The sequence below is a fragment of the Oncorhynchus masou genome, chromosome 3 (genome assembly GCF_036934945.1).
Source record: "Oncorhynchus masou masou isolate Uvic2021 chromosome 3, UVic_Omas_1.1, whole genome shotgun sequence".
Taxonomy (NCBI): domain Eukaryota; kingdom Metazoa; phylum Chordata; class Actinopteri; order Salmoniformes; family Salmonidae; genus Oncorhynchus; species Oncorhynchus masou.
In genome coordinates, this window is record NC_088214.1 from 34,694,222 (window position 1) to 34,765,036 (window position 70,815).

The window sequence follows — 70,815 nt, forward strand, 5'->3', positions numbered from 1 at the left end:
TGAATATATACAGCAACACCTCCCCCATAAGCATTTCTGTCTCTTCTACAAATGTTATATCCTTGTATTGCTACTGATGTATCATCAAATGAATTATTAATTAAGTGAGTCTCAGAAATAGCTAATATACTGTATGAATGTTATCTGACGTTAGCAAGTTATTGATTTCATGAATCTTATTTATAAGGCTACATATTGTATATTAATATGGGCTATTTTCAGCCCTTTCCTGGGTAGCTTATCAGAGATGGACATAATATAGATAACAGCAAACAAAACTATACATTCAGCAGTCCATTAATCAGTTGGTGTGCGTAAGTGTGTGTGTGTGCTGCGGGGTTGAAGCTACGAACCCATAGGCTTGGTTCGCTCAGGATGTACAATAAACAGAGTAGCAGCAGCGTATGCGAAGGGTGTGAAAGTGTGTCTATGTGCGAGTGTTGGGAGTGTCACTCGACACTCTCCACTTCCGCCCCGTCGAAGCGAACGGGGGCGTGCTCAGCCCTCAGTTTCCTGGAGTCCACGATAAGTTATTTTGTCTCGTTGACATTGCTGCCAGGTCTCTGACCTCCTCCCTATAGACTGTCTCATCGTCATCAGTGATCAGGCCTACCACTGTCATGTTGTTGGCAAACTTTATGATGGTGTTGGGAGTCGTACGTGGCAAAGCAATCATGGGTGAACAGGGAGTACAGAAGGGGACTAAGTACGCACCCCTGAGGGGCCCCCGTGTTTTGTGTCAGCGTGGCAGATGTGTTGTTGCTTAACCTCACCATCTCGGGAGGCCCGTCAGGAAGTTCAGGATCCAGTTGCAGAGGGAGGTGTTCAGTCCCAGGCTCCTTAGCTTTGTGATGAGCTTGGAGGGCACTTTGGAGTTGATCACTGACCTGTAGTCAATTAACTAAAAGTCCTTGTCTGAGAGATTTACATGGTTACCAAAACATCACCCCAGGGTAAGCTTGCACGAAATATAACCCTTATTTAACTGTATCTAAAATTCCAAGGGAAACATTTATGGTGGAAAAATGATTGGAATCATTTCCGTTTGACCGCTAAGTTTTATGGGTATTATGACACCTCCACTGTGGGGTTCTATAGACAGCTACAAAAATTATAGATGAAAACCCTCTTGGTAAATAGTACGGTCTTCAGCTTACCATGAGGTATTTTAACTCAGGCAAGCAGAACCTCAAGAGAGACACACCACCCCCTCCTTGAGTTTACCCGACGCTACCGTTCTGTCCTGCCGATGTATAGAAAAACAGAGCTAGATTTACATTTTCCATGATCACATTGTTAGGATAGTCTTGAACAGAGATTGTCCCGTTTATTCTCCAGTGATTGCACGTCCGCTAATAGAACGGAGGGTAGAGGCGGTTTATCCAGTCGACGACGTAGTCTCGTCCGGTATTCTACACGCCGGTCTCTTCCCTTTTCGTGTGTCAAGGCTTTGTGCCTGGTCCGGGATGAGCAGTATTTCCGTCTCATTAAAAGTAGAAATCCTCATCCAAACACAGTGCCTGAATTGCACATGGACACCTGTTTAAATTCATAAATGTTCACGTGACATAAGGATGTCATAAGGGTTGTAGGTGTAATAAAGCCTATGTATACAGGCACCAACATGTCAGAAATTAATATGGCGGAAATTAGTAATTGGAACTAATTTAAAAAAAATCTTCTGTATAAGGCGGTGGTAATGTTCAGGATAAACAGTTTGTGTGAACTGAAACGACCAACACCATAAGAAAAGCATGCAGAAACAATATTGAACTACATATTTTAAAACGATACCATCTGAGGACTAACACTCAAATAACAGCCATGACAACATGCATAGAATTGCAGATAACTTGCTTCAAAACTGCAAACTTCCATCAGCTCAACAATCTTTCATTGCTGAAAATTTGATTTACAACAGCAAAATTCTCTTCACCACCAATATACCCTTCTAGCTAACAGGCTGTTAGAGTTAACACTTCCTCTTCCAATGAACTATGAGAAGGCAAAAATAATGAAACGGTCTATCAAATCTATTCATTTTGAAATGGATTACTTCTACCTGCCATTCTCATTCCCCTGATAACAAGTCATTATTTTTGTTGCTATCATATGATGGGGGTCCCTGGGTTGCCGACTTTACCAGGGCAAGAAAAGTTTGAAAAGCCCTGCACTACAGTACCCTTAACGCAAGACCTGGGACATGCATGTACAAACTCCGCTCAGCAACTTGATAAGTCTTTTATTTGCAATTTTCGGTTTCCTCATCTTTTCCAGTTTATGATGCAAAAAGAAGCAGTAATTCCTTAAATAATAAAGAAAGCAACAAAATATTTACAAAAGTCCAATAAAACTAATCAATGGATGACCTAAAGCACCCCTCTCTGCATCTGGACACACTGCCACTTCTGTTGGAAAATGATACAGCATTTTATAGTTTACATTACATCAGTAATTTATTTTTTATTATTTCTGAAAAATAAAACTGACAAAAAAAACAACTTTAATATATATGTACAGAACGCTCCTGAAATGTGATTCCACTTAGAGTAGAAAAGGCTTTCGGATCATTTCTGTTTTTCTTATTTCATCAAGTTGATTTCTGTAGGTTTCAAGTTTTAATGGTGATTTTTGTCATTAAGGAGTCCTCTAGTTATGGGGTTTGTTTTCTCATTCGACAGGGGTCGAGAGAGAACGCACCCAACAGTTCATCATGTAACTACAGGAGAGGTAAAAGACGCAGTATCTCAGTCAGGATTGACTACTGGGGGAGGAAGTGAAAGGTAGGCTTTAAGGAAGCATATAGAAGACCCCCACCGTCCTCCAGTAGCCAAGGTCAGAGGCTAATGGTCAAAGGTCACAATCCATCCCCCATCTTGTTTCTCTGTCCTCAAAGTCCCAGTACTGCGGTAAACAGGAAGTGGAAAAAAGGAAAAGAACCGTCGCTCAGAAAGCCATTCAGAGCCTCTATAGTCGGCAACATACGCTTGATGTCAGCTGATCAGCAAACATACCTCATCTACATCATTAAAAGAAACACACTTCAACCATGCTGCGCACACACGCACACAAAAAAAAAAGAGAAGACAGAGCTCTGTGTTCGATCGGACGTCACACACACGCATGGCATGATACCCCACTCCAAGGGAAAAACATGCTACATGACACCTCTACCATTGTCTCTATGCGTTTGCGTGTCATATAGTATGTTGCATAATAGAATTTTGTCTACAACCACAAAGAGCAGCGTGTTGGTTTGTCATTGTTTTCTCAAGAACAACAAGTCAAAAGGGTTTTATACGCAGTGACCGTAGTAGTTATTCCACGCGTTTACACAAGCAAAATCCGTCTCAATCATTTATTTCATTTTCGGCGGACACACGCCATCACAAAAGAGGGAAAAGAGAATGAGGAAGTGAGCGAGAGAGAGAAGAGAGAAAGTGATTGCATGTCAGGTCCCTCTCTAAAAAGCCTTGTTGAGGATCGATATCAGTCCGCCACATTAAAAAAAAAAAGGGCCACAGAGTCCAATTCTCTCCTCGGGCTCCCATTGCAATACACCTCCCTAGCCATAGAGGGCGGTGGTGGTTTTAGAGAGGACATTTAGTCCTTGTCGGACTCCTCTTCGGCCTCGCGGAGCCAGGTGAAGAAGGCGGTGACCGACTTAAGGGCCACGCCCTTGCCGGTCTGCTCTGCAGGGTCTTTACTGGACTCCCACCTGTAGAAGGCCTCCTCTTTGATCACGTCCTCGTCGTACAGCGCGTCAAAGAACATCCGCAGCAGATCTGGCGAAGGGAGGATGCCACAGTCAGAGGGTAGTTAAGATGCACAGCCATAATCATGATTCCTGAACTATGAATCTAGCCACAACACCATCTGATAGAGAAATGTGGATAAATACATACGCCTTCAGCAAACATTTTAATACACACAAACAATCAAAGCTCATCTTACAATTTTTTTTTTTGCGAGACAGAAGACAAAGCCAGTGGGGCAGAATGTGAACGACAATCACAAAATCTACACGGAATGGGAAGCAACTGCAGTGCTGTGGATGTTCACGACAAAAAGAAACATCAAAACAGAGGTTCTGTATCTGAACTGGTGATTGGCTGGGCCACAAGAGACTACAGCCAATGAATAGGCAAAGAGGTTTACTCTGCGAGCACTCTAGCACACCAGGACAATGAGGTTGTAAAGGCGTGACTCTAGCCTCGCTACCCACAATCATACACAACCTCACAGAACTGAGGCGAAACACACACAAACCACAGTACTGTACTCACTGGCCGGTTGCTCCATGTGCACCATGAGGGCCTGGAGGGCGTAAAGGGCCTGCAGCTCCCTGTGCTCGTCACTCAGGTACCGCTGCAGCAGCTTGGCCCTCTGGGTAATCTGCTCCACGTCCACCTTGTACGGGTTCTCACCTGGACGGAGGGAGAGCGTGTTAGAGTGAGTGAAGGCGGAGAGAGAGGGAGAAAGGATGGATGCATGTTCCACCCCCATTCTTCTTACAACGTAGTCTCCAACCAGTTAACCCGATTCATAGGAAAATTAACCCAGACCCATAAACCTAGAGTAGCACCCAACGACCAACACTCATTCTACACCCAACTTGATGCCCTCATTGCCAATCAGACAGATATCAGAATGTACCAACGACTGGGCATAGAACCAGAAGTCGGGAACATTCTGGCACCGAATACATAGCACTGTCCTTGGTTTCTCTCCATCACACACACAATATACAGGGCAACAGCATGCCAAGAAAGGAGGTTGGAAGCATCTTTAAGGTATGCAAACAGAAGGGCCAGATATGGGCTTCGCAGGTACTCACATATAACAGCTGACTGGCAAATGGAGGTCATCAGAGCGCGCACAAACTGGTTGGCAGCCGCCTGCTGTTCGTCCAGGTTGGCCTGTAAGTGAGAGGGCAAATAAATAAGTAGTTACCACACAGAGCCTGCTTTCCCAAAAGTTACATGTAGATAGCGTGTTTAAACTTTCAATTGACCTGCTGATACACAAAGTTGCATATGCACATCACACACACCTCGACCCAGTCTCTGATGCGCTGGTTGTTAGCCCTGTCCTGGATCAGTCTGTCCAGATGTTTGCTAAGCTCCTCCCCACTCATGGGCTTCTTCTGATTGGTCTCATCCGACTCCTCCCCCAGGGTAAACTCAATTTTCTGGAAAGAGCGAACGCACCATAAAATTACATTAGGAACTCTACGGAAGGCACACGCCGATCCCCCAGGTTGCCTGACCACGTCACGAATATTGATACGCGCACGTTGCAGAGGCAGCGTGTTATGATTCTGAAAGGTCAAAGAGCTATCTACAATGATAAGAAGTGGCTGTGTGGGGAACCGTAGGTGGCTTGCTTCAGTTAGTTGTGTCTTGTTCTTGAGATAGCGTCTCGAGGTCTTTGGACTTATGTCACGTCTATGCAAATATGGCTAAAATTAGCTAGCTAACCAACAACTGTGACAACGCAATTGGAGTCAACCAATGCTTATTGTATGTTTTCAATAAACATTTGGAGACAAAATATAGTTCACGCTGTTGTCAATGATCCTTTGATTCTAAGCCAACAACACCTATAGAACGAGAAGGCAAACCCATATCAAGTTCCCTTAACCAAAACAACAAAAATCCTCTTTTATTTAGGGCAGTCGCATGTTCAGTCCACCGATCTTATATCTTACAATGCATTCAGATCAAGTGGCACTAAAAAAAACATGATTATTTTTTGTAAAGTTTAACCCCTTCTCCCACACTGACCTGTTCAGTCACAAACTTATTGACATCCTCATCCTCTGGCAGGAAGTCTCTCCAGTTGAGCCCTGCTTCCGTCCACAGACCACCCACCTTCTTATGGGTCTGAAAATCATTTATTATTTACAAATCATTAATACACAATTCATTTACACACACACACAAAGTATTTTATGGACATGCACAAACCCCACAGAGTTGCTTGCACAGAGACACTTACCATTCCTTTGCAGAGTAAGTTGAGAATCTGCACCAGCAACAGACCAGCCTTACCCAGGGGAACCAGGGGCTTGGAGATCTCCCTGGAGAAACACACACACAGTAGCAAAAAGGTTACCGAGCGTTCCTTTAAACTTCTCATTCATTCTTTACATCCGTCTCAAACTGTATATTTTCTTGACTAGCACTTCTTCACTATTCATCCACAAAGTGAAGCGTCAGTCAAAGCCTTTCTGGAACCAACGCTGTTACATGCAAGTGACTGCCGGGAGTTGGGGCCTATGCAACCTATTTGGAACCTGGGCCTCACCTGAAGAGCTGTCCCATGGGGATGCCTCCGTCATGGAGCATGGGGGTGATGAGCTCAGCCAGGTATTGCCAGATGTGGGGGATGTCTATGGCCATATCCTCAGCCACCTCCAGGATCTCCTGGAGCCTTTGATTAAAACATAACCAGGTAAAGACCTTATTCAGTGCTCTCTCACCCACAAAACAAGGCAAAGTAATCACTATCTTGTGCTCTCTCAAAACACACACACTTTCTTTCACCATTTGAGAAACACACACAACCTGGTCTTTAGGGCTCTACTCTCTCTGCCTCTCACCCCTTGTAGTACTGTGTTGTGGGCAGGGTGCCGGCCTTGAGGAGTTGGTGCAGCAGCAGGCCCATCCGTTCCCTGGCGATGGCGCTGCGCTCCAGAGTGTCCTCCAGGCCGTTCCGCACAAACACAAAGAGCAGCGGGGCGCTGTTCAGCTCCACTACACACTGCAGCGCCTCCTACAGGGCCGGACGGGAAAGGACAGGGGTTTAGCAGTCAGCTATGCAATCGCCTGTGTGTGTGTACCTTTGTCATGGACACAAAACTGATGGTGTGTGTGTGTGTGTACCTTCATGTCGTTGAGATGGAGGTACTCCTCGATGATGGCGCTGGACTTCTTGTCCAGCTCCTCCTCGGTCATGGCCGGTTTGGCCGGAGCAGCGGGGGGAAGAGTGGGGCCTGTCTCACGCTTCACTGTACAGATACAACACAGTTACACACACTATTGTACACAAAAACATATATTATACTACTGTGTGTGCACATGTATCCAGCGTGTGTGTGAATGATGTATGTGTTGGCAGTAGAAGTGTGTGTATAGTCTCTTACCAACAGCCTCCTTGCTAGGAGCCCTGTCCCGGCTACCGCTGCCTCCCCGGTCACGGCTGCCTCTGTTCCGGTCGTCAGACATGCTGGCTACGCGCCGGACGGGGGGTTCCGTAGGGGTGCGACTATCGCCCCTACGCTCCTCTGTCTCGCGGCTGAAGCTGCGCTTGGTGACAGGCGGGCGGGCGTCGCGACTGCTATCGCGTCGCTCGAAGCGGTCGAACCTGTCCCGGTCCCCGCCGCGGTCACGACTGGAGCTGGACCTACGGAGAAGGAGAGAGATATTAGAGAGTGGAGAGAGGGGGGGGGGGGGACAGAGGTAGCAACAGACAGCAACAGAGGTACTGACCTCTGGGGTACCCTGCGGTCAGCGTCCGAGGACGATGCTGGTGGAGCAGAATGCTGCAAGGCAGAGAAACGGTTGCCTGTGGCCGGACGGCCAGTCTCCGCTGCTAGAGAACAAAAGGAAGGAAGGAGCGAGCGAGATCAATACACGCATATCACACAAATGCCAAGTCTGTATATGTAGGTGTGCATTTGTGTGTGTATAGTACAGTGTGTACTGTAAGTGTGTATAGTACAGTGTGACACATTTGTTGGGTATTTTGCACTTGTGTGAGGGATGTCGGTGTGTGTTTGTATGAAGTAGGCTTCTACCCGACTCCCTGTGTTCGGCACGTGCCCTTGTGGCCCTACCCGGTTCAGCTCCGGCGGCAGGCTTGGCTCCTGTGGTGCCTCCACTGCTGCCCTTGCCCCAGCTTCCCCACATGCCCTTACCCCCGAGCTGGGGTGCAAGGAGCTGGTTGTTGAAGTCCAGAGCACCAGGCTAGTGGGGGGAGAGGTCAAAAGGTTCAAGGTTGAGAGCAGAGGTGATGACATAAGTACATCCATCTAAATGGGGACTCGACTTGGTAAAACAAAATGACGGAAAATGGCTACTTAAGTGACAAGTGAAATCCCTGAGAACACAAACTCTTCACCTGGTCATGTGATCGCAAAAAAGCATCCTTATGAGCTACTGAAATACAATCAATTCACACTATTGCTTACCTTCCCCCTCATAATTAGGAACCCGATTTGTGTTTGTTTAGTAATTAAAAACGTTCCTTTATTAGTTGCGAACTTTAAAACCGCCGCTCACCTTGGTGATCTTGCTGAGCCGGCTGGTATCGATGGGTCTGTTCTTGGTGGAGATGGGCACTGTGTTCCAGCCTTCGTCCTGGGGCTGGCTGCCCCTAGCCCCCTGGCCGCCATGCTGGCTCCCACGGCCCCCCTGATCCCTTCCTCCTCTGTCTCGGTCTCCCCCCCTGCCGTCTCTTCCTCCACCACCACCTCCTCTTCCACCACCACCTCCTCCACCACCTCCTCCTCCTCCACCACCACTGTCATTCCTTGACATAAGCTGCTGTTGGACCTTGACCAGCTGCATTTGCTCCTCTCGCTCAGCGTCCTTGTGGATCTGGTCTATGGTCTTCGGGCCTTGTTCCCCTCGCCGGGGCACCCAGCCACTCTGGTGGAGGGAGAGAACTCTTTTAAAGTCTAAGAATTCGCAAAGGCTTTCGAGCCCTATGATGAATTAGAGTATGGTCATTACTGTGACGCCATGACTGTATTGATACTATTGCAGAGAAGACAGAGGAAAGAAGAAGTGAAAGAGAGCGCTGAAGAGGAGAGAGAGAGAGAGGGGATGGCATGAAGGACAGAAAGAGAGGGGAAGATACAGAAAGATGGAGGGAGAGAAAATGAGAAATGGAGAGAACATTGCACAGAGAGGGATGGAGGGAGGGGTAGTTGTACCCGTCTGAGATCGATGACGTCCTGCAGCATGAAGCGGATCCTGGACGAGGTCTTCTTCTCCTTGATGATCTTGTCCATCTGGGCAAAGTACTGGTCCATACGGGGCTGTAGGGACAAACAGAGGGACACTCAGACTGGTGTGTGTGTGGCCATTCACATTTGTGCAAAGAAAATGTCAGGTATCAGTATGTGTGTGTGCGTGTCCCTGTGCATTGGCATGCGTACATGCCTTTATGTGTCTGTATCCCTCGCTCTGCATACCTTGGCCTTCTCAAAGTCCAGGTCCTTGCCGATGGTGGACAGCAGTCTACAGAGGCACTCTAGTGACTCCTCGTCGTGGTTCTTCAGCAGCTTGACGATGCAGTCGTGCATGATGGCCTCCGTCAGCATCTTCAGCTTGAACAGCTCGCCGATGAACTTGATGTTGCCCAGCGACCGCCGGCGCGCCTTGTCCTTGGCCTCCTCCAGCTCCGCCTTCAGACCGGCTTTCTCCTCCTGGGAGGCGAGAGGTCAAAAGGTCATTTGAAAGTAAAGAAAGCTGTATTGCCCAAAATGCACCCGCTCTTTGAGGGTTCGGGACAGAACAGAATGTGATGCTATCTTTGCTAGTTCAACCAGACCTTGGCAAAAGTGAAAAACAGCAAGTCAAATGAATAGTCAAATAAATGGATTTAGAATTTATGAGGATACAGACCAATCTTGTGATATTGGCAATATGAACAAGGGTTGGATATGAATATAACAGAACGCATCTGTTGTGTAGACAGGATGTGATGTCGTACCTCTTTTGCGGCCTCCATCTCCTTCTGTTTGGCCTCAAAGATCACATCGTCGTCCTGGTCCTTCTCAAACTCCTTCTGACAGCGGTTCAGCAGCAGCTTACGGAAGTTCACAGTCACTCCCGGCTTGTCTGTGGTGGGCACTTTCAACTGGGAGGACACAAGGAAAGGAAACAAGGAACAAGTCATGTTTAGTTCAAGGTCAGTTTCGTTTATGTTCAGTGGGGGACAGGCTTAGAAAAGTACACTCAATCAAATGGACGAAGACAGAATTAAAACAGAGGGGGAGAAAAGGAACGAAAGAGGGCTTCTCAGCTCCTCGAGTTCTTCATTTCCATCCCTATACTGCAGTGTATGGATGTCCATCTTTCCCTTTCAAGACGACACCATACACACCTAGATACATGGGCTCCGAAATGATACATTTTAGTTTGAAACGATTCGGTGTGATTCAGTTTGATGCACTAACATTTGTTGCAATAGAAACATTAATTTTCCATTCTAAATTCCAATCTGCTAGGGCCTCCCGAGTGGCGCAGGGTGGAAGGCAATGTATCATAGTGCTTGAGGTGTCACTACAGACCCGGCTTTGATCCCAGGCTGTCACTTAACCGACCGTGACTGGGAGTCCCATAGGGCAGCATACAATTGGCCCAGCGTTGTCCGTGTTAGTGGAGTGTTTGGCCGGGGGGGGGGGGCTTTACTTGGCTCATAGCGCTCTGGCGACTCCTTGCTGCGGGCCCGAGCGCCTGCAGGCTGACTTCAGTAATCAGTTGAACGGTGTTTCCTAAGGCACATTGGTGCAGCCGGCTTACGGGTGAAGCAGGAGGGTGTTATGAAGAGCGGCTAGGCGGGTCATGTTTCGGAGGACGTAAAAGTCTGCTGCTGATGGAGCTCGTGAGCTGGGCCTCTCTCAACTGGACCTGTCTGAGCTGACTTCTGTGTGTGTGTGTGTGTGTAATGATGTACGTAGGCACCTGATCTGAGCCATAAAGGAGATAAGGCATCTACCACCCCACTACAAGAACTTTTTATGTATTTTTTTGCACATTAACTGTTTGAGCTAGTAATGAATCAATAGTTATCGTTTACAAAATGAGCGATGACATAGCCAATGAACAGCACAGCTCAGTTGTCACAAACTATGAGGTATTTTCAGAAGGCAGAATGTAATGAGCAACATTTCTTTTAGTTAACCGGCGATTCGTAACGGTTCAATCAACTTTCTGACTGATGCACTTGTATCTTTAACATTTGAATCGGGTACCAACGCGTACTGGTGACGCGTTACCTCCCTACTGCACTGGTCCAAACACATGGCTCAAAGTAGAGGCAGAGAGAACAAAAAAAAGAAAAACACAAAGACAAAATTCCCAAACGTCGTCAGTCACGTCACTCACCCCCATAAGGCAGCGGCACATGTTGGCGTAGGCCACGGAGAAGTTGGGCTCGGAGATGGCCTTCTCAAAGATCAGGTCGATCACTCCCTTCAGCCGCTCCTCCGTGTCGATGGTCAGCTCTGTGACCTGCTTCATCAGTTGCTGGAACATCTGAGGGGTCAGCTTGTTGAGGATGGAGCGGACCCTCTTGAACAGCTCCTGGGTCTTGGCCTGCTCGGGGTCATCGCTCTCCTCCTCCTCGGGGCCGGTCCCGCGGCTCCCCGCCATCTTCACCGCGGGCTTCCAGGCTTTCTCTGCCTTGTTGAGCTCCACGTCGCCGCCTAGCGATGAGGAGATGATGATCTTGCGGGGCTCCTTGCGCTGGCCCTGCTGGGAGCGCCGGGGTCCTGGGGGCTGGGGGGGGAGAGGAGAGAAAGCAAGATGGGTGAGGGGGTAGAGGGATAAAACAGAGAGAAAGAACATCATGTAGAGGAGATGAGGGGAAATGATGTCTATGAACTTCAAACAAATTGGGCTGTCAATCTATTCACAACTTGAGCCCAGCTTTAGACATAAACAAGGTAGAGAACAGCACCAGTTCCACTCAATGGCAGTCTTAGAACACTATTCAATGGTCATCTTTAAATGCTCACAATCAATTACTGGTTGTCGACCAATTAAACCATTTGTTTTCAAGCAACGTGTGACAAATGATTGATTTCTATCATGTGGAGAGCGAGGTAATGACATACTTTGAACTGTGACTAATGCTTTCCAAGAGACAACAGCCAGCACGTTACCCCAAAAAAATGGCCGATCTAGGTCTTGAATTATAGGATCTCTACGCACTTACAACAGAGGCATCTGGATGGATATAACCTGTTTTAGCAAAGATGTGTGCTCGGTTTTATACACCTGTCAGCAATGGGTGTGGTTGAAATAGCCGAATCCACATACTTGTGTGTGTGTGTGTATGTATATTATATACAGTGTATTAAAAATAATATATATATTTACAAAGGAAAAAATATGGGGGATTGGAAATGGAGACCAATTTTTCCACTTAAGCCTCCATCCATCTGCCATATTAATATGATCTACCCCATAAAAAAATAAATATATATATATTTTTTGGAAGTGTCCACTATATAACTCCATACACGGACCCACACTGCGATACTCACTCCCATATGGTCCCTTCCAGGGCCCCGTGGTCCCCCTCCACCACCTCCGGAGGACTGTCTGCCCAGGTTACCCATGAAGGCGGGGGTGAAGTCTGGCCCGGCGTTCATCATGTTGCGACCCGGCTCCGCTGGGCGCATGGGAGTCTTATTGGCCTACAGAGAGGAGAGGATTAAGAACCTATGAATTTGACAGTGAAATTAGTATTCGGGACAAACTCGAAAAGCACACGAATGAACTACGGGAGCATAATCACGTCACTTAGTTGTGAATAATACACTTCAAACTGGATGCCTAGAAAAAGAAAATATATATATACCCATATTGGCTCATTAAATTGTTATTTCTTTCCTTCAATGACATAGTTTACCTTATCCAACACCACATCGCAGATCAGAGGCAGGCCCTCGGGCTTGTTCATGCTGGCACCAATGTACCGGAAGCCCAGCAGGAACTCCCTGTCGTACCTCTTCTTATCCTCCGGGTCGATAGGCTTCCATTGCTCTGTTGGGAGGAAAGGGTGGAGGAGTGGGAGAGTTTGAACGGGCGACGGACTCTTTCATACTGCTTAACCGTTGCTGGGACACATTCAATCAAATCTATCAGACTGCTCCTGAAGAGACATGTATCACAGGGGGGGGATAACGCTGGCCATACACCTGCATAATGGGGTCGTTGACCATTCACGATGAGACATTTCACATAAGAGATAGTCGCCGTCAACGAAGATAAATTGTGTCACCTACAGACACATTTATTTCTAGGGGGCCACCCACCTCCTTTGTACTGGTACTTGAGGTCGCCTGGTTTGAGCGGGGGTGTGTCGGCGTTCTGCTTGTCCTCCTTCTCCTCCCACGTCTCGTCTGGCGCGTCGGCGGTCACCAAAGGGGGAGGGGCCACAGGGCTGGGCTCCGCCGGAGTGGACAAGGGCTCGGGGGCAGCCGCCGCCTCCTTCTCCTGTATGGATGAGAGAGTTGGGAGAAGGGACAGGACAATTGGAGGGGTAAGACGGAGTAGAATGAATTTGAGACCCCTACAATGCCGTCAGGATTTGGGGTGACAATCTTTTTTGATACATTTTATTTTGTTGTTGTGAGAGAATACAAGTTTCAAATTCGCATACGGGAAGTTTGACGAAAACTTGCTGGGAAGTGAAATGATTGTCTCGACAGATATACCAGGACTCCAGGCACAAAGACCAACGATGCCATATGCCAAGTTGCTCTTGCACTGACCAAACCGGAGTAGCAGCTGGACTGCAGTGCTGGGAGTAAACAATCTTACACGTTTTTCAAGGTTTACCACTGGTGCACCTTCAAATGGTCACGGACAACTGTTCAGAATAGCTCATGACTTTAGAAGGCCGCTATGCTCTATGCAAGCAGGCACATGAGTAGATACAAACGCACCTCTTTAAAGGCATCCAGCATGTCTCCTATGGCCTCCTTCTTGTTCAGCTCCTTCATGTTCCTCTTCTTCTTTGGCACAGACACAGCAGCTAGGAGAGGAGGGTTACATCCAGAAGTTGTTACGTCAAAACCTGAAGCCACACCATCCAGAACCCGTCTGCACCAGCCAAACCCTTGGTGCACACAGTACTTCCTGACCAAGTGATCCCGACCAGTAAAAACCTTCCCCTCTCACCTTGCATAGACGTGTCCTCTGAAGGGCTACTGGCCAAGGGCACCGTAGATGCATCTTCCTCTTTCTCCCCCTCCTCTGCCACGGCAGCATCTGCAAGGGTAGCAGTTTCCTGAGGTGTGGGAACGGCAGGCTCGGTGTTGGGCATTGCAGTTCGCTCTTCTGCGGGAACGGGGGCGTCTACCTCGTCGGGGTACTCCTGGGGGAGGCCGTTGGACAGAGGCGTCTGCGCCTCGCTCTTCTGGGCCATGGCGGGCTCTGCCTCCGGGACAGAGGGATTGACGGCAGGAACGGGGGCAGACACGGGCACAGCAGCAGCAGTTTCCTGTTTCGGCGCTGTCGGCTCGACCACGCTCTCAGTTTTAGTGGGAGCTGCCACAGACACCACCGGCTTCACGGCCGGGGCAGAGTGTTTGATCGTTGCTGTGGCGACGGGGGTCAAAGGTCGTGGAGCGGGCTTAGTGTGTTCTTTAGCGATCGCCACCGTAACAGGCGCCACTACCTCTGGCTTGGTGGTAAGCACAGGCTCCTCCTTTACCTTCTCTACAATCTCCTCCTCCACCACCACTACTTCTTCCTTTTTATTCTCTGCCTCCTCTTTCTCCGCTACCAGAGCAGGAGGCTTCTCAACGGCTGCTAGGGCGGCCGAAGGCTCTTCCTCAATGGGAGGAGCTTCAGGAGTCACTGCCTTTCCCGCCAGGGTCACACCGGCATCCACCGTGTCACTGACCTGAGCGATGGTGGGTGGTGTCTGCACCTCTGCAGGGGGAGGGGAGGTAGGAGCTGCAGGGGGGGAGGGGGAAGGGGGAGGGGCCTGGTCTTCCTCTGGCGGAATGGCCTCCTCGGCCTTCCCCGCAGCCGTGGGGACAGCCGATTGGCTGACGACCTGTTCGGTAGGTGGGGCTGCCTGGCTATCTTTTTCCTGCTTGGCCTCAGTTGAGACGGTGGCGGTGGCAGGCTCTGGGGTCACCAACGCAGGAGGCGGGGTCATGGCGGCCATTGTTTCTGCAGGTTCCGTGTTGTCATCTGAAAAAATACATAATAATTAGTTCAGAACCGTTTTGGAACTATTACGTAATATCATTCAATCATTGAGGGGCGGCAGGGTAGCCTAGTGGTTAGAGTGTTGGACTAGTAACCGAAAGGTTGCAAGTTCAAACCCCCGAGCTGACAAGGTACAAATCTGTCGTTCTGCCCCTGAACAGGCAGTTAACCCACTGTACCTAGGCCGTCATTGAAAATAAGAATTTGTTCTTAACTGACTTGCCTAGTAAAATAAAATAAATAAATAAAAATTGAAGATCAAGTTCATCGTTTACTTCATGCTGTTCTACTCTCTATGTAATGTGGCAAATATCACCATGTGAAGACATTGTAGTACCACAAGACCTGGGAGGACGCTCACCTGTTCTCGTCATCATGGTGACGGGCTTTGTAACTTCTCCGTTGGTCTGGGAAGGACCTTCTCCCTCTGTAGTGGAGGACTAGTGGCAGAAAACGAGGAGCACCGTCAAAACTAGCGTACACTAGATTTTAAAAATAATAAACACAAATATGTTGCAGTGTTTTCTAAAGCTATCCTATTGCCTTGATCAAAACCGGTCGAGTTGGAGACGAGACACAACAACCTAAAAGTAAACACTAACTGAATGGAACCGTTCTGGAACAGTTGGCTTCCATTCCAAACTTCCTGGTCTCCTCTATGACATCATCTCTGTGGAATCATCTCAAAGACACAAGATTACAAACTTGCATTGTGAGCTTATATCACTGGGAACGATCCAAAGGAGGTGGCGAAACCAGGGGATGTGAAACATTTAGAGTTGAATGTATAGAACTAGAATGTATAGAGCTGACACTGCTCTGTCTGAAACATTCGTATCTGTTCTACATGATACATTTCTGCCCCCCCCCCCCCCATAGTTTATTTGATGTCCTCATATGATAAATACCAATCACAAAGTTTCAGGATGTGAACAGCAATAGAGTTTTAATCATTGGACAACAACGTTTCTGAATGGTCTGTGAGGTTACATTGTCCTGAACAGGCAGGCCCCAGTGGGTAGCGAGGCATACCTGTGATGGGGGGGTGGAGGTGGCCCTTCCCCCGGACATGATCTCCTCTGTGATATCGCGGCCCCCCTGGTTGGGGTCTCGTATTCTGATCTGAAGAGAAGGAGGAAGTTGAACAACCGACTGTCAGACTACTTCACATTAAAAATCGACTAGCCTGGGCAGTATTCACTTGACGCCAACAGATGATAAACGCACCAAAAACCGGGAGGGACTGGCTATCCGTTTTCTTTTCCCCATTGCAAAACGTTTTGCTACGGTATATACTGATGAATACAGCCCTAGTTAAATAGGCCTAAATAAATGATAGTCCCTTCTCTTCTCCCATTATCCCTCCTACCGTCTAAACAAGTCTATACTTCTTTCCCGCTGTTCAATCTCCATCTGTGTCATGAGGTGAGTTGCCTTTAATCACATATCTAGGGTCACATTACCCTGAGGCCAATTCTGATAGGAACAGATTACCACCCCCCCAATTCTATCTTTAACCATAAGGGGGGAGGGAGAGAAGGTATCCGTGTCTGACCCCATATAAGCGGTAAGGGGCAAGATGTACTACTCCTGCACTGACCTCAGCAGCGAGGTCATAGTATACCAGCTGCCCTCTGACCTTTATAGGGCTTTTCCTCTCCTAATATATATACCCTGGTATTATACTAGAGAAAGTGTTCTCAACAGTGGGGGCTGACACTAACGACTTGTTAAAAGCAGCATCAACATCTTCTGAATCCCATGAACAGTTGCTTTTTATAAGGAAAAGGCCCAATTGATATGCTAACAGTTAACCTTTGCCATGTTCACACACCCAGAAAAGTCCCAGTCTGGCCCCATGTCAGGATCAAAAGCCTGCGTCTCCAGGCCAAACACCAGGGGTACAGTCTTAAAGTGGAAAAGCAAGATTAGTTTGTGGTACAGTACCGCTTTGCGCTCCCTCTTGGGTGCCAGTGGTTGGCTCGGCGGCGGCTGAGGGGGCAGGGCCTGTTGCTGGGGCTGGGCGGGGCTTATCATGACAGGCGCGGTTTGGACAGGGGGTGTGTGGCTGTACTGGGGCTGGGCCGGGTAGTAGGCACCTGCTGTAGGGGGGGGAAGAGGAGGGAGGCAAGTCAAACACAGCACGAAAAGCAACACACAATCACACACTAAAATGACCACAAACATACCATACAGACTAAACAAACATTGAAATAACCACACACTGAAATAGAACATGTTAAAATAACCAAAACAGGGCCTAAAATAAAAAACCCTGCCAGATGCGGGTAGATTGACGGGTAAGACGTCTATTTCCCCAGCCACAATGGCAGTGCAAGCACTTCACTCGCATTTACGAATAAGGAGAGAGTTAGAAGTGAAGAACGAGCACATTTACAGCAATATAAAGAGCTGGCAGCTAAATCGCACAAAGAACGACCAACCCTAAAACATGCCAGCTCCCACACTGCCTGGCTGGGGAGCTGTGCGCACTGGGATTGAAGTGCTGAAGTAAGACTGATTTTCGAAGCGCTGAGCACAGGCATAAATATTGGTCTAATTCACTCTTAAAAGTCTACTACAGTGAGACTGTGTTCCTTGGCTATTACAATGTTTTGTTCAATGTTCACAAGCCAGGTTGTTTCCAATGTGTCTTCAACTGCTAGCGAAGACTTGAGATATTTTAAGATGTAGCCGATGTCACAAATAATGAAATAGCATTGAGCAATATACCACATCACTGATTACCAGTAATACATTTGTTTGAGAAACATTACAAAGCATGCTCCTCCAGGTTTGGGGGGGAGGGTAAGTGGCTGGGGGACCAAAAGGTTTGTTTCAAGCCCTGACCCACATGCACCCGGAGCAAAATCAAACTATGTTTACATAAGGGGGGGGGGGGGGGCAGCTACAAACCAAAAAAAACACACAAAACTACAAACCAAACATGCAGATAAAGATGCAGCCCCGCACATACCGTGCAACACACACTTACTCACCGGGGTAGCGCTGGGAGGTGAGAGGAGCGCCGTGGAGAGAGAGACGCCCGTTCTCTCGCCCGCCCCCTCTCCCCCCCCCCCCCGCCTTTCCCTCGCAGCCAGAGAGGGCTCTGAACACAACAGGGGGAGGAGAGGAAGGAAGCGAGGGAAGGGAAGAGAGAAAAGGAGAGAGAGAGAGAGAGAGAGAGGACAGGAAGAGAGATGCAGAGTGAGTGAATGAGAAGGGAACCAGAGGTGAGCAGGGTGTTAAGGCAGTAAGAGGCAGCAGGTGAGAAGACAGAACACAGACTGATAGAGCCGAACCAAAGCCAGAAAAAAAACACACACAGCCTTGGTCCTAAGAGAAACAAAGACCACCATACACACAAACACCTGCCAGGCAAAACCACTACAAACAACCAGCAAAGCCATACGGTAAAGAACCTAAGATCAAATGACTGACCAACTAAGATCAGGCACTAAAATTAACACCCGCCACCTGCCAAATGCGGGTAGATTTGGGCATTGGCAGGTAAGACTCCACCAGCCACGTTGGTCAGGGCTCAACAGGGCAAGCATTTCACTCGCATTTGTTAATAAACATAGTCAAGTGTGAAAACTTTTAAAGTAAAATTAATTCTGCTGTAGCTGTTTTCAAACTATAGCTGGAAAATGTAAATCGCAAAGTCAAAGAACGACGAAGCCTATATACAGTTGAAGTCGGAAGTTTACATACACTTAGGTAGGAGTCATTAAAACTCGTTTTTCAACCACTCTACAAATTTCTTGTTAACAAACTATAGTTTTGGCAAGTCGGTTAGGACATCTACTTTGTGCATGACAAGTAATTGTTCCAACAATTGTTTACAGACAGATTATTTCCCTTATCATTCACTGTATCACAATTGCAGTGGATCAGAAGTTTACATACACTAAGTCGACTGTGCATTTAAACAACTTGGGAAATTCCAAAAAAATGTCATGAATTTAGAAGCTTCTGATAGGCTAATTGACATCATTTGAGTCAATTTGAGGTGTAGCTGTGGATGTATTTCAAGGCCTACCTTCAAACTCAGTGCCTCTTTGCTTGACATGTGAAAATCAAAAGAAATCAGCCAAGACCTCGGAAAAAAATGGTAGACCTCCACAAGTCTGGTTCATCCTTGGGAGCAATTTCCAAACGCCTGAAGGTACCACGTTCATCTGTACGCAAATAAACACCATGGGACCATGCAGCCGTCATACCGCTCAGAAAGGAGACATGTTCCGTCTTCTAGAAATTAACATACTTTGGTGCAAAAAGTGCAAATCAATCACAGAACAACAGCGAAGGACCTTGTGAAGATGCTGGAGGAAACCGATACAAAACTATCTATATCCATGAGTCCTACGTCGATAGAACCTGAACCACTCAGCAAGGAAGAAGCCACTGCTCCAAAACCGCCATTAAAAAAAGCCAGACTACGGTTTGCAACTGCACATGGGGACAAAGATCATACTTTTTGGAGAAATGTCCTCTGGTCTGATGAAACAAAAATAGAACTGTTTGGTCATAATGACCATCGTTATGTTTGGAGGAAAAAGGGGGATGCTTGCAAGCAGAAGAAAACCACCACAACTGTGAAGCATGGGGGGTGGAAGCATCATGTTGTGGGGGTGCTTTGCTGCAGGAGGGACTGGTGCACTTCACAAAATAGATGGCATCATAAGGAAGGGAAATTATGTGGATATATTGAAGCAATATCTCAAGACATCAGTCAGGAAGTTAAAGCTTGATCGCAAATGGGTCTTCCAAATGAACAATGACCACAACCATACTTCCAAAGTTGTTGCAAAATGGCTTAAGGACAACAAAGTCAAGGTATTGGAGTGGCCATCACAAAGCCCTGACTTCAATCCTATAGAAAATTTGCCTTGCTGTGGCCCTCTGTGCATGTGAAGATCTGAGTCAAAGATTCATTTTTAGATGCCTACCCACAGGCATAAAAATGGGCCTAATTTACTTGAAACTAAAGTCCACCGAAGTGAGACCGCCCTTGTTTCTTCACTATTAACATTGTTTTGTTCACAAGCTCGGTTGTTTCTCTCTCTTTGAGTTTCAACTGCTAGGGAAGAGAAAACACTTCTACTAGTCAGACTCAATCTCACAGGCACAAACATGACGAGTTGCGCTACCACGGTAACCTCCCGCCCTTAAAGGGGCAGGTGAGCATTTGTCTCATCTGTTATACAGTATTTTGGTTAAAAGACTCAGGTCACAGGCTCCCGAGTGGCACAGCGGTCTAATGCACCGCATTGCAGTGTTGAGGCATCATTACAGCCTGGGGTTCGATCCCAGGCTGTGTCATTACCGGCTGTGAGCTGAAGTTCCATAGGGTGGCACACAATTGGCTCACCATCGTCCGGGTTGGGGGAGTGTTTGGCAGGGGGGTTTGGGGGCTTTTACTTGGCTCAAGACACTCTAGTGACTCCTTATGGCAGGCCGGGCGCCTGCTGGCTGACTTCGGACACCAGTTGAAGGGGGTTTCCACCGAAACATTGGTGTTAACAAGTGTGGTTTGACGGGTCATGTTCCGGGGGAAAAATTAAGGGCTCAGGTGACAAAAAATATGATTTAATATACCACATTAGTTACTTCTTACTAGTAATTAGGGATGCAATGAGACAGTATGTTGTCGAAGCGTTCAGTACGCCCCCTACAGTTCAATACGAACACATGAACCGCAGAATTATGATATGCCTGTCATTTTCCTATTACATTTCCAAATGTAATTATTGCGCTGCAGACTACATGCACGTTGAACATTCAGATCCACAGAACCAGACGCACAACTTGAGAACAGGCTTGGCAGGCAACTACTTGGGGCCACAGGACATTAGGGGACCCCTGAGGGCTGACAAACTTTACCTCACAGCAATGGCTCAAAATGTGGCAACCGCAACCCCTCCCCTTAAAACAACCAATGGACGATTTGCAATGATATCTCAGTAGGAAACCTCCCTAAAGCGGCCCCATGAAGAGAGAGGAAACTAAAAGCAAATATTCTCTCAGCTCCAATGTGACAATGGCAAGCGCTAGTGAAACAGAGAGAAGCAGCAGTCTCTCAAATCCGCTGTGTGGGAACATTTTGGCGTTCAATACAATGAGGGTAAGAAGACCGTAAACAAAGTACAGTCCACAAGCATTGCCACTGTCGGCTACTCGAGTGGAAACACTTCTAACATGTGTAATTTAAGTCGCCATCACCCGGCCGTATACCTTGCAGGTGGAGCTGGAGCAAGGAGAATCCACTCGTTAGCAAAAACACAACAACCTCTTGCTGCTGCCTTCCAACTACAATTTGCGACAAATTCAGAAAAATAAAGAAATAACGAAAGCAGTGGGAGTATTCAGAGCCAAAGATTTGCAGCCCTATTTCGTGGTTACTGACTCGGGATTTCATCACCTGATGAAAAAAGTCACCTCCCACACATTTTTCAGCAGCAAAGTAATTCCCAAACTCCATGAATCATCAGAAAGAAATTGGATAGGACACCCTATCTAACTCTCTCCACTGATAGTTGGACTTCCAGAGCAACTCAAGGCTACCTCACTGACGGTTCACTATGTACTGGATTGGGTTGACGAAGGGGTAGCCCTTGAACTACTGAACGCTGTGACAGAGTGGAAGCAAGAAAGACCAAATAGCACAATCCCAGCCACTACAGATAACGCACAAAAGATAGTGAATGCCATCCATGAAGCTGATGGGTTTGGGCCCCCACATTGGATGTTTTGCACACATCCTGAACCTTGCAGCCAAGAGGGCAGTTTCTCTCTCTCTCAAGGCAGTGTCCCGCCTCCTGGGGAAGGTCACAAAAACACCACCGCTCACCAAGTTGACAGTCAAGCAAGAGATGCTAGATATACCAAAGCACAAATGAATCCATGACACCCAATCCATCACAACCCGTTGGAATACCATTCATGACATGCTGGAACGTTGTGGAACCGCAACCGGCCAGCTACTCTGCTATATTGGAGTAGGCAGTGAAGAAGTCGGTCAAAGACTGACTGACAGTGAACTGAAGCTGGCAGAAAAAAACTCATTTTGGCTACTCAACCCCTGAAAACTCTCACGAGCAGTGAAACCTCATCAATGATCCCTCTAAAGACAATGATTATCAAACCCATGGCGCCGGGTCCAAAGGACAGTGCAACCATCAGGGAGGACCAAGGCAGCCATCACTCAGGACTTGGAGATACACAGACCGGGATCCTCTGGACTACCTTCAAAGATCTACAGCCCTTGATCCGAGGTTTAAATCCCTGCCCAGCCTGCTGCGACAGAGTCGACAAGGACCTCAAAGAAATTGTAACGCATAAACATCAGGTATTTGATCTATTTTTAAATGATTTCTCATGATATTGCTTTTATCATGTGCGTTAAAATGTGATGAGATGTGTGTCACTTAATAATAATTGTATTATTATTACTAGCCATTTTTCTTGCAGTTTCAAGCAGGGCCATCCACAGAGGAAGAACATCCATCATTATCCCCTCCTCAAAAGAAGATCGCCATGGCAGAGTTATCTGGGGAGCTTTTCAAAGCAGAGGAACAGACCAAGCCCTTTCCCAAAATGATTGAGGTGGTCACCTCATACAAGGCAGCAGATTTCCTTCATGTGGATGCTGATCCTTTTGTGTGATGGAAAACAAACCAGTCAAAGTTCCCCCATGTTACAAAACTTGCACAACAGTCTCGGCGTCCCGGGAACCTCTGTTGTAAGTGAGAGCGTTTTCGCCACTGCAGGGGACATTGTCAGTACAAGCTGTTCTCGTCTTGCTTCAGAGAATGTTGGACGTGCTTATCTTTTCACAGAAGAACCTAAAAAGAACCTCAACATAAAGGAACAAATATCTTATACAGGGTGCCAACTTGATGTTGCACTTTGTTATTTTTACTTTTAAATATTGCCTATACAAGTATGTACCCTGTTTATTTAAAATAGAGAAGGCAAAGAACCTACAGGTCGTCAGAAAGCGAAGAAGCCATTTTAATTTGAAGGTTTTTCTCCCCTTGACTTCATACAGTAGAGACAGAAACCAGGCCGAGTCAGTCATGCTGCCATTTTTCTGAATGGAATGTTCTATTTGTCTATAGGCAAAATAAAGAGTTCATTGTTTAAACGGTGCTGTGTTATGTTTCTTAAATATAAAGATACCGAAACCGTACCGTGGGCCCGTTGTCCGTTGCATCCCTACAAGTAATGTATTGTATTGTTGTATGTATTGTTCTAGAAACATTACAAAGCATGCTTGTTCATTTTTGTGTTTTGCTGGTGTAATTTTAGCAGGCCAAAAATATTTTGGCTGGTAAAATGTATTGTTTTTTATCTACCTGCCACAGTGGCTGGTGGACCAAAATGTTACATTTATGCCCTGACAAAGAGCATCAGATTGCAGTTCAACACTAGGTTTTGATTCGAGTTCCAGCTGCTGATCCAGTCGTGCCTGTGGTTCAAATCCAGATTGTGGTTGTGGTCATGGTTGTGCTTGGCTGTTGGGCCATGGCCCAGAGTGGAGCCAACTTACCATAGGTGGGGTATTCAGCCGGGCTGGTTCCTGGGTAGAAGCCTGCCGTGCCACTGGTCACAGGGTATTGTGGACTGGGTGGCATGTAGGGAGCCCGGTACTACAGAGAGAGATTGGGGGGGGCAGACAGGACACTTAGAACTGTTTAAAGGTATAGGACTGTGAGTTACCTGTCCTAAAGGGGTCAAGCTTCTTGTTTGCTGCGTTTCGGTATAGCTACAACACTATGTTGATTTTAGACTTTTTGGTGCTGGAATACTGTACCAGGGGTGTTATACCATTTACATTTTAAAATTCCCAAAACTTCCACGACATTCCAGAAAGCTGTGAATTTTATGGAATCTTGCAACCCTATATTCAAGTGAAGTTAACCAGTAACATAAAGTCATCATGACCGGTTGTGGCACCTGTCCAGGGGGGATGAAGTAGCCCTGAGGGGAGCCAGCAAAGGACAGCTGCTGCCCAGGGATCATCATCATCTGGGAGCTGGGCTGGTAGACGTGGGTGGGACCCACCGGACGAGGCCCGCTGCTGGTCTGGACCCGGGGGGCACTGGTGGACATGGTGGCCCTGTTGGCATAGTAGGGCTAGAGAGATGGAGGGGAGAGAGAAACTGTCAGTATATTTGAGTGTGTGTATGAGCGAAATGGTGAGCTGTGTGTACTGCGGTGTTAAAATGTCACATGTTGAAACTGTCAGATGGTGGAGATCGGTCGAGACTCCAGAGAGCTGAACACACTGCACACACGATGACTGCCAGGGGGGGGGTTTAGTTTGGGATTTACAAGCCTGTGTTGTGAACAACTGGACACCTCATGGGTGCATGTTCATAGAGTAGCGAGTATGACAATCCCCCATGACTAACAGGGAGGTGCTATATCCATCCTGGCCCAGTATTTACAAAGCGTCTCAGAGTAGGAGTGCTGATCTAGGATCCGTTTGGCTTTTTCAATAATATTGAATACGATTCTATGGACAAATCCTAGATCAGGACTCTTAGTCAAAAAGACATTGTGGACACAGGCTCTGGTTAGTATTTCAAAAGGTGGTCAAACTGGGAACTAGGCTATAATAGGACGGAGCAGGATTAAACTGAAGCAGGATCAGCTACAAGTTTCGACAATGATCATAGCTAGCATCTAAACAACAAAAGTATTTTGCCAATGATCACTGATTATTGTCAGCCCTCGGGCAAGGGTCGAGAGTAAACTTTTGGACGTTAATTCTATAGACTCAAGACTAAACTACGGCTAGATTCGACGGACCGAGAGGAGGGTGAGAAGGAAAAGAAGCCGTTACCTGCAGTGCCCTGTATCCGCCCTTCAGCCGCACAACACACGGGCAGAGAGCAAGAGGGGGGGGGGACAAGAGAAGAGAGCAGAAGGAACGAGAGAATGAGAAGAAGCAGTATATCACTCAGCCACTAACAGTTTGCTGCTGACTACCAGAAAATATGAAGCCATCAAGGAAAAATAACGCTAGAGAGTTAAATCCACAAGGAACTATGTGTTCTCGTATCATTCAAGCCTCTTGATCGTAGGCCTGGCTGATGGGTTGGCTGGCACTTTGCCTGATGAGGGAAACTAATTTATACATTAACAGGTGAAATGTAAAAACCGATGGACCCTGGTGCCTAGGAACTTTACCGTATAGTCCTACAGTGGGTGGAATCAGGTGTAACCAAGGGCAACCTATGTAATTAGCAGCCTGAACACATCACTACTGGAATCCTTGGTCCTGGAGAGCCACAGAAGGGCTGAGGATTATAGCACAGCACTCTACTCATGGCCTGAATTGATACTTTTTGAAATATTTTACTCAAAATCAGGTGGTTTTACAACTAGTTACAGCTGGGTCTGATCAGAACTAGAATGGCTGTTTAGCCTCATCTTTCTCTGAAGTTAAATTGCATTCACGCACAGCGGTCTACTTTCAGGTCGAGATGACAGACATTTTGGGGAAGGTGAGGGGAGTTAGTACCTGTTGGTGTAAAGCACGAGGCCCTGCGGCGAACTGGGAGGGAGGACAGCAAAAGAGAGCAAGAGATCAAGGTTGGTAGCCAGAGACACTTACATACAAACAGGTTAGACCAAAGCGTTACAGTTAAGCAAGAGTTGGCGTTAACAGCGTTACAGAAGCTTGGACATTTAGAGAGCGTGAGCAAAAGAGCAGGAAATAGAATGAGAGAGATGGAGAGGGCAATACCTGTCGCGGTTGCGGTGAAGAGTTCATTTGTTGAGGTGGTGGGGTGGCGAAGACGAGAGAAGGGGGCTGACCTGGGGCATAGGCAGCCTGGGAGAGAAGGGAGGGAGAGAAACACAACTGCGTTAGTTAGATAATTTCCTGCCAGAGATGGGTTGTGTTCAATAGGGTACAATGTAATAAAACAAAAATGTGCATCCTTATTGGACAAGTTAAGGTAGCAATGTCCCAGTTTCAAAACGTTCTCACGTGTTTTTGTCCTAATGAACACTACCCTGACCAGTCAGCACACACTGGGTCTTGTCAATGGCTCTCACCTGTGTCAGTCCAGGGGAAGGGGAGGGGTGTGGGACAGAGGTGGGTCCCGTTATAGGCTGCGGTGGTTTGTTCATTTCACTTGGTTCTGCATTAGGGTGGCGCTGACTTGCCAGCCGATCTGAGGAGAAGGAGGAAGAGTTAGCAAAAAAAAAATCTAAAATCAACAAAAAACCATGGAAGACTACAATCTACATTTTGATACTGGGTAGGTCAGACTAGAGTGAGGAGACTAGATATACAATAATAACCTGGACACCATGGCCACTGACCGATGATCGAGCAGCCTCAAGTTAACTCCCTATGAAGTTCATGGGCTTCCACTAACAGGGATGTCAGAACTTGTGACAGCATTGTTGTTGAGGCGAGTTCCAAAATTGGAAATGGGTTAGTGGGTTTGTCTGCATTATAGAAAGGTTGTCCCGCCAAGCAGCAAGGGTGGTGTTTACTGACCCTGCCCTGATAACAGTAATGCCTCCTCCCTGTACCCTTGCGCCAATACACACTTATTTTCACCTCCCTATATCACTCCTTCACTTTCCACGTAGTCTTCTAGGTTTAGCCTATTTCAGCTGGGGAAAGTTGCATATACCTCTTAACTGCTATTTAGGCCTGAAACAAGAGAGATCACATCCCTCCTGGGGTTGAATTGGGTTACGGGTAATTACCATATCTCCACTTTAGGGGCAGTTGAACCGTCTATTGATCCTCCTGGCAGATGATAACAATAAAAAAAACACGTTGCACCATGACTATCGTCAACTCACATAATGATGGGGAGATGAATTTGACATGACACATGGATGCGAATTAGAAATGGCGAAAAAAAAACAGTTAATGGGGTCATGGGGTCCGAGTGGCGCAGCGGTCTAAGGCACTGCATCTCAGTGCTCGAGGACGTGATCGGGAGTCCCATTGGGCGGTACACAATTAGCCCAGCGTAGTCCGGGTTCGGGAAGGGTTTAGCCGGGGTAGGCCGTCATTGTGAAATAAGAATTTGTTCTTAACTTGCCTTGTTAAATAAAGGTTAAATAAAAATCTAAAATATATATTCACTTCTCTGCATCCGTTCTTGGGGATTAGACTCACGCTGGCCTGAGATGGTACATTCACTCACGCTCAATTGAACTAACTGGTTAGCTAGTTTCAGAGAATGTATTGTTTCTGGTCAAAGTTCACTTGCCAGTAGCCTCTATTTGATTGTAACAGATTTTCTCTTTTTTTTTATAGATATGTGCTGGTTAGTGGTTACAATGTTTGAGATTCTCTATATTTTCTGTATACTTTTACTGTTAAGCAATATATTCTACATTTGAGTGGTGTGGGTTGTAGACAGGCATGGGTCTACTGAGACATGTAAGAGGTTTCGCAAATTCCCATTACTTATTGCTACAGTGTTGCCATTAATTCAAGCATGAAAAGAAGTAGTGTCAAACTGTTATCACATGGTCTAAAGAGGCGATCCCACATTAGGAAGACGTGTCATATGGCTAGCTAACTACTAGCTAGCAAGTACCCGGTGTTAGCCATGTTATCCCATCTGTGGCTAGCTCATTATTTGGTAAACACATTTTCGGCACTAAATACAAATAAAGACCATGAAATAACCATATGATAACACGATCGGTTTGTGGTTTGATTCGGTACAACTAACATTACTGATGGGTCAAATTGCAGGGAAGGCCTTCGAGCATGCCAATGATGGTGGATGTCAAACACACCCCACTAGCTAACGCGCGCTAACTAGCTAGCTAGCCTGTGTGGTAGTTCTACGTGTCTCTCATAGTAATGTCGAGTGACTGATACATTCTGCAGTGACATGTCGACACATCATTTGTGCATCGCAATATTAAAGACATTACTTTCTTGGTATCCAATTGAAATAGTTGATACACTTTCATATGTTAATTGGTATGCTAGTCTTGCGATCAGAATTAATTCGTTGTGAGGCTTGGTTGGGCCTACACATAGAAAAACCAGCATGACAATTGCCTTACCTAGATTTAGCTATGTTGACAGGTCGGATTAACCAACGTTAGATATTTTAAAAGTGTGATTTAAGAAACTCAAGAGTAAATCGCCAGACCGGCATTGAAGTAAAACACAGGTTAACGAAATGGTTTAGATAGTTAATAAATTTGTTTCGATGGGAACTGTCATATTGAACGTTCAAAAGAGGGAAGATTAGAAAGCTAGAAACATTCCAGGCTAGCGTTAGCTCGCTAACTAATTTACCAATACCTTCACCCACTTAAAACACCGACATGAACTGGCATTAGTTTAAACTCAAAAGGTTAGTTTATCAAGCTCGTTTTGACGCGCACAGACAGCCAACGCCAATATTCCATTTTAGCTAGCCAGCGGTTTTACATGTAGCTAGCTAACATTAGCTACTCTTCTAAACTAGCTAGCTAGGTTAGCTAACCTTGTAAATGGACTGACAAGAGCAGGGCCTTCATCCAATTGTCTTTCAAAGATCGATAGCAGGTAGCGCACACTGGAATCTTACCGGTTATGAATTGTGTCTGTGAGGGATATGAGCGAAGACTGGAATCAACAGTGGAAAATATATTACACCCGATCGTCCGTTACTTAAAAATGGTATAGTGTAGTTTCTTGTCCTCTCCTCCAAATGGAAAGTGGTGCCCTTATTGGGGTGAGTGCTATTGCTGTCACTTGTTCTTTAAATCCATGGAGCGTGCAAAAGTGAGTAGGACATAAAATGTATTAATATAGCACTTGAAGATTATTATTCACAACTCCAATGCCTCCGGAAAAAGCCTCTGGACCGGAGGTCCATGATCAAGGCGCCGATGGTGACGGATTGCCGGTCAAATACACAATCTACTGGGGTTTCGTTCGGTTTACAGCGAGGCCATGTTGCGATGCATTCTCGTCCGCTGGAGCCGGCCGGACGGTGCGCCTGGTAAGTCGCATGGGTACTTCCGGGAAAATCATTATTTGATGACGCATCCTCCGTCATGTGACAGTGGACACGAACATTAGCGTTTTTCCGCTTCTGTACACAAACTTCATATGCGTGTTGTATAAATTATTTTTAAGAGCTATTATTGCATAATGTTGTATTCTTTTGTCACTTACACCCCCTAGATTATTGTGAGAAAACAAGGAAATTACAATCTCAAGAGTAGACATTTGTTTGTAATTGATCAAGGCCAATAACTTGATATGTCTGTGGTCGGCCTACACATATAAGAATATGTAATTTAGCCAATACGTTATTAATTGATATAATACAGGAGTTTTTCAATGAAGAGGTGGCACAATGCATAAGTAAATTGTGATAAGAATGTGTTAATGAATGGTGGTTGATGTATATCCTTCAATCTTTCTCAGGGGTCACACAAACCTGTGAAGCCAAATGGATTTCCAACTGCAGTATTGATATAACAAAGGTCATTTAACTTGACTGTACCCACTTAGCCTCTGGAGAACAAAATAAGTAGCACTTGTCTAGTTGCTTTGGACCTGAAGATTTTAAAATGATTTCCTCTCATACTGTGCTCTCGAATGGCTCAGTGGATTGGAGCATGGTGCTTCAAACATGTGAGAAACACCAGAAGCTGTATGTATCAAAGTGTCACAGAAAAGTAGCACTGATCTAGGATCAGGTATCCCCTTGTCCATGTAATCTTATTAATTGTGGATGAATCTAAAAGGCATTCCTTTGTTGACAGGCTTGATAAATATGGCCCCAGAGCACACACACCAGTTCTTGAAACACCCATACAGGTTTGGTTCTTCAGTCACAATGCCATTCATCATCTTCAGAGGAACTTGTTCAGCATTTAGAGATTATGAGTCAGATTGGTATTATTTATTTTGACAGGGAAGACATATTGAGACCTTGGTCTCTTTTCCAAATGCGCCCTGTATAATACAATATAAAATACACATTAAACACAAAATAAATAAATACAAATATATATACACATTAGAATACAAAAACACAGTCATGGTAAGCACAAATAAAACATCACAAATTACCCAGAAAAACTGTAACATTCATTCACAAATAAATCCCCAATCAATACTATAAATTGCCCAAATGGCACCAAAACACCAAGAAGAAATGTATTTAGAATTTTGTTCCAGCAATACCGTGCATTAAAACTAAAAGCAGAGTTACTTAGCTCAGTGGAGACCCTAGGAACCTCAAGAGTTAACCAATCCTGTGAACGGGTTAGGCATGTCCGGTGTTTTCACTTCCACAGCAAAGTTAGATAAGACGGAAGGTTATGAAGTCGGGCCGTGAAAAAAAAGGGAGTGATGTAGAGATCTGCGGGTCTTTAGCGAAGTCCAGCCAAGCTTTTGATATAGGATACAGTGATGAGTATCAAAATTGTAACCAAAACCAAGGGCACTATGGTAGAGGGGAACCAAAGGTTTAAGAGTAGTAGCAACTGCACTTTGATGAATAATATCGCTATAATCAAGAGCAGATAAAAAGGTTGACTGAATAATCTGCTTCCTACTGATTAGAGAAAGGCACAATCTGTTTCTGTAGAAAAAGCCAACTTTAAAGCTTACCTTCTTAACCAGCTCATCAATATATTGTTTAAACATCAAATCCATATCAATCCAAATGCTGAAGTATTTATATGCGGGAACACGTTAGATTGGAGAACCATCTAATGAGTGAACATGTAATTCATCGGAAACATTCTTACAAGAGTTTAAAAACAACATGTCTTTTGTTTAGCCTGTATTAACCACAAGTTTGAAATCAGCAATGGATTTCTGCTTTGTTCTAAAATCTGACTAGAGTTTTGACACAGCCAGATCAACAGTCAGGGCAATAGCATACATAATAGTATCATCCAAATACAGATGACATTTTTATTTTATTTAACAGATTGACCAATGGTGTTTATATAAATAGTGAAGAGAGCAGGTCCCAAAATTGACCCCTGTGGTACACCTTTATGTACTTCAAGAAATTCAGACTTAACCCCATCCATCATGACGGCCTGAGTTCTGTCACGAAGATAATCATGAAACCATGAACAGGTGTTAGAACTCAGGCCTATCGAGGACAACTTAATCAATAAAAAAGCATCAACAGTATGAAAAGCTTTGGACAGGTCCACAAACAGAGCAGCACAGTTCATTTTAGTGTCTAAAGCATTGACAAGATCATTAACTGAAGGGGTTTCTGAAATAGTGGTATGCCCAGGCATAAACCCTGATTGATTCACACACAAAAAATAAGAGCAAATTTGTACATTTACCAAGGATTCAAGAAGCCTAGCTAAACAATGAAGCCTTGAAATGGGACTATCGTTATTAAGATCTGTAATTGCTGTCGTGGGAAGAAGGTGAGGACCAAAGCGCAGTGTGGTAAGTGTTCAACTTATTTAATGAACACTGAATAACAAAAACAACACAGACACAACCAGAACAGTTCTGTCTGGTACAGACTGAAAACAACCACCCACAAAACACAATCGAAAACAGGCTACCTAAATATGGTTCTCAATCAGGGACAACGATTGACAGCTGCCTCTGATTGAGAACCAGACCAGGCTAAACACAGAAATAGAAAATCATAGAAAAACTAACATAGACAACCCACCCAACTCACACCCTGACCATACTAAAACAAAAAACAAAACAAAGGAACTAAGGTCAGAACGTGACAAGATGTCTACTATCCCCGTCCTTAAGGAGTGGCAGGCAGCACAAGATGATTTCCATACTTTTGGAATATTTCCTGATAACAATGTTAAATACAAAATGTGGGTTATTGAGGCATCAATGATGGGCGCGGAACACTTAAGCAGACCAGGATGCAATTTGTTGGCCCCTTGTTGTCTATTGCTAGCCAAGCATCCAGGACTTATTTTTCTGTAAATAGCCTTAAAGAAAAGCTTTGACTATTATTTCTCTGATCATTCATCAAGTTTCCCGTGTCAGCATCCAGCCCAATATCATTGTGAATAGGCTTAGAAGTTATTTCAAAGAGATAGCCTGCAGAAATAAAATGGTGATTAAATGCATCAATGATGGCATTTTTCCCCGTAATGAGCCCAGTGTCTGAATTAATTTGTTGTGGCAGAGAGGAGGAAGTAGAACCCTTCAAGGATTTGACAGTTTTCCAGAATTTAGCCAGGTTCTCATTACAATCTGAAAGAGCAGTTACATAATTAGAAGATTTGGCCTTTCTCATTTGTTTTACAATGATTCCTCAGTTGCTTAAAAGCTTGCCAGTCTGGGCCTATGTCTGTGTTCCTGGCCTTGACCAAAGCATCATCTCTTTGGTGAATGACTTCTGATCATTCCGGAGTGTACCAAGCATTCAATCTACATTTAACCCTTCATTTTTTAAAGGGAGCGTGTTTATCCACAATAGTATGCAAGACATCTGTAAAAAGGGTCAAAGATAAATCAGGTTCAGGGATAACTGAAATACAAATCAGGGTCACTAAAATAAAAGATCATCTTTGTGATGACAAGAGGCTTCGATTTTTGTATTCTCACATCTCCAACACAAACAACTGGGCAATGGTCACTAATATCTTGGGCGAAGACACCGGTAGAGACATTTCTCTGGTTTATTCGTTAAAATAAGTTCAATCACAGATTACATTTAAGGATCTCTAGGGTTGGGCCATGTAGGCTTAGTCACCAGCTGGCTTAGATCCTTACACATGTATTTTAGATTGTCTGAAGCCTGCATTTCCCAATCATAATTTAGGTCACCCAGGATAATAACTTCTGATTTAGTAAAAGAAGACAACAAGCTAGTTAACTCCTTGAGTGCATAAAAGGTTAGCCGATGGAGGATGGTAAGACCCCTGTAACAGTTATGGATAAATGTTTCCCCAGAGAAAAGCTTCAAGATAGTAGTTATATATTTTTTTTTTGGGGCAAGGGAAATGGATTTCAGTAAAGAGAGAGAGAAATAATTTTAAATAAATATAGCCACTCCACCACCTCTACCCTGTCTGTCAGCTCTGAACACATGATAGCCCTCAAAATATTAATGTCAGAGTCCAGAACGTCCCCAGAGAGCCAAGTTTCAGTCGATACCAGAATATCCGGATTCATCTGCATAGCCCAGATCTTGATGTAATCCAGTTTAGGAAGTAAGCTCCTAATGTGCAAATGCATCAACCCAAGATCTTTATGATTTTCAAAGTCACATGGAAACTCAAACGAGTTCAATAGGTGGTTGCAGGCCCTGTCTGATGGTTGATATTGATCTAGTTGGTATGGCTATAAGATTGCATAGAACTGCACCATTTGGTCTATCTCTATTAGTAATAAAGGAAGGAGAAGAAAATTGACTTACTTTTCCAAGGTTAGCACCATAGGGCCTGAGGCTGCAGCCAATGTCAATGAGGAACTTTCAGAGTAACCAATGAAGGAATGCTATACATTTACTTGCATGGGCTTTGGTTGCTATCGTGCAACAGCCCAATCCACCTACGTGATTTGCAAACCGAGGGGGTTTTGGAATTCACAACCTCTCCCTCAACATCAGTAAGAGCAAGGAGCTGATCGTGGACTGCCGGAAACAGGGGGAGAGCACGCCCCCATCCACATCAACAGGTCAAAAGCTTCAAGTTCCTCGGTGTCCAAATCAAAAAAGACTTAAATGGGTCCAAACACAGGCGCACAGTCGTGAAGAAGGCACAATAGTGCCTCTTCCCCCTCAGGAGGTTGAAATTGTTTGGCATTGGCCCTCAAATCCTCAAAAAGTTTGACAGCTGTACCATTTCGACTTTCTGCATCACTGCCTGGTATGGTAACAGCACCGCTCTCGATCGCTTGGCACTACAGATGGTGGTGTGGACAGCACAGTACATCACTGGGGCCGAGCTCCCTGCCATCCAGGACATTTATATCAGGCGGTGTGGTAGAATGGCCCGAAAAATCATTAAAGACCACCCACGCCATAGACTACTCCCTCTGCTTCTGCACGGCAAGCGGTACCGGTGCATCAAGCCTGGCACCAACAGTGAACAGCTTTTATCCCCAAGCAATAAGACTGATAAATAGTTAGCAATAAGACCGATAAATAGCTACAAACAATAGCTACACGGACTGAGGTAATCTTGTATCTTTATTGATTTTGCACTGTGTCTATGCACACTCATAGGGCCCTACACACTCATACACACAACCTCACACCATCATCTGCTTACTCACACATTATATGCACATACATTTATACTGACTCTACACACACCCACTCACATACATGTATACTGACTCTACACACACCCACTCACATACATGTAAGTGAGTGGGTGTGTGTAGAGTCAGTATACAAGCTGCTGGTACTCTGTTTCTTATATCCTGTTGCTTAGTCACCTTACCCCCTTACATCACTACCTCTGTCACTCCAGTATCCCTGCACACTGTAAATATGGTTTTGGAACTGACCCTGTATATAGTACCGGTATGCTTACTTACTGTGTTCTTCATATTTCTCATGTTATTTTCCCAAGTATTACATTGTTATTGATTATGGAATTATTGGGTTTTGAATTCGCAAGAAATGCATTTCACTGTACTTGTGCATATGACATTAAAACTTGAAACTTGAACTAAAAGCACTGTGATATCCTTCACCGAAGCCCCCAGGTTGCACAGGGTATTTGCTCCAGGGACCAAGATGTGGCTCACCATGGAACTACCAATGGTGATGGCTGGAGGAAGGTGAGTGGCTGTGGACGTCTGGCCTTTTCTGAGCCTCCTTGAGGACCAACGAGAGATGGAGGACAGAGGACCCATTGCTGCCAATCTGGAAGAAGACAGTTTCACCTTATGTGTCACGGATCCCCGTACTGCTGCTCATTCCATTCACCATCTCTGGAGGTCTGCTTCACCGGCTTTCTATGCATCACTGAGCTGGATTCATTATCACCATCCCCGGGCTGTCTTGTCTCATTATGCACACCTGATTCCCATTCCCCCCTGATTAGTATGTTATACATGAACCCTCTGTTCCCCATTGTCGGTTATTGTTCCCATGTCCGTTGGTCTTGTGAGCACCTGTGCTTTGTTTCGGCTTTCGTGTATTGTGTACTCGTTATTACGGGTCTCGTCCCGTGTAATTATTAGAGGTTTAAACCTCGCTCTTTTTGGGGGGGTTACATAACTGTGTATTATATATACGTGTTTGTTTTGGGCTTCGTCCCCATACCTTTTCCATGACATGTATTTTTGGGTGGAGTAATAATAACAAACTATTCCTGCAAATGTCTCCGATCATTACACAACGTGTCATTATGGTGGAAATAGGTAGACAGCATTTTCTTTTTCTGTTAAAATCCACGCAAATAAAATAAGTTGGGGAGGAATCTGACAAGTCAATCAATGCACACAGTGTGATAGTTAGATTGAATCACAGTTTGTAGGCTCACCACAGTTATTGGCAGCAAGGCAGAACAAAACCAGACTAGAATCCAGCCAGCACTAGGACACAAACTCAACCAAGGCACAAAACTCAATAGCATAACAGAAAGGAGAGGGCGGTGGCTTACTCAATGCGATGAAATGCAGGGGCCCATCAAAACAGCGGAGGCTGTATAACCAGTATGACAGCCAGGAGAGAAGAACCTTGGAGGGGATGTAGTTTCCTGTACAGGCCAGTGGAAAGTTGGGTGGGTGGCAAGTGTTACAACGGGTCGCGGGAGATTCCAAAAGAGTAAATCCAAGTGAGGTTGGCAGTAGTTGAAAAACATCCAAGGCACAATGACTCTGTATGATATATTGTCCAATGTGTTCACAGCCAGATGAAACCAAGGTAAAAAAAACATTACGATATTAATGTAGAAGCATCCCTAGTTAGGGCAACTTTAAATGTGCATTTTGTTATGAGTATTTATTTGGTCACATGTGTAGAAAATTAAATGAATCATGGCAAGACCAAATTAATATTGAGAAACCATAGCTGGGTACCATGTCTGACAAACAAAATATATTACTTGATAAATATCCAGTACCAGTCAAAAGTTGACACCTACTTATTCCAGGGTTTTTCATTATTTTGACTATTGTAGAATAATAGTGAAGACATAACTATGAAATAAAACACATGGAATCATGTAGTGACCAAAAATGTGTTAAACAAATATATTTGCGATTCTTCAAAGCAGCCACTGTCATGTGTACTCGGGCTCCTCCCCGCCGACGTTTGACGTCGCAGGTTTACTAATCTCGGGTCCTGGGACCAATCCTTACGCGCACCTGGATTTCATCATTACGTGCACCTGCTCTTCATCATTAAGCACACCTGGACTCCACTACCTCCCCTTTATCTGGCACTCCCTTAGGTTCCTTTCCCAGGCAGTCATTTTTCTGTTCATATCTAGACTCTACACCTACGTTGTATTGGTCCATTGTTATATTAAATGTACCAGCTGCTTCTTGACTCCCAGTGTCTACTTTACAGCCACCCTTTGCCTTGATGACAGCTTTGCACACTCTTGGCATTCTCTCAACCAGCTTCATGAGGTAGTCACCTGGAAACCATTTCAATTAACAGGTGTGCCTTTTAAAAGTTCATTTGTATAATTTCTTTACTCAACTGATTGGCTCAAACACATTGTGTTGTGAGAAGGTGGGGATGGTATACAGAAAATGGCCCTATTTGGTAAGAACAGCTCAAATAAGCAAAGAGAAACATCAGTCCATTACTTCAAGACATATGAAGGTCATTCAATGTGGAAAATTTCAAGAACTTTGAAAGTTTCTTCAAAAGCAGTCTCAAAAACAAGGATGAAACTGGCTCTCATGAGGGCCGCCACAGGAAATGAAGACGCAGAGTTAGCTCTGCTGCAGAAGTTCATTAGAGTTACCAGCCTCAGAAATTGCAGCCCAAATAAATGCTTCAGAGTTCAAGTAACAGACATATCTCAACATCAACTGTTCAGAGGAGCCTGCGTGAATCAGGCCTTCATGGTCGAATTGCTGCAAAGAAAACACTACAGGACACCAATAAGATTTGACTTGTTTGGGCAAAGAAACCCAAGCAATGGACATTAGATCGTGGAAATCTGCCCTTTGGTCTGATGAGTCCAAATTTTAGATTTTTCGTTCCAACCGCGTATCTTTGTCAGACGCAGAGTAGGTGAACGAACGGATGATCTCCGCACGTGTGGTTCCCACCGTGAAGCATGAAGGTGTGGGTGCTTTGGTGATGACACTGTCAGTGATTTACTTAGAATTCAAGGAACATTTAACCAGCATGGCTACCACACCATTCTGAAGCGATATGCCATCCCATCTGGTTTGTGCTTAGTTGGACTATCATTTGTTTTTTAACAGGACAATGACCCAACACACCTCAAGGCTGTATACGGGCTATTTGACCAAGAAGGAGAGTGATGGAGTGCTGCATCAGATTACCTGGCCTTCACAATCACCCGACCTCAACTCAATTGAGATGGTTTGGGATGGGTTGGACCGCAGAGTAAAGGAAAAGCAGTCAACAAGTGCCCAGCATATGTGGGAACTCCTTCAAACTGTTGGAAAATAATTAATCATGAAGCTGGTTGAGAAAATGCCAAGAGAGTGCAAAGCTTTCATCAAGGCAAAGGGTGGCTGTTTTGAAGAATATAAAATATTATTATGCTATTATGCTACAATGTAGAAAATAGTAAAGATAAAGAAAAACCCTTGAAGGAGTAGATGTGTCCAAACTTTCTACTGGTACTGTATATCATAAAACCAACTAAATTGAACAATAAAAAGGTACCCATAGTCTAATGAGAAGGCTATTATCTAGTCTTATGGTGAGAAGACTAGAGCGAGGGCGAGTAACGGTACCATGGAAAGCCCCGCTGACAGCTGTCTGTAGGCCTTTATTGAAGTGTCTACGTGGTCTGCAGCCACTACAAATAGCACAAGGTGTTATTGAGCATGTGATGTTATTTTATATGTATAGCAAGTAACGACGAGAATCGTTGAAAACGCACAGAGATGGTAGTAAGGAAGATGACTGAGTGCATTTGGGAATAGTACTAAGTGAATGGGGATGTGAGAGCTGGGTGAGTGTGGAAAGGACGTGTTAAGCTGATTTGAAATGTGGATAATAAGCTGAGGATTGAAATTTGGATAATAAGAGGATTTAGATAAGAGATATTATCACTATTAACTACTGAGTGAATGAGAGCTGTCAGGGGACTAGCTCCAGTGTGAAAGAGGTGCGTGTCTGAATGAATACCCCAACCAGTTCTGTGTGAGCTGAGTTGTCAGAACTAGAACGTTATCTAGGGGTTCTGTCCACCACCGCCCATCGATATACAGGTAGTGAGCACTGACCGGAGAAGCCGATGAACATTTTGAGAAGGTAACAGTTGAGCTGGTTAGGGATGTAACAAAACAGATCCAGAGTCCTTCCTCATTACCGCCACCACATGGTATGATGACACCTCTGAGGGGACACACAGACACATAGGGAAGAGGTTTAAGACAGCAGTACTAAAATTGTATATTAATACTTTATACTATGTTACCTTAGCAATACTGTAGCATGGTGGATGTTTTGTGAGGGAGTAGATTTAAACAAGTGTACTTACCACCAGGGAAGCTGCACAGACCTGTGAGGAGACAAAGAGGAATGCTGCACGTAAACAGTGGAGGCAGAGCAGAGGGAGAGAAAGGGAGAAGAAAATCTAGGAAAGTATTGTTTGTGTGTGTGATACCTGCGTCATACTGTTCCACCTTGGCAGGGACCAGACCACATTTTCCAGCAGTGTGTCAGGACCCGGTTACGAACCTGGGTCTCCGGAGTGAGAAACAGTCACTTAACCAACTGAGCCACGAATAGTCAGCAGAACCCAGAAGATGAGGCAGACACAGCAGTACTTAAGACGGTGTATTTAATAAAGTAAAAAGGAGAAGTCCTTCAATACAAAAATGGCAAATCCAAAAGGTGGTAGGAATAGCACAAAAAAGCCTCAAGAGATACTCAAAAACAAAAACAGAATTCCACAAGAGCATCCACCGGAATCGACAAGAAAACACTAGGGCTGGGTGCTAACATACAAACACAGAGCACAGAACTGAGGGAAACTAAGGGTTTAAATACAATCAGGGAAAACGAGGCACAGGTGCAAATAATAATGGGGAACAAGGGAAAAAACATAAGGTCAAAAAGCACAATGGGGGCATCTAGTGACCAAAACCCGGAACAACCCTGGCCAAATCCTGACACAGTGAACATCTCCCCATTATCCATCGCAGCTGCCTCTTACGTTGTGGGGAGGAGAGAAACAACATATGAATAGACGAAGGAAGGAAGGAAGGAAGGAAGAGAAGAAAGAAACAAACGTGATCGGTTCAAATCTATGTGGTAGCGTGGGGTGGAAGAGTAGGAGGACGAGTCGACTTTTTAAGTTGTAAAAATCCAAATTAAATATTTAACGTTCAAAGAATGGCACTTGGCCGGTTCAAGAAAGGGGAAACAAAATCCTAGCTAGGTTCAGAGCACTTCACTTACAAACCAAAGATCCTTTCGATAATCAACAAATTGAATAGTCTTTTTCGTGGCTAAGCTCGGTCTTGGCTTGCAGCTTCGGGAGACACTCACGCACATTCTTCATCTTTTACTCCGTTCTTGTCTTTGTCTCTCAATGTCCTCTTCTGGCCTTTTTCTGGTTTCTTCGTTCTATATTACTCTATTTCTTTGTCCATTCGTTCCTCCCATTGTTGTCTTCATTGTTCTCTTTCTCCCCAATGCGTACAAGCCCCCGTCCCTTCATCTGCACATGGTAAAAAGGGGTGCTCCCAGTCCTCTGACTTCCATTGACCCCTACTCCTCTGGATGGGTCACACAAACAAAATGAGAGTAAGGAAATTATTGAAAGTAAACTATAAAGTACACATCATGCCTGATTTCTACAACTCTTTCTCCTGTCCCGCCCTCTTTTCTCCCATAGAGCCTTACCATGGCTCAGAACAAGGCAGCACGACTGACGCTTGGATGTACACAAAGAGCTAATATTATTAATATGCATGTCATTCTCTCCTGGCTGAAAGTGGAGGAGAGATTGACTTCAATCACTACTTTTATTTATGAGAGGTATTGACAAGTTGAATGCACCGAGCTGCCGGTCTCAACTACTGGCACACAGCACGGACACCCATGCATACCCCACAAGACATGCCACAAGAGGTCTCTTCACAGTCCCCAAGTCCAGAACTGACTATGGGATTCGCACAGTACCACATAGAGCCATGACTACATGGAACTCTATCCCACATCAAGTAACTGATGCAAGCAGTAAAATTAGATTTTTTTAAAGTAAAAAAAACACCCTTATGGAACAGCGGGGACTGTGACGCAACACAAACATAGACACAGACACATGCATACACACACGCAATAACATACGCACTATACACACACATGGATCTTGAACTGTAGATATATGGTGGAGTAGGGGCCTGAGGGCATAGTGTGTTGTAAAATCTGTGAATTTATTGTACTGTTTTAAACATTTTATAAACTGCCTTAATTTTTCTGGACCCCATGAAGAGTAGCTGCTGCCATAGCAACAGCTAATGGGGATCCATAACAAATACAAATACATATGATCTTCCTGATGCATTCCTCTAATGTGGGTGCGCTCTGGCACTCAATCACGGCTCCTCTCTCTCCGATGCTGTTGATGCTCCAGGTGCCACACTTGGTTGCCTCGGCATGGCCCACGCCACACCACTTGATGGCCCTGGAGTTGGCGCCTGTTGTCTGCTCTGGGGAGGTAGCAATGAGAGAGAATTTGTGTGTGTAAGCATGCATGCACATTAAAGTGTGTGTGTGCACGTTCGCATGCGTGTGTGGCCTCACCTTTCTGCAGGAACCGGATGGCGCTCATGTACTCAGGTAGAGGAAGGAGTCGGTGTTCATGGGCAGCTGCACAAGTTTCTGAGTGGAGTCCTTGAACATCAGGTTCTTGGCTACGAAGCCATCTGAAGAGACAGGTTGAAGCCCTGCTGGTGACAAAATGAGTAAGCACTCTATCCAGGTCAATGGCAGGTGCTTGGTGTGGGAAGAGCGACACAGTTACGTCATCAATGACCACACAAAGGTACCTCATCAGTGACTGATCGGGGGTGAGTAGAGAAAGGCAGAGAGTACTGATAGAATGAGGAAGGACAGAGCAAAACAAGGATAGACTGAAAAAGTTGGAGGTTGAAAAACGGACATGTACTGTATGTGAGATCTACAGGGTAGAAGGGGATTGGTGGGTTATGGCTGTACATAAACTCAGCAAAAAAAGAAACGTCCCTTTTTCAGGACCCTGTCTTTCAAAGATAATTTGTAAAAATCCAAATAACTTCACAGATCTTCATTGTAAAGGGTTTAAACACGGTTTCCCATGCTTGTTCAATGAACCATAAACAATTAATGAACATGCACCTGTGGAACGGTCGTTAAGACACTAACAGCTTACAGACGGTAGGCAATTAAGGTCACAGTTAGGAAAATTTAGGACACTGAAGAGGCCTTTCTACTGACTCTGAAAAACACCAAAAGAAAGGTGCCCAGAAAGATCCCTGCTCATCTGTGTGAACGTGCCTTCGGCATGCTGCAAGGAGGCATGAGGACTGCAGATGAGGCCAGGGCAATAAATTGCAATGTCTGTACTGTGAGACGCCTAAGACAGCGCTACAGGGAGACAGGACGGACAGCTGATCGTCCTCGCAGTGGCAGACCGAGGCCTGTAGTCTAGAGCGGGATCGATTTGGAGGTACAGGGTCCGTCATGGTCTTGGGTGGTGTGTCACAACATCATCGGACTGAGTTTGTTGTCATTGCAGGCAATCTCAGTGCTGTGCATTACAGGGAAGACATCCTCCTCCCTCATGTGGTACCCTTCCTGCAGGCTCATCCTGACATGACCCTCCAGCATGACAATGCCACCAGCCATACTACTCATTCTGTGCGTGATTTCCTGCAAGACAGAAATGTCAGTGTTCTGCCATGGCCAGCGAAGAGCCCGGATATCAATCCCATTGAGCAGGTCTGGGACCTGTTGGATCGGAGAGTGAAGGTTAGGGCCATTCCCCACAGAAATGTCCGGGAACTTGCAGGTGCCTTGGTGGAAGAGTGGGGTAACATCTCACAGCAAATACTGGCAAATCTGGTGCAGTCCATGAGGAGGAGATGCACTGCAGTACTTAATGCAGCTGCTGGCCACAGCAGATACTGACTGTTACTTTTGATTTTGACCTCCCCCCCTTTGTTCAGGGACACATTATTCAATTTCTGTTAGTCACATGTCTGTGGAAAATGTTCAGTTTATATCTCAGTTGTTAAATCTTGTTATGTTCATACAAATATTTACACAAGTTTGCTGAAAATAAACGCAGTTGAAAGGACATTTCTTTTTTTGCTGAGTTCAGTAGGGCTTGGAGGTTCTAGATTTTCAGAAAGCTACTCACTGGAAGGCCCCGGCATAGTCATAGTAGGGTTCCTTGTGAGACCTGGAGCAGTCTCCCTTACACAGCTGCAAAGGTGTAGGCATGGGTGAGCCTGGCTACGCCCCTGCGAAGCTGGAACATGAACCCTTAGAACCTTTAGTGGCTCCTGGAGGGAAGCTGGCCATGAAGCAGTCGCTCACCGCTGGAAAACAAATGAACACATGAGAAACTGACTGAGCACATCAATTAATTTGCTGCATACAAAAATCAGATTTATCCATGTCTGACAGGCAATGAAAACTACAGCAACCGAACAAACAATGTATATAAATAGAGACAATATATAAAGCACCAAAATGTATACATATAATCTGACCCACACACACACAGAGAGGAAAAACCACACCATGCAATGATAGAGATACAGTATTAAGTACATCCGACACACATTCCTCACTCTTAGGGAGTCAACTACAGACCATCAAACACAACCAAGTTTCACTCATTCAAACTCACCTCCCTCCACAGGTTTGTCCTCGATGCCAGCCCAGTTGATCTGGCCCATTGTCACAAGGGTGCCCATGGGAATGTTCCAGCCTGCAGATTTGCAGAGCCCCGTGTGGCAGGACTTCTTGCCCCGGAGGTTGTTGAACCCGAAGCCAGTGTCGTTTGTTGAACCCGAAGCCGGCAGATGTCAGAGTTTGATGGGCAGGAGAGGAGACATCAACACAACAGTCAGAAACCATATTTTGCCAGAATCCATTTAATCCGATTCAAAGTACAGAATCATCAACTTTCTGTTGGCCTATCTGTGCAACTGAAGTGCTAAGGGCTATTGTATACCCAGTCTCTTCCATTCTTGAACTTGGACTTGAGGTACATACCCTCGCCATAGTCCTCGGCAATGATTGCAGGCAGTAAGTATTGAGCCCGACTGTCACTGTGTAGACATCTCCTCCATCACGAGTGATGGCATCGGCCTCACCTGCCTGGCAGAGACAGAGAGAGAGACGTTGAGTGAGAAAGTGAGGGAGAGAGAAAGAACGCTAGATGTGCACCTCACATTGTCGTTTACTTTAAGCAAGCATCTCAACTGGTGCTGCGCTGAAAATAATTATTCCTATGGCTAATTGGAACCTTTGCCCTAACTCCAAGGAAGTATCCCTCAAAAGAACATGTCAACTATGAAATGCATAAATGAAACACGCGTGCTATTGCAAAAGTCATTGCATGTCTTCAGCTCATGGTCCGAATTTTCAACACCATTTCAACTTTCCTTCAGCTGGGGCAGCCTACGCTGTAGCTGAGGACAGAAGAAATGGTTGGCCTATCCGGAATACTTGGGCCCTCCATACCCTAACAACCCCGACCCCTACCATGGAGTTCCTAAACCCAGAGACGCATCATTGTGTGACTTCCGGAAGAGCTTGCGAAACAGACAAGGTCGGGTTTGAGAAGTCAATGAGAAAAGTGAAATTCTTCCTTGGCTGTTAATTGTCTCGAAACCTAAAGACACAATCTAGATTCGAGCCAATGTCTTAAGTAGTTGAACATGTTATTACTCCAACCTCGTGAAGGTTACAAAATGACACGTTTTCATTTTCGTCAAAAAATGACTATATGGAAGAAGGGCCTTTGTTTTGACGGCCTGCACCAGTCAAATCACTTATTACTTATTAAAATCAAGCATTATTTCACAACGTGTCAGTTTTATTGTAGCCTCCTGGAAGTGCCGTTATTTCCTAGATCTTTATCATAAGAAGGTGTGGGATTGTATTGGGAGGGGATGGATGAGCAGCAAGTGGTGACATTTTGGAATCTCCAAGTCTGCTGCCAAAGAATCCAACAAAAAGCAAACAACCCCCTCACCAAAACAACTTATGGCCCTGTATTCATAAATAATCTCAGAGTAGGAGTGCTAATATAAGATCAGTTTAGCATTTTAGGATTATATGGACAGGGGGGGACCTGATCCTAGATCAGCTACCTATGGGCAGGTGAAATGGGACAGGGCTTTCCATTCTGGCTTCTCAATATTCAAAAGTGGCCAGTGGCCACAGATACTGTATTTTTTTACCCATTCCTTGTGTCTACCATGAAATTAGAGACATCCAGGGCTCTTTAGTCCAAGGTAGGTAGCCTAAAATTTAGAGCAAGCATTCTGAGGTTTGCGAGTTTAAATCCTAAATGCGAAGGGCCAAAACTGCACTATGCGCGCTGCACTGCAACTGACCTTGTGCGCCAACCTTTCCATAGGTGTGTCTCAGGGGTTGGGATGACATTGTCCGCAGTGCACGCTGAGAAGGAACACTCGGAAACTATAAACATTCTGACAAGGACATGACCATTGATTTGAACCAAGTGTCTGGTCAAATGCATAATCACAGCTGGAAACACACATCCACACACTCTCTTGCTCTCTCTCTGACACACACAAACACAAGCACACACACAAACACAGTATCATGTGAACGTTGACCCTGTGACCTCTGAGTCAGCAGTGTCAGAGTGCAGTGACAGCTCCTGGTACACATCCAGCAATAAAGACTTATGTTAGTTACTGGGCCAAGTTGCACAAGTTCACAGCATTAATTGGTGCTCTGGGTCAATATGGAGAACAGCCTCACCATATATAGAACTTGAGTTTCACTGAAGGATTCACTGACTTCCTTCTTATTCTTCATCTACACCAACTTTTGGCTCATGTCCATGTGCAAATATTGAAGGGTAATTTCTGCATCATCCCACTGGTGAACTATTAGGCAGAGTGGGAGAGGAGGGTCTAACAATATGGATCAATTAGGCCTTTCTGACTGTGCAGAACCGTATATGCTTATCAGCAAAGGTATATTGTGATCGATGCCATACTGTGTATTCAGCAAGGCGTACCGCACCAGAGGGGTCTACTACAGAGCAAGATCATGAGATAGCCAGCTTACTTTGATAAGCAACCAGAAATAGCTACGGACGTTCTGGTTAAAGCTCAAATGAAATAGGAGTTCTTGTTTGTTTAATAAATTAGGCCATGCCCATTTCCAGCTTGTTTTTCCATTTTTTTAAGCAATAGGAGAATATTTAGGAAAGTTAGCTCGTCTCCTTGATGCTGCTTTGTAGTATATCCTTCTGCTATTCTTGGAAAATAGATAAATAACATAGACACCATACAGCCACGAGTTTGTGGAAAGCATGTTACATGTGATGTACTTCATTGACCTTTTACCCTAACAGTGTTCACCTGTCCATTTCTCTCTCAGAAAAATGTGGGACTGTTTGCAGATGAAAGGCCATGGGGAGACACCTGCATGTCCCGTCAGCGAGGACCTGGAGCAAAAGACGAGATTCCCGAAGGTGCGAGCCAAAAGCTAGCCTTTTGCTAGAGTGTAGTGCATGGCTTGTCAACACTGAAACCGGAGTTTGTAACCTCTACCTACTTCATGCAAATCACTCCGATTGCCCTGCACTGAACGTATAACTAAATTGCCCCCTTGCCGCTGATGTGGAATACTTTTATCCCCCTAACGGTTAAGGTTAGGATGGAACCAACCAAAATCATAAAATTATTTAATACAAAATGCATTTCACCAAAATCAAGGTGTCATAATTATTGGCACTCCTCATTTAGTACTTAGTGCAACCACCTCTGCCTCTCCTTGTATGCATCTCTGTTTCGACGCTGTATCTGACCAAAACGTTCCATTTGTGTCTCCTCTGACCAGAGCACCTTCTACCAGTCAAAATTTAAATGACGTTTGGCAAACTCCAAGCGCTTGCGTCTGAACGGGCTTTCTTCTGGCAACCCTTCAAAAGAGCCTGTGGTTGTGGCCTGCAATTCCTTGGGGATGTGGTTGCTTCTCTCACCATTCTCCTCCCTATCCTGGGGTGTAAAATGCATTTGCTTTCTCTGCCCGTGAGGTTTTCAACTGTTCCATATCTTTTACATTTTTTAATAATTGCCCTGATAGTGCTCAGTGGTATATTCAATCATTTGTGGATCTTCTTGTAGCCATTACCAGATTTATGAAGGTCTACGACCATCTGTTTCTTTTGAACTGCCAGTTTTTTTTCTTCATGGTGTTGAATGACAAAGGGATATTGCATGCGTGTTACCTCATTTTTATACACTAGTGAAACAGTGATGTAATGGCTCAATATAGTTCCTTAAGACTTAGATAAACTTCTCTATAATTAAATTGTTTATATTTTTTAAAGTATTGTTTGTGCATTGCCAGTCAGGGGTGCCAGTAATTTTAGAGCCCACTGTATATATACACTACATGACCAAAAGTATGTTGACACTTGCTCCTCGAACATCATGGGCAATAATTTGCTGCTATAACAGTCTCCACTCTTCTGGGAGGTTTTCCACTAGATGTCGGAACATTGCTGCAAGGACTTGCTTCCATTCAGCCACGAGCATTAGTGAGGTCATGCATTGATGTTGGGCGATTAGGCCTGGCTCGCAGTCGACGTTCCAAAGGTGTTCGATGGGGTCGAGGTCAGGGCTCTGTGCAGGCAAGTCAAGTTCTTCCACACCGATCTCGACAAACCATTTATGTTTGGACCACGCTTTGTGCACGGGGCATTGTCATGCTGAAACAGGAAAGGGCCTTCCCCAAACTGTTGCCACAAAGTTGGAAGCACAGAATCGTCTAGAATGTCATTGTAGGCTGTAGCGTTAAGATTTCCCTTCACTAGAACTAAGGGGCCTGAACCATGAAAAACAGCCCCAGACCATTATTTCCCATCCACCAAACTTTACAGTTGGCACTATGCATTGGGGCAGGTAGTGTTCTCCTGGCATCCGCCAAACCCAGAGTAGTCTGTCAGACTGCCAGATGGAGAAGTGTTATGCATCACTCCAGAGAATGCGTTTTCGCTGCTTGAGTCCAATGGCGAAAGCTTTACACCACTCCAGCCGACGCTTGGCATTGCGCGTGGTCATCTTATGTTGTCGGCGGCTGCTCTGCCATGGAAACCCATTTCATGAAGCTCCAGATGATTTGGATGAAATTAAATGGATTCATTGGTTCTGGGAATCTAGAAATCACCATACAAATACGCCAACATTTATTCAAGACAGTCGTATGCAACAAGACCCCATGTTGAACTACTGACTCAGATCAGAACTCAACATATTGATATCTCACCCACTGTTAAGATTCTTAGCTTACTGCAAAGTTGAGGAACTCTGTGACAGACAAATCCAAACTATGAATAAGGGTCAAAGTTAGATTAGCAATATTGTACATGGTCCCAATCCCAAACTACTTGTTATCTCTCCCCCTAATATCTGACTAGACTACTTAGATATTAGTTGTTGCAACAGCTCCCCCTCGCTAACCATCCACTGGGCTAGATCATACTACCTGGTAGATAGGTGAGTGCAACTGAGTCCTATGCTATGAATCAGGTTAGAGAAGTTAGCCAGATAACTTTGGTCAATTCTAAGTTCAACTCGGGATAACCGATACCAGGAAAGTGGCTCACGTTTTAGCCAGGTAAATTTCAAAGGCAACAAACCTTTTAGAACCAACCTGTTCTGGGGCAGGCTAACTCAATCGATCCTTAATAGTGTCTGAGTCATAACTTGAGTACCAATGAAATTAGATACCCTCCCTCACGCAAAAATTGTGTCATCATCCCTTTCTTCTGAGAAAGACAACTGATTAAATATTTTTTTAATCAAATGTTGTGTTAAAAAAAAAAATTGTAATATTAAAATACCTATCACATTACACATTTAGTAATGACAGCATTTGGTTTCCAAACTGTACGTTTTTCTGCCCGATTGGATTTAAAAATTTGCCAAAGCCACAACTAACCATAGACGTAAAATCCATAGGATGGCAGTAGCCATTCAAGTCAAGACTGGCAGCCATTGCTAGTGTACCCATGTACCCAACAGTCAAACTGGCAGGGTTAGAGGTTCAAAAACCCTTCTATGGATTATATGTCTATGGCCACAATGCAACAAGCTGTTCCACAGATAGAAGGAGCGATTGGAGTGGGGAAAAGGTGCCCGTGCATTGATAAGCACACCAAAGATGTCCATAAAATAAAGACGTCACTTCTAAAAGCCTATTTCACACCATAGCCTGCTGAATTCACAAGATGACTTTTCTTTCATTGCGCCACAAAATGTCAAATGTGGCACTGACTCGCCGATGGATCGATGTTTCAACATTGTCTCAATGAAGAGTTCAGCGTTCGACTATCCACGTGCGAGGCTGACGAGAAATATCCACCTTCGTAGTACGGATAAAGCCTGACCTTGAATGTGAAGCAAACTGAAGCTGGCTAGCTTTTAAAAAGCCTGAGTAGATCTTGCTTGCTTTGTACTATAAACTGGGTGGTTTGAGCCCTGAATGCTGACTGGCTGACAGCAGTGGTATATCAGACATATACAACGGGTAAGACAAAACATGGATTTTTACTGCTCTAATCACGTTGGTAACCAGTTTATAATACCAATAAGGCACCTCCGGGATATGTGGTATATGGCCAATATACCACGGCTAAAGGCTGTGTCCAGGCACACAGCGTTGTGTCGGACAGAGAACAACTCTTAGCCGTGGTATATTGCCATATATCACAAACCCCCGAGGTGCCTTATTGCTTAAGTATACCACTCTGGTGTCCCAGGTCTGAATTAGTCCCTGATTAGATGGAGAGGATAAAAAGTAGAAGTGTTTTGGCCCTCCAGGACCAACAATTAACAGCTCTGGGCTAGAAAGAGTGATAATACCACATCCCATTGTTTACACAAGATCCTTCAGGTCATTGGGGCGCAGGTACCAAGAAATACCTGAGTGATATTGTAGATTCAAGGGGTCAATTTGGGGTTCTTTGTGGCCATTTTCAATGCATCATCACCAAAACTATACTTCTGAGCTCGTGGTCACAATTTAGACAGATTGCAGATACACAACATGGTAGAAATTGAATAGAACAAACAAGTCAAAGTTCCCTTTGTTTTGATGATTATATTTAAGCATCAGCATCTTTTCTTGGAAATGGGGCAGCATATAAAAAAATGAATGAAATAAGAAAAAAACTAGACTACATGTCAATCGCTACACCACCCCTGTACAGTGCAGGTTGACAGTTAAGGACACCTCACCCCCTCCCCAAAAATCCCTCACCTCCCCTCCTCATTGATTCCCATATTCAAAGTCACCCCCTTTCTCACGGTCACTACTGCAAAAGCTCCTCGCCCAAACAATGCGGAGAGCAAATTTGGGACCCATCGGCGCTCAGGGTCAGAGTTCAAGCCCCTCCTTTACCTGGCTGTAGGTGTCCATGACTCAAAAAATAAGTATTAACAACTCAGGGGATAAAAGTATTTTGTCTGCTAACTCTAATGCCAGCTCTGATCATTATCCGGGCCCTCAGCTTATTTCTAACTGCATCTCTAATGTATTCTACTCCGATTGGTTTATTACCTCAGAATAAAACTAAAATCAGAATAGAATGCCTTCGGTAATTGACGATGAACAAAATGCCCTCTAACAAAGTACACAGCCAGCAGCTTCGTCCCAGTCAAATGATGGATAATGGAGTCCATCCACTGTTCAAAAAGAACAAAAAGGTTGCAGTCTGTAACGTCCTCCTGGGGAATTGGTGATATGGGTGTGGCCTGAAGAGATAGAAAAGACAGGGGCTTAGTTCCTCTCCTGCACAAATACAGTCTCCTGTGGACATAGCCCCGCCTCCTGCAGTGTGATGTCATAGTCCAAGTGGGCCAGCTTCCGCCGGGGGAAGTTTGTGACGAGCTCGAAGCGTTCATTGGGGTAACCCTTCGACTGGACGTGTCTCACCAGAGCCTGGATGGGGTGGAGGACACAGAGGAAGAAGGTAAGTAACAAGTCATGGTAACAGCTTACTAAATAACGGCTTGATAACTACAGTGGCAAGAAAAAGTATGTGAACCCTTTAGAATTACCTGGATTTCTGCATAAATTGGTCATAAAATTTGATCTGATCCTCATCTAAGTCACAACAAAAGACAAACAGTCTGCTTAAACTAATAACACACAAACAATTATACGTTTTCATGTCTTTATTGAACACACCGAGTAAACATTCACAGTGCAGAGTGGAAAAAGTATATGAACTCTTGGATTTAATAACTGGTTGACCCTCCTTTGGCCGCAATAACCTCAACCAAACGTTTTCGGTAGTTGCGGATCAGACCTGCACAACGGTCAGAAGGAATTTTGGACCATTCCGCTTTACAAAACTGTTTCAGTTCAGCAATAGTCTTGGGATGTCTGGTGTGAACCATTCTCTTGAGGTCATGCCACAGCATCTCAATCGGGTTGAGGTCAGGACTCTGACCGGGCCACTCCAGAAGTCGTATTTTCTTCTGTTGAAGCCATTCTGTTGATTTACTTCTGTGTTTTGGGTTGTTGTTTTGTTGCATCACCCAACTTCTGTTGAGCTTCAATTGGCCGACAGATAGCCTTCCATTTTTCTGCAAAATGTCTTGATAAACTTGGGAATTAATTTTTTTTGTCCATGATAGCAAGCTGTCCAGGCCCTGAGGCTACAAAGCCGCTTCAAACCATGATGCTCCCTCCACCATACTTTACAGTTGGGATGAGGTTTTGATGTTGGTGTGCTGTGCCTTATTTTCTACACATGTAGTGTTGTGTTCCTTCCAAACAGCTCGACTGTAGTTTCACCTGTCTACAGAATATTTTGCCAGTAGTGCTGTGGAACATCCAGGTGCTCTTTTGCAAACTTCAAACATGCAGCAATATGTTTTGGGGACAGCAGTGGCTTCGTCCGTGTTGTCCTCCCATGAACACCATTCTTATTTAGTGTTTTACCTATCGTAGACTCGTCAACAGAGATGTTAGCATGTTCCAGAGATTTCTGTAAGTCTTTAGCTGACACTCTGGGATTCTTCTTAACCTCATTGAGCATTCTGCGCTGTGCTCTTGCAGTCATCTTTGCAGGTCGGCCACTCCTAGGGAGAGTAGCAACAGTGCTGAAATTTCTCCATTTTTTTTTGTCTATATTGAATACAATACATTTGTGTTATTAGTTCAAGCAAACTGTGCATGTCTATTGTTGTGACTTAGATGAAGATCAGATCAAATTGTATGACCAATTTATACAGAAGTCCAGGTAATTCCACAGGGTTCACATACTTTTTGTTGCCACTGTAGTTAGTTAGGCATGGAAGATCCTTTATAATGTCCTATATGTTAATGTCCCAGGGAGTTTGGGTCAGTTGCATTTCAACTCAGGATTAATTGAAAATCAATTATTGAACTGAAAACTAACCAGGACTTTCTACGTGGACTTAATTCAGCTCATGAATTGAACCGAAGACCTAACAAGAGTCCAGTCTCACCATAAGCTTAGCCTTGAACGATAGGGCGATCTGCTCTCTCTGGCCATCTGGATAGCGCAGCATCAGTCTAGCCTTGGGACCTGACGATACAATACAGGAAGAATGCAGTCAGGGTAGAGATGGAGGAAGACGTAGTTGTAGATACACACAATATACATTTGGTCATTTAGCAAAGGCTCTTATCCAGAGCGATTTACAGGAGCAATTAGGGTTAGGTGTTTTGCTCAAGGGCCCATTGACAGATTTTTCACCTAGTCGAACCAGCGACCTTTTGTTACTGGCCCAATGCTCTTAACTGCTAGGCTACCTGCTAGACTACAATCTCAGAGTAACAGTCACAGCCACACACTTAAACATAATGCGCAATAACACAGTAGTTTTAATACCATTGTCATCAAGGCAGTCGAGGTCAGGGGTTTCCGTCTTAACAGATCTGGAGCTTTGGCCAGCTGAGGTGCGATGGTTCTCCCCAGAACGATGCTCTGAGTCTGGGTCGGCTTGGGAGCGGGCCGGGGTGGCTGCCGGAGGCTCCAAGTGGTTCTTTTTGCTCTCCTCTTTCCTGTGGCTGTTCTCTTTGTGGGGGGACTTCCTGTGACGGGCGGGGGGACTGTCCGGCCGTGGCGGGGCTGGGGGGCTGCGGCTGCAGAAGTGGGAGGGGCTGGTCCTGGAGGGGTGTGTCCACCCATGGAGTAGGAGCTGCCCTCCCGGGGTTCTGTTGTCTCGTTGTCCGAGCCATCAACAGAGATTAGGCCCTCGCTGTCAGAGAAGGGTTCTGCTTCGGAGTCTCCATCCGAGTCTGCATCTGCAGAGTGGGGGGAGTCAGGGAGGTCAGGGGCAGAGGACGACTCATAATGGGTCTCCTGGAGAGAGGCTCGGATGGCTGCCTCCAACTGGCTGTCCTCACTGGCATCTATCAGACTCTCCTGAGAGAGATGGGGAGAATAAATCAAACAGAGGAGTGAAAGAGAGATAGAAGTGATGAAGAGAGAAAGAGTGAACAGATTAAGAGAATAAAGTTACAATGTGACTGGAATTAGCAATATGGATCCTATTTAAGAAAACACAAAGAGAAAGCTGAAAAAAGAGAGTAGGAGGTGACTCACAGAGCGGGCGCGTTTGGCAGGTGGCGGGTGGCTGGATGCCGGGCCGTCTAGCTGGCCATGTTCCGTCAGGAAGCCCGTCACCTGTTCAAGAAACGAAGCCACGTCCAACTGGTTCCACTCCACCATCTTCTGACCTGCAGAACGGTCAAACAGCGTCAGTAAGACTTTCCAAAACCTTTTTAGTGTTAGTAACTGATCAAGCACTCAGAAACCCAGAGCAGGTCTCACCAGTCCGGGGGTCCAAAATGGAGATATAGGGAAACTTGTTGAGCTTGTAGAACTGGATATACCTCTGTCCCTCTTCACTGTCGTGGTAAACCTGTCAACGCAAACACACACACACAGCAGGTCAGTTCCCCTCAACACACCTCTATGGCACACAGTGTGTGTGTGTGTGTGTGTGTAGAAGTGACAGCGTATGTACTGTGTATGCATGACAGACCAACTGGCAGGTGTCTTCACTGATATTTTCAACGTGTCCCTGATTGAGTCTGTAATACCAACATGTTTCAAGCAGACCACCATAAATTCATGTTCATACTACCTCAATTGGGTCGACCAACCAGCGCTCCCGCACATTGGCTAACCGGGCTATCTGCATTGTGTCCCACCACCCACCAACCCCTCTTTTACGCTACTGCTACTATCTGTTCATCATATATGCATAGTCACTTTAACCATATCTACATTTACATATTACCTCAATCAGCCTGACTAACCGGTGTCTGTATGTAGCCTTGCTACTGTATATAGCATGTCTTTTTACTGTTGTTTTATTTCTTTACCTACCTATTGTTCACCTAATACCTTTTTTGCACTATTGGTTAGAGCCTGTAAGTAAGAATTTCACTATAAGGCTGTATTCGGCGCACGCGACAAATACACTTTCATTTGATTTTATAACAAGGAGAAAAATTGTCACAGTAACCACATTTCCATCCGACCATTTCATGCAGATTAATTACCTGACACACACACAAAAAAAAATCACAACCGGGCTGATGGAAACCTGAAACGGCGGTACAATTTTATAAATGCCCGACAGACAAAATGTTCATTCGACATGGTGGAATCTTTTTGTGTCTGTAAAATAAAATGAGATAAATGGAGGTGGAAACTACTTTATGCGCAGATATTTATATAATAGCCTTCATATTCAAGTAAACTTGGGAGTCACGCCAAGATATGTTGTGTGGTCCTAATAAACATGCAGTTTGTAAGGCTACAGATTAGTCATGATGAACTTCAAGGTGGTGAAAGTGCTCGGTAAAAAGCTTGACGCTCATTTCCGATAAACATAGAGGGTCTTAGTCTGGTGATGATCGATGCTTGGCTGCCGTTTTACAACTACAAATAATATTGCTCTTGTCCATAATAATCTCATAATGTAAGTAGACTACCCACACAGTATCTGTGAGCTGTTGGCCAGAGCACATGTATCAAGACCAGAATGGGCACATTTGCTATAAAACAGTTTGTGACAAAACCATCAGTAGAGTTGAAATTGAGCTGAAACCCATTTAACTTGAATTTTTCATTCGGTACATAGGAATATATATTTTTTTTTAACGTGAACTATATCATCACGCACAACCTTTTATCCTCAAAAAGTCTGATATAAAACATCTCTGGTGGGAAAAATGATTTATGCAGATTTGATAATATTTGCATGAATATATGCTGCAAACTGGATGGAAACCTAGCTACTGAAACAAAGTATTTATTTCTGAATGGGAAGGTGACATTTCATGTGTGAGTGCACATTCGTACCTGCCAGAATATGAAGTGCTCCCTGATGATGGTCCGGACTGCGTCGTTGCTCCACACGTCTCTGTTGAGACACTGGCAGGCAAAGTCCTGCACATTCTGGATGTTGATCATCAGCCACTTGTTCTCCAGCTGACCACAGTCCTTCGCCTAGATAGAGAAAGGAGCCAGATAGCTATTAAGCAATATGGTAATAGATCCACCTTGCCCTCTTGCAGGCTAGGTGGAATTGTTACCATATTGCTTAAGAGGCCTATTCAATCCTTTCAGCTAAGGATGGTTTGGATGAGGGTCGACTGACAGTCCTCCGGGTCAAGGGAGCTTGGGTGTCCAGGGGGAGGGGGATCCTCACCGTCTCAAAGCTGCCTTTGTGCATGAGCTCGACGGGGGGCCGGAACAGATCCGCCAGGGTGCTGAGTTTTTTGTCCGCCGCACTACCGTTCCTCAGCTCCTGCTCCTGGCGGACTTAAAGAGGGCAGAGAAGCCTTTAGCGTATATACCACAACCTGACCAGGATCACAACACAAGTAATGCTTTGCCAGATGCCTGAAGGCTGGGTGGCACTATTTGCTATGCAAATACATACACATGTGGGAAACTTACTGGTTTCTGTTTGGAAGTCCCTAAAACCGTCAAATATGGAGCGGGCAGGTCTTCGACGCTTTGGCGCTGCGAGAGTGATAGATGGAGAGAGAGTGAGAGACTGTTAGATGGACTGAGACAGAGAGGGGGAGACAGAGGGAGCTTCAAGTTATAGTGAGGTAGGCTAAATTATGGGGTTGCTCTGCAGTACTGTACCTCCAAACATAGGCTCTGGCTCCACCAGTATGTCCTGCTTCTGAGGGATGGGCGCCCGCACTTCATCACTGCAAAACAGACAAGACAATATTCAACTTTAATTCCAGGAGCGCAGATATTTTTCTCATGAACGTGCTTTAAATGAAAAACAACAAGACCAGGATTGACGATCTCTCAAAGTTTGGGTTTGTTTCATCACAGGCCCCATCTCTTATGACCCTGCAGTTGTTGGTGTGGTGGGCCATTGACTTACTCTGCGGGGGGAGCTTTGCTGCTGGATGCCCCTGCTGAACTGGAGCTGGTGCTGGGCTCCTCTGCGATCCCCCCTCCGTCCAGGAACATGGTCACTGCCATTTCTAGATTGTTGTTGCATGCTTCTAGCATATGCTTCCCCACACTCTCTGTGGCACCTGGGGAAATGTAACAAATAGCATGGATGAAACACACATACATGACCGGATGTATTAAATCTGAAATATATTTTGTTGCATTGAATCATTTCTTAATTGGTTGATATAATACATGTTATTAAATGTTTCACGAGATCTGTACACCAACAAGGATCAAGCTTTTTTTAAACGGAGCAATGCGCATGCGCGGTTCTTGTTTAAGCTGAACGCACTGGAAGAAGGATAATGGCACTTTCACTATGTATACGTTTTATCTCCATGCATGGTAATCAAGAACTGTGTGACATGTGCAATTTACAAGCAATCTAAAACTTGCATGCAAAAATGTCTGCATATATAGATGGTTAGAGTTTGTCATGTTTACTGCGCATGTCTGTTTCACTTTTCATGTCTTCTCGACAGAACATGATACGATCACACAAAAAAATGGGATGATTCGGCCAAATTGCCATCTACATATATATAACATTAAACGTAGCATCGTTAAATTACAATTTTAATGCAAACTTTGTGTAACAGTAACGTTAGCAGAGGGAGGCTGGTGTGGTGCTTCCGTTCCGATCGCTTGAACATGACAGGCGGGAGATGTTTCAGCCATTGTAAGGTGGAGCCTAGGCTAGGTTAGCTCGACAAGAGGAAAATGTTGCACCCAACGTCCATTCCACAGACATGAGAGGAAATAAGGCGAGTTATTGCACCTCTAGATACTCAAAATGACTTTTGGGGAAACTCTATAAAGCCATTCTGTGTCAGACATCATCCCAAGACAATTCTAAGTAGTCTTTCCTGGGGGTAATTTTATGTTTAAAAGTTATATGTTCCATTCTGGTGACCACACACTTGACGGTCGTAGCTATCTCCAGTTATTTTTTCCCCTTGTGTGACAAGAGGGGGCAGTAAGTAAGCACCGATGCCCCGTCTGATTTTCCTGCGCAGCGTTCTGTGATGCTGGGGCGACATGATTGTTTTCGGAAGCTAACTCATGAAAAATTTACATTGTAACAATAAAAGGTAACACATTTTACCTGTAATAGATGTGAACTGTTGTATTAACCCATTCACCCCCGGAGTTGATGCGTCCCCGAGCGCCGCCATCTTACCGCCACCAACAACAACACAAATCATGCGCGTGCGTACTGCCGTTCTGTACTCGCGAGCTTTGCCTGGATGGCTGCGTCACACAGACTTGTGTTGGATTGTGGGTAATGTATTTCATTACGCTCTCTCTGGTTTGACTACGTTGGCTGAGTAGCAGGCCGCACCTACCACAGCTCAATGACCCATACAAGGGTATCCTTTCAAGTGAAACAGTTATCTTCTCTTCACAGTATTCACAATGGTACAGCAGTTTTAGTCAATACATGTAATCTAATTTATACAGTGCATGCAATAGTAGCTTTCAATCTCTTTACTAATGTCTTTTTAGTGGTGTAAGCATTTGTGGGGGGAGACATGTAAATGTAAGTAACTTTATTATTTAGTCTTTTATAATACATTCAGTTCAAGAACAGTCTACCAAGCTTGACTAAAAACAAGGCAAAAAAATACAAGTGAGTTGTGTGGCATTGTTTTATGAACCCATCTGAGGGACTGGGACTAGTGGGGCAGATGCAAAAGTCATGTATAGAACTGCCAACTTGTCTGGCAAAGAGAGTCAATAGTTGAAATTCTATACATTGCATTTTTATCTGTAACATTCTAAAATGTTGCACCTTCTTGAATAAGCCCCAGTTGTATGGGTCACCTTTCACTCTGCAGGTGGGAATAAACATTTTCCCCTAACCACTGATAGGGGGGTCATTACACTATTAAAGTTCAAATCTGATTGGGGGTAAAGAAGGGTTAACTGATCCTAGATCTGTGGTTAGGGGCAAATTTTGAGCCCGTTGGTCCATTGATTGGCAATAGTAAGGTCCTGAGCAATGTGGTTAAAAGTGGTTTACACCACAAATACTCCTTCCCTTCCACATACCTTAACTCAGACACACTCCACCGATCCAGGTTAATAGGTCATAGGAGCCCATTTCTGTTCACAAACACGGTTCACTTCTGTTAAACTTTCCCTGTAAGTGTTCAACTGTAGGTGACTCCATATCATAACAGATTGTCATATGTCTTTACATTATCTTAAAACATTTGAGGGTCATGGCCTGAAAAGAAAGAAGCACTGAATACCACCATCACTGAAACGTTAGTTGCATTTCACAGCAGCAAGATTGACATATGGATTAACAGCTCAGACTGCAGATTCGTTTGAATTGGGATGTTGAGTCAGTCTAAGAGAATTAGATTATTTACAATCAAAAGCAGACGATCTCCAGGGAGTGTTTACCGAAGGATTACAATTCAAAACAAATATGTTTTATAAGAAATCAATGAAAAAACAACCTGGTCTGTTCCTTCGGGTGACAATGCATTCAGAACATTTGCCTTATTGGCCTGAGACAGACCAGTTTCAGATAGAGCACAAAGAGTGCGCTTCTTTGATGTGACAGGGCGTGAATTAAGTTCACATTGAACAAGATACCACGTGCACGAGGCAGTGTCTGTAATGCAGCTGCAGTATGCAAGCAGTCCAACGTTGTGATGCTCTAAATATCCCTATGGCAAACTAAGTATCATACGGCCACATTATTTTTATTTTTTTAAACACATTTGATCATTTTAAATTCTTTAATATAAAAAAAATAAGACTTTGATATCTGTTGAGTGTAGTAGATTTTCCGAAAAAAACACTCACCCCCCTCTCTGCCAAGTGCAGTGCAATTTCAATAACAAAGAGAAAACAGCCTGCCTTCTTTTTTTTATCATCCAGACAAAGGCCAATCAGGCAGGGCAATCGTTCCCTACTCCACATGCAAAAGGAAAAGGGAGGAGAGAAGGAGAAAAGAGGGAGGAGGACAGTGGGGAAAGATGGGGTCTTTTTGACATCCCTGCAGCCCCCACTCCTACCAGCCCATTTCCAGTCCAATTATGGGAATAAATTAATAAGCGGTCACACAATAGCATCGGTCAGGTGGTGAGTGTGAGTGAGTGTGTACATGCGTGCACGTGTTTGTGTGTGAGACGTTAAGGAGAAAAGTGATGGTCAGAATGTGTGTATTTAAGTAGACATGTTATACAAAGGGAACCCTTGTCTGTGTGTATCAGTATGTGTCTGTGGTGAATTAGTGCAGTGAGCAGAGATCCATTTTGCAGTGGCAGGGGAAGGACGGTGAGTGGGAGGTGGGGGACACTGAGGTGGGGGTACGAGATGTGGCACGGTGGGTGTGGGCCGGTTAGAAGCGGATGAAGGTGGCGTCGATCTGGCGTACGGTGGGCAGCGCCAGCATGATCTTCCTGCGGTATTGGGGGTCCTTCTGTAAGGGGTTCCTCTCCAGGTACACCGTCTCCAGGGCCTTGGAGCTCTTCAGCTCATCCAGATCTGACCAGTTCTCTATCTGATTATCATTCATCTGGGAAGGGGGGGTTAGAGATTTCATATATGACATAAAGAAGTTATCTGCAGCCTTGGACATATCTATTTCTCAAACAACTGACAGTGATCTACTTTTTAAAAAAAATGACTCATCCATGCTCCATCCCTCCTTTCAATCTCTCCTTCCCTCTTACCCAGAATTCCTGTAGGTCTGTTAAATGGCTGATGTTTTCAATTTTCTTCACCCGGTTGGCTGCGATGTCCAGAGTTGTCAACTTTTTCTGTATGTGGACAAACAGCATAAATTGAGTCACCACTTTAAATATTTTGAAATAGTTGCTATTAAACTAGTGTGCAGACATGTTAAGTCATAATTTTAAAATAACTACAGTTGAAGTCGGAAGTTTAAATGTATTTGGCTAAGGTGTATGTAAACTCAGTTTTTCACAATTCCTGACATTAAATCCTAGTAAAAATTCCCTGTCTTAGGTCAGTTAGGTTCACCACTTTATTTTAAGAATGTCAAATGTCAGAATAATGGTAGAGAGTGAGTTATTTTAGCTTTTATTTATTTCGTCACATTCCCAGTGGGTCAGAAGTTTATACATGCACTCAATTACTATTTGGTAGCATTGCCTTTCAAATTGTTTAACTTGATTCAAACGTTTTGGGTAGCCTTCCACAAGCTTCCCACAATAAGTTGGGTGAATTTTGGACCATTCCTCCTGACAGAGCTGGTGTAAATGAGTCAGGTTTGTAGGCCTCCTTGCTCGCACACACTTTTTCAGTTCTACCCCCCAAAAATATATGGGATTGAGGTCAGGGCTTTGTGATGGCCACTCCAATACCTTGACCGTGTTGTCCTTAAGCCAGTTTGCCACAACTTTGGAAGTATGCTTGGGGTTATTGTCCATTTGGAAGACCCATTTGCAACCAAGCTTTAACTTCCTGACTGATGTCTTGAGATGTTGCTTCAACATATCCACAACATTTTCCTGCCTCATGATGCCATCTATTTTGTGAAGTGCACCAGTCCCTCCTGCAGCAAAGCACCCCCACAACATGATGCTGCCACCCCTGTGCTTCACGGTTGGGATGGTGTTTTTTTCGGCTTGTAAGCCTCCCCCTTTTTCCTCCAAACATAACGATGGTCATTATGGCCAAACAGTTCTATTTTTGTTTCATCAGACCAGAGGACATTTCTCCAAAAACTGATCTTTGTCCCCATGCACAGTTGCAAACCGTAGTCTGGCTTTTTTTAAATGGTGGTTTTGGAGCAGTGGCTTCTTCCTTGCCGAGCGGCATTTCAGGTTATGTCGATATTGGACTCGTTTTACTGTGGATATATACAGTGCCTTGCGAAAGTATTCGGCCCCCTTGAACTTTGCGACCTTTTGCCACATTTCAGGCTTCAAACATAAAGATATAAAACTATTTTTTTTGTGAAGAATCAACAACAAGTGGGACACAATCATGAAGTGGAACGACATTTATTGGATATTTCAAACTTTTTTAACAAATCAAAAACTGAAAAATTGGGCGTGCAAAATTATTCAGCCCCTTTACTTTCAGTGCAGCAAACTCTCTCCAGAAGTTCAGTGAGGATCTCTGAATGATCCAATGTTGACCTAAATGACTAATGATGATAAATACAATCCACCTGTGTGTAATCAAGTCTCCGTATAAATGCACCTGCACTGTGATAGTCTCAGAGGTCCGTTAAAAGCGCAGAGAGCATCATGAAGAACAAGGAACACACCAGGCAGGTCCGAGATACTGTTGTGAAGAAGTTTAAAGCCGGATTTGGATACAAAAAGATTTCCCAAGCTTTAAACATCCCAAGGAGCACTGTGCAAGCGATAATATTGAAATGGAAGGAGTATCAGACCACTGCAAATCTACCAAGACCTGGCCGTCCCTCTAAACTTTCAGCTCATACAAGGAGAAGACTGATCAGAGATGCAGCCAAGAGGCCTATGATCACTATGGATGAACTACTGAGATCTACAGCTGAGGTGGGAGACTCTGTCCATAGGACAACAATCAGTCATATATTGCACAAATCTGGCCTTCATGGAAGAGTGACAAGAAGAAAGCCATTTCTTAAAGATATCCATAAAAAGTGTTGTTTAAAGTTTGCCACAAGCCACCTGGGAGACACACCAAACATGTGGAAGAAGGTGCTCTGGTCAGATGAAACCAAAATTGAACTTTTTGGCAACAATGCAAAATGTTATGTTTGGCGTAAAAGCAACACAGCTCATCACCCTGAACACATCATACCCACTGTCAAACACGGTGGTGGCAGCATCATGGTTTGGGCCTGCTTTTCTTCAGCAGGGACAGGGAAGATGGTTAAAATTGATGGGAAGATGGATGGAGCCAAATACAGGACCATTCTGGAAGAAAACCTGATGGAGTCTGCAAAAGACCTGAGACTGGGACGGAGATTTGTTTTCCAACAAGACAATGATCCAAAACATAAAGCAAACTCTACAATGGAATGGTTCAAAAATAAACATATCCAGGTGTTAGAATGGCCAAGTCAAAGTCCAGACCTGAATCCAATCGAGAATCTGTGGAAAGAACTGAAAACTGCTGTTCACAAATGCTCTCCTTCCACCGACTGAGCTCGAGCTGTTTTGCAAGGAGGAATGGGAAAAAATGTCAGTCTCTCGATGTGCAAAACTGATAGAGACATACCCCAAGCGACTTACAGCTGTAATCGCAGCAAAAGGTGGCGCTACAAAGTATTAACTTAAGGGGGCTGAATAATTTTGCACGCCCAATTTTTCAGTTTTTGATTTGTTAAAAAAGTTTGAAATATCCAATAAATGTCGTTCCACTTCATGATTGTGTCCCACTTGTTGTTGATTCTTCACAAAAATACAGTTTTATACAGTTTTATATCTTTATGTTTATGTTTATGTTATCTTTATGTTTATGTTATATCTTTATGTATGTTATGTGGCAAAAGGTCGCAAAGTTCAAGGGGGCCGAATACTTTCGCAAGGCACTGTACACTTGTGTACCTGTTTCCTCCAGCATCTTCACAAGGTCCTTTGCTGTTGTTCTGGGATTGATTTGCACTTTTTGCACCAAAGTACGTTCATCTCTAGGAGACAGATCACATCTCCTTCCTGAGCAGTATGACGGCTGCGTGGTCCCATGGTGTTTATACTTGCGTACTATTGTTTGTACAGATGAATGTGGTACCTTCAGGCATATGGAAATTGCTCCCAAGGATGAACCAGACTTGTAGAGGTCTTCCATTTTTTTCTGAGGTCTTGGCTGATTTCTTTAGATTTTCCCATGATGTCAAGCAAAGAGGCACTGAGTTTGAAGGTAGGTCTTGAAATACATCCACAGGTACACCTCCAATGGACTCAAATGATGTCAATTAGCCTATCAGAAGCTTCTAAAGCCATGACATTTTCTGGAATTTTCCAAGCTGTTTAAAGGTATAGTCAACTTAGTGTATGTTAACTACTGACCCACTGGAATTGTTATTACAGTGGATAAATGAAATAATCTGTCTGTAAACAATTGGTGGAAAACTTACTTGTGTCATGCACAAAGTAGATGTCCTAACCGACTTGCCAAAACTACAGTTTGTTACAAGAAATTTGTGCAGTGGCTGAAAAAAGAGTTTTAATGACTCCAACCTAAGTGTATGTAAACTTCCGACTTCAACATGTTAAAGAAAAATAAATGAACTAGGCAAGTGAGTAAAGAACACATTCTTATATACAATGACGCCTACAACGGCCAAACAGATGGCGCTGGGCCAATTGGGTGTCCCATAGGGTGGCGCACAATCACGGCCATTTGCGATACAGCCTGGATTCAAACCAGGGTGTCTATAATGACGCCTCTTGCACTGAGATGCAGTGCCTTAAACACCCCCATGTAAATCGCACAGGATTCTTTTTTAGATAAAACATATTTTTTTAAGATACATTGTATAATCTACCTGCAGTGAAGCCGCTAAACATTTACATCAAGTCATCTAGCAGACTCCCACCACATTACTTCATTAGGGATCCATAAATATTGCATTCCTGCTCTAATTTTATTAGTCGCCATGGCAACGCGCATGGCCCTACAGTTGTGCAGGTTGCAGTTGACTCACGTTGTTCTCCAGGCCCTCGATGACCTCGATGCCATTGTGACTCAGGTAGAGCTCCTTCAGGTTGACCAGACCCTGCAGACCCTCCATCTTGGTGATGCGGTTACTCTGGAGGAAAGACGACAACACAACATCCACTTGTCTTCAATATTGTACCGTCTTCACGAGTAGATGTACTGCTACTGAATAGGGTCACTAAACACAAGCATTTGCGTGTTAGAAATGCTGCAGTCTATGACTCGTTGTCCCACTGAACACAAAACTGAAGACTGAGGAAGTGGCAGACACTATTAAGCCACTGTGTGTGTGTGTGTGTGTGTGTACCTGGATGCTCAGGACTGTCAGATTGTGTAGGCCCTCCAGATGCTGAAACTGCGTGATCTTGTTGGTGCCCAGAAACAGACTCGTCAAGGAGGACAGCGAGTCCAAATTCTCAATTACCTGGAAACACGCAAAAAGCCACACACACACACACGTTAGATCAATCAAGTCTTTGCGGCAACAATGACTCTTTCTGTTCCAAGTGGCTGCCAATTGAGAGACGTGTAGACTTGGAGTAAGCGGAGCATAAGTGTAAAAAACATGAACACCTTCCTAATATTGAGCTGCACACCACCTCAGAACAGCCTCAATTCATCTGGGTATGGACTCTACAAGGTGTCGAAAGTGTCCCACAGGGAAGCTGGCACATGTTGACTCCAAATGCGTCGCACAATTGTGTCAAGTTGGCTGAATGTCCTTTAGGTGTTGGACCATTCTTGATACACACGGCAAACTGTTGAGAGTGAGAAACCCAACACCATTGCAGATCTTGCTCTACAAAATACTCTGTCAAAGTGAAAGATTTATAAAATTAAAATAAAAGTGGAATGAAAAATCCAAATATCTTGATTAGATAAGTATTCAACCCCGAGTCAATACATGGAATCACCTTGGGCAGCGATTACAGCTGCGAGTCTTTCTGGGTAAGTCTTAAAGCTTTGCACACCTGCATTGTACAATATTTGCAGATTATTTATTTTTACAATTCTTCAAGGTCTGTCAAGTTGGTTGTTGAAGTCTTGCCATAGATTTAAGCCGTTTTAAGTCAACATTTTAACTCGGCCACTCAGGAACATTCAATGTTGGTTTGGGAAGCAACTCCAATTTATTAGGTACACCCATTTAGTACTGTGTCGGACCCTTTGCCGCCAGATCAGCCAGGAATACGTCGGGACACGGCGTTCAAATCATTGCTCAATTAGTATCAAGGGACTTAACTTGTGCCAGGAAAACATTCCACACACAAATTCACCACAGCCACGAGCCTGTACCGTTGACAACAGGCAGGATGGGTCCATGGACTCATGCTGCTTACGCCAAAACTTGACTCTCGCATCTGCATGTCGCAAAACAAACCGGGATTTGTCGGACCAGGAGATGTTTTTCCACTCAAATTGTCCAGTGTTGGTGATCGCGCGCCCACTGGAGCCGCTTCCTCTTGTTTTTAGCTGACAGGAGTTGAACCCGGTGTGGTCGTAACAGCCCATCCATGACAAGGTTCAACAAGTTGTGCAAGCCGAGATGCCGTTCTACACACCACTGTTGACTGAATGTTTGCGTTGCACTATTCTCGGCAAACCCTCGACATTGTCGTGCATGAAAAACCCAGGAGGGCGGCCGTTTGAAATACTGGATCCGGCGGGCCTGGCACCAATGATCATACCCACGTTCAAAGTAGCTTAGGTCATTCATTTTGCCAATTCTAACGTTTGATTGCAAGCCATGGCCACGTGACTATAGGAGCAATCAATTTTCGTGAACAAGGTGGTATACCGAATAAAATCAGGCCACATTGTAAATTTGGCCATGTGTTTTAGGCTATTGTCCTGCTGAAAAGGTGTATTAGTCGCCCAGTGTCTGTTGGAAAGCAGACTGAACTAAGGTTTTCCTCTAGAATTTTGCCTGTGCTTAGCTCTATTCCATTGCTTTTTATCATAAAACACTCCCCAATCCTTGCCGATGACATGCATACCCATAACATGATGCAGCCACCACGATTGAACATTAAGAGTGGAGCTAAGGGATTTACCCCAAACATGACGCTTTGTATTCAGGACATGTAGTTAATTTCTTTGCCACATTTCTTGCCTTACTGTAAAAAGGATGCATGTTTTAGAATATTTTTATTCTGTACAGGCTTCATTCTTTTCACTCATTTAGGTTAGTATTGTTGAGTAACTACAATGTTGTTGAACCATCATCAGTTGTCCTATCACAGCCATTAAACTCTGTTTTGGCCTCATGGTGAAATCCCCGAGCGGTTTCCTTCCGTTCCGGCAACTGAGTTAGGAAGGATGCCATCCGAAGTGTAATTAATAACTTACATGCTTTTTTTGTAAAAGCTTAACAAGTCACATAATAAGTAGCATGGACTGTGTGCAATAAGTGTTTTACATGATTTGACTGGACTACCTCATCTCTGTATCCCACACATACAGATAATTGTAAGGTACCGCAGTCAAGCAGTGAAATTCAACCAAAGACCAGGGAGGTTTTCCAATGACTCACAACATTGCACACATTGAACGTCCCGTTCAGCATGTTGAAGTTATTCATTACACTTTGGATGGTAAATCAATACACCCAGTCACTACAAAGATACAGGTGTCCTTCCTAACTCAGTTGCAGGAGAGGAAGGAAACTGCTCAGGGATTTCACCATGAGGCCAATGGTCACTTTAAAACAGAGTTTAATGGCTTTGATAAGAGAAAAATGAAGGACAGATCAACAACATTGTACTTCCTCCACAATACTAACCTAATTGACAGAGTAAAAAGAATGAAGCAGAATAAAACATTCAAAAACATGCATTCTGTTTGCAATAAGGCACTAAAGTAAAACTGCAAAAAATGTGGCAAAAAAATTAACTTTATGTCCTGAATACAAAGCGCTATGTTTGGGGCAAATCCACAACACATCACTGAGTAGCACGCTTCATATTCAATCCCACCGCTGTCAATTATTTGGGGTGGCAGATAAGCCTAGTGGTTAGAGTGTTGGGCCAGTAACCAAAAGTTTGCTAGATCAAATCCCCGAGCTGACAAGGTAAAAATCTGTCGTTCTGCCCCTGAACAAGGCAGTTAACCCACTGTTCCCGGGTAGGCCGTCATTGTAAATAAGAATTTGTTCTTAACGGACTTGCTTAGTTAAATAAAAAGGTTAAATCAAATAAAAATATAGATTTTAATATATATTTTGAAGCATGGTGGTGGTTGCATTATTTTATGGGTATGCTTGTCATTGGCAAGGACTAGAGAGTTTATGATAAAATAAACAATAGGGCTAAGCACAGGAAAACTTCAGTCTGCTCTCCAACAGACACTGGGAGATGAGTTCACCTTTCAGCAGGACAACTTAAAATACATGGCCAAATATACACTGAATGACTACATTGAATGTTCCTGAGTGGCCTAGTTACAGTTGCAGAAAGAATGGACAGAGAGAAGCAGGTGAGTAATGGCTGGTAGCGGATGTGGCGGGAAGATCACAGGATGAGGCACTCATTGTGATATGACATCACACTGTGTTTGATATTATATTTGCATACAAATTCTAAGCATATGTAATTGGTTGCACATGCCCTGTAACCCCTGACTCTTGGCCTCTGTCTCACCCGGATGCGGTTAGAGCCCAGCTCCAGCATCTCCAGGCCGGTGAGATGGTCCAAATTGGCGATGTGGCTGATCTTGTTGTGCAGCAGGAATAGCTTCTTCAGCCCCGTCAGACGCTCCAGACCCTCCACCTTCCTCAGAAGATTGAAGGACACGTCCAGCTGGCTGGAGAGCAGAGTCAAAATACATTCAGGTTTAATTAAACTTTACTGAGAGGAAACATTTTGTGCAAAATAGCACATGGAGTAACAAAGTTAATTCAGTTCTGTCAGTGTAACTGAGGATAGGACATTTAATGGTTAGTAAAAGCTGGTCATCGAGGCAACCACAAGGTCAGCTGATAGGAAGGTAAACACTGGTGTGTATGCATGCATTTATGTACAGAACCAGTCAAATTTGGACAAACCTACATTGTTGAATAATAGTGAAGACACCAGAACTATGAAATAACACATATTGAATCATGTAGTAACCTAACAAGTGTTAAACAAATCAGAATATATTTGAGATTCTTCAAAGTAGCCACCCTTTGCCTTGATGACAGCTTTAAAACACTCTTTGTATTCTCTCAACCAGCTTCATGAGGGATGCTTTTCCAACTGTCTTGAAGGAGTTCCCACATATGCTGAGCACTTGTTGGCTGATTTTCCTTCACTCTGCAGTCCAATTCATCCCAAACCATCTCAATTGGGTTGAGGTCAGGTCAACTTATGCAGCACTCCATCACTGTCCTTTTTGGCCAAATAGTCCTTACACACCCTGGATGTGTATTTTGGGTCATTGTTTCACTAAGTGCAAACCAAATGGGATGACGTATCGCTGCAGAATGCTGTGGTAGCCATGCTGGTTAAGTGTGCTTTGAATTCTAAATAAATCTCAGACAGTGTCTCCACAAAAATCACCCCACACCATCACACCTCCTCGATGTTTCACGGTGGGAACCACACAACATCAACCGTTCACATGGGGGTTGGAACCAAAAATCTCAAATTTGGACTCATCAGACCAAAGGACAGATTTCCACTGGTCTAATGTCCATTGCTCATGTTTCTTGGCCCAAGCAAGTCTCTTCTTCTTGGTGTCCTTTAGTAGTGGTTTCTTTGCAGCAATTGGACTACGAAGGCCTGATTCACGCAGTCTGTCTGTTACTTGAACTCTGAAGCATTTATTTGGGCTTCAATTTCTGAAGAACTTATCCTCTGCAGCAGAGGTAACTCTGAGTCTTCCTTTCCTGTGGCGGTCCTTCATCATAGCTCGATGGATTTTGCGACTGCAACTGAAGAAAATGTCAAAGTTCTTGAAATTTTCAAGATTGAATGACCATGTCTTAAAGTAATGATGGACTGTCATTTCTCTTTGCTTATTTGAGCCGTTCTTGGCATAATATTTTACCAAATAGAACCATCTTCTGTATACCCCCCCCTACCATGTCACAACACAACCGATTGGCTCAAACGCATTAAGGACAGAAATTCTACAAATTAACAAGGAACTGTTAATTGAAATGCATTCCAGGTGACTACCTCATTAAGCTGATTGAGAGAATGCCAAGAGGGTGCAAAGTTGTCATCAAGGCAAAGGGTGGCCATTTTGATTTCTTCAGTATTATTCTACAACATAGAAAATAGTAAAAATAAAGAAAAACCCTGGAATGATTAGGTGTGTCCACACTGACTGGTACTGTATGGGTCAGACTCACTCCAGTTCTGTGAGGGTCTGCAGGTTCTCAAGTTTGCGGATTTGGTTGTCGTAGAGATCCAGCTCCTTCAGAGTCACTAACGTCTCCAGGTTCTCAATGTTTTTGATCAGGTTCTGCCTTAGAGAGAGCGTCTGGAGACACGCAAACATTCAGCGTTAGTTAATCTAGTCATTCTGTTTGTGCAGACAGTCTCCTTTACCCGAGGGTGATTGTCATCTATGTTTTCTATAAATAGCTATATGATGTTTTTAGAAATCATACTGTAAGTGTGAAGGACTGACAGTAGTCAACCTACTGACCTTAGCCTTCCTCAACACCTCCAATCCCTCAATCTTCCCAATCCTACAGTGGACAAGATCAACATCCTGTGAAGAGAGGTAGGTGTGTTAGGTAGAGAACTAAATTGGAACACCATTCATAATTGTTATGGCAACCCTAATTCCCATCCCGCCATTACCTCTTCCTCTGGGTCCAAGGTTATGGTATCCATATCAACGGGAGACTCCTCTTTAACTGTGTAAAGAGAAAAGACATTTCAAGAAGTGATTTGTAACACAGCATCTAGGCCTAACTAGAGTAGCATGTACTAGCTACAACAGTACAAAATGTTCTCAAATCAAATTGTATTTGTCACATGCGCCTAATACAACAGTTTACTTACAAGCCCCCAACCAACTTTGTAGTTTAAAAAAAAATACAGATAAGATTAAGATGAAAGTAACAACTAATTCAAGTGCAGCAGTAAAACAATAGCAAGTCCATATACAGGGGGTACCAGTACAGAGTCAATGTGCGGTGGCACCGGTTAGTTGAGGTAGTATGTACATGTGGGTAGAGTTATTGAAGTGACTATGTATAGATGCAACAGAGTAGAAGCGGTGTAAAGGGGGGGGAGCAATGCAAAAGGTCTGAGTAGCCATTTGATTAGGTGTTCAGCAGACTTATGGCTTGGGAGTAGAAGCTGTGTAGAAGCATCTTGGACCGAGACTTTGCGCTCCGGTACCGCTGCCATGCGGTAGCAGAGAGAACAGTCTATGACGACTAGGGTGGCTGGAGTCTGACAATTTTTAGGGCCTTCCTCCGACACCGCCTGGTATAGAGGTCCTGGATGGCAAGAAGCTTGGCCCCAGTGACGTACTGGGCCGTACGCACTATCCTCTGTAGTGCCTTGTGGTCGGAGGCCGAGCAGTTACCATACTAGGCAGTGATGCAACCAGTAAGGATGCTCTCAATGGTGTAGCTGTAGAACCTTTTGAGGATCTGAGGACCCATGCCAAATCTTTTCAGTCTCCTGAGGGGGAAGAGGTGCTGTCGTGCCCTCTTCACGACTGTCTTGGTGTGCTTGGACCATGTTAGTTTGTTGGTGAAGTGGACACCAAGGAAGGAACTTGAAGCGCTCAACCTGCCCCAATACAGCCCTGTCGATGAGAATGGGGGCGTGTTCGGTCCTCTTTTTTCCAGCAGTCCACAATCACCTCCTTTGTCTTGATCATATTGAGGCCAGGTCTCTGACCTCCTCCCTATAGGGCGTCTCGTCGTTGTTTGGGCCTCCCACTGTTGTGTCATCTGCAAATTGAATGGTGTTGGAGTCGTGCAGTCATGAGTGAACAGGGAGTACAGGAGGGGACAAAACACACACCTGATGGGCCCCTGTGTTGAGGATCAGCGTGGCATGATGTGTTACCTACCCTTACCACCTGGGGGCCGCCCTTCAGGAAGTCCAGGATCCAGTTGCATAGGGAGGTGTTTAGTCCCAGGGTCCTTCGCTTATTGATGAGCTTTGAGGGCACTAGTGTTGAACACTGAGCTGTAGTCAATGAATAGCATTCTCACATAGTTGTTCCTTTTGTCCAGATGGGAAAGGGCAGTGTGGAGTGCAATAGAGATTGCATCATCTGTGGATCTGTTGGTGCGATATGCAAATTGGAGTGGGTCCAGGGTTTCTGGGATAATGGTGTTGATGTGAGCCATGACCAGCCTTTCAAAGCACTTCATGGCTGCAGATGTGAGTGCTACGGGTCGGTAGTCATTTAGGCA

The 70,815-nt window shown here is 44.6% G+C and overlaps 3 protein-coding genes, 1 non-coding gene and 2 pseudogenes across 9 annotated transcripts in view; all 6 read right to left on the bottom strand.

Annotated features, from left to right (window-relative positions):
• Nucleotides 1–2,227: 2,227 nt before the first annotated feature.
• LOC135515044 (eukaryotic translation initiation factor 4 gamma 1-like) lies at nucleotides 2,228–28,971 on the bottom strand. Of its 6 annotated transcripts, XM_064938894.1 has the most exons (33): nucleotides 28,547–28,971; nucleotides 26,706–26,748; nucleotides 26,040–26,158; nucleotides 25,726–25,812; nucleotides 25,501–25,533; nucleotides 24,820–24,840; nucleotides 23,928–24,107; nucleotides 23,521–23,620; nucleotides 16,914–17,068; nucleotides 15,999–16,088; nucleotides 15,328–15,406; nucleotides 13,926–14,948; nucleotides 13,691–13,779; nucleotides 13,058–13,238; nucleotides 12,652–12,785; nucleotides 12,284–12,436; nucleotides 11,121–11,513; nucleotides 9,724–9,870; nucleotides 9,203–9,436; nucleotides 8,942–9,046; nucleotides 8,286–8,654; nucleotides 7,841–7,970; nucleotides 7,494–7,596; nucleotides 7,148–7,407; nucleotides 6,888–7,012; nucleotides 6,605–6,777; nucleotides 6,310–6,435; nucleotides 6,001–6,082; nucleotides 5,787–5,885; nucleotides 5,054–5,191; nucleotides 4,838–4,919; nucleotides 4,287–4,427; nucleotides 2,228–3,785 (listed from the first exon to the last, which is right to left on the bottom strand). In XM_064938894.1, the coding sequence occupies exons 3-33, from the start codon at nucleotides 26,112–26,114 to the stop codon at nucleotides 3,604–3,606; spliced, it is 5,289 nt and encodes a 1,762-aa protein (XP_064794966.1). In that variant the 5' UTR covers nucleotides 26,115–26,158; nucleotides 26,706–26,748; nucleotides 28,547–28,971; the 3' UTR covers nucleotides 2,228–3,603. The 6 variants fall into 6 exon arrangements, with proteins under 6 accessions (XP_064794966.1, XP_064794957.1, XP_064794936.1 ...); XM_064938885.1 differs by lacking the exon at nucleotides 26,706–26,748; XM_064938864.1 differs by lacking the exons at nucleotides 26,706–26,748; nucleotides 28,547–28,971 and adding an exon at nucleotides 28,463–28,511 and having other exon boundaries at nucleotides 7,494–7,593.
• Nucleotides 4,089–4,219, bottom strand: LOC135519059 (small nucleolar RNA SNORA3/SNORA45 family). The gene has a single exon (XR_010452257.1). It is a non-coding gene; the product is annotated as a small nucleolar RNA SNORA3/SNORA45 family (small nucleolar RNA).
• Nucleotides 4,649–4,776, bottom strand: LOC135519032 (small nucleolar RNA SNORA57; annotated as a pseudogene).
• Nucleotides 28,972–42,457: 13,486 nt separating the features above from the next.
• On the bottom strand, nucleotides 42,458–44,722 carry LOC135507132 (serotransferrin-1-like; annotated as a pseudogene).
• Nucleotides 44,723–49,403: 4,681 nt separating this feature from the next.
• Nucleotides 49,404–57,016, bottom strand: LOC135515075 (UBX domain-containing protein 7-like). Its single transcript, XM_064938907.1, is given in 12 exon segments — nucleotides 49,404–50,263; nucleotides 51,802–51,881; nucleotides 52,188–52,427; nucleotides 52,430–52,724; nucleotides 52,905–53,038; nucleotides 53,133–53,223; nucleotides 54,675–54,821; nucleotides 55,024–55,136; nucleotides 55,275–55,340; nucleotides 55,470–55,537; nucleotides 55,723–55,879; nucleotides 56,905–57,016. Coding segments are annotated over 12 exon segments (1,653 nt in total). The 5' UTR covers nucleotides 57,005–57,016; the 3' UTR covers nucleotides 49,404–50,101.
• A 318-nt stretch (nucleotides 57,017–57,334) lies between these two features.
• Nucleotides 57,335–70,815, bottom strand: part of LOC135515084 (protein phosphatase 1 regulatory subunit 7) — a 15,520-nt gene continuing 2,039 nt past the window's right edge. The window contains exons 3-10 of the mRNA XM_064938919.1: nucleotides 69,236–69,291; nucleotides 69,078–69,143; nucleotides 68,779–68,909; nucleotides 67,082–67,244; nucleotides 63,751–63,867; nucleotides 63,430–63,534; nucleotides 59,492–59,578; nucleotides 57,335–59,334 (exon numbers count right to left, since the gene is read on the bottom strand). Coding sequence (XP_064794991.1) covers nucleotides 59,158–59,334; nucleotides 59,492–59,578; nucleotides 63,430–63,534; nucleotides 63,751–63,867; nucleotides 67,082–67,244; nucleotides 68,779–68,909; nucleotides 69,078–69,143; nucleotides 69,236–69,291 — 902 coding nt within the window. The 3' untranslated portion in view covers nucleotides 57,335–59,157. The remainder of the gene's footprint in view (nucleotides 59,335–59,491; nucleotides 59,579–63,429; nucleotides 63,535–63,750; nucleotides 63,868–67,081; nucleotides 67,245–68,778; nucleotides 68,910–69,077; nucleotides 69,144–69,235; nucleotides 69,292–70,815) is intronic.

Excerpts from the sequence above, each read along its gene's own strand:
- LOC135515044 (XM_064938857.1), bottom strand. The coding sequence starts at position 28,496 with ATGAAGGCCCTGCTCTTGTCAGTCCATTTACAAG. Across the intron at positions 26,159-28,462 it reads CTTGTCAGTCCATTTACAAG|ATCGGCTGGCAAGTCAGCGC; the intron begins GTTAGCTAACCT and ends CCTTCTCCTCAG. Across the intron at positions 8,655-8,941 it reads ACGTCATCGATCTCAGACGG|AGTGGCTGGGTGCCCCGGCG; the intron begins GTACAACTACCC and ends TCCCTCCACCAG.